General features: G+C 37.1%; 3 protein-coding genes and 1 pseudogene across 5 annotated transcripts; 3 read left to right on the top strand and 1 right to left on the bottom strand.

The window, feature by feature from the left end:
* Positions 1 to 981: 981 nt before the first annotated feature.
* LOC116053440 lies at positions 982 to 24564 on the top strand. The gene is made up of 37 exons (XM_035994239.1): positions 982 to 1083; positions 1217 to 1243; positions 1401 to 1667; positions 4093 to 4407; positions 4560 to 4829; positions 5849 to 6172; positions 6325 to 6594; positions 7614 to 7928; positions 8077 to 8355; positions 8525 to 8818; positions 9553 to 9819; positions 10869 to 11111; positions 11300 to 11413; positions 11552 to 11567; positions 11652 to 11749; positions 13414 to 13476; positions 13580 to 13639; positions 14488 to 14550; positions 14877 to 14942; positions 16599 to 16721; positions 16855 to 16881; positions 17047 to 17313; positions 17718 to 17972; positions 18375 to 18641; positions 18798 to 19073; positions 19240 to 19533; positions 20388 to 20654; positions 21236 to 21496; positions 21915 to 22034; positions 22150 to 22165; positions 22268 to 22356; positions 22510 to 22560; positions 22674 to 22730; positions 23318 to 23380; positions 23683 to 23739; positions 24104 to 24160; positions 24313 to 24564. The coding sequence occupies exons 1-37, from the start codon at positions 1047 to 1049 to the stop codon at positions 24318 to 24320; spliced, it is 5943 nt and encodes a 1980-aa protein (XP_035850132.1). The 5' UTR covers positions 982 to 1046; the 3' UTR covers positions 24321 to 24564.
* A 1510-nt stretch (positions 24565 to 26074) lies between these two features.
* LOC116053436 (high affinity immunoglobulin gamma Fc receptor I-like) lies at positions 26075 to 31171 on the bottom strand. 3 transcript variants are annotated; one of them, XM_035993547.1, is made up of 9 exons: positions 30813 to 31171; positions 29720 to 29986; positions 28869 to 29129; positions 28473 to 28592; positions 28345 to 28357; positions 27614 to 27693; positions 27411 to 27461; positions 26969 to 27028; positions 26075 to 26272 (listed from the first exon to the last, which is right to left on the bottom strand). In XM_035993547.1, the coding sequence occupies exons 2-9, from the start codon at positions 29823 to 29825 to the stop codon at positions 26259 to 26261; spliced, it is 705 nt and encodes a 234-aa protein (XP_035849440.1). In that variant the 5' UTR covers positions 29826 to 29986; positions 30813 to 31171; the 3' UTR covers positions 26075 to 26258. The 3 variants fall into 3 exon arrangements, with proteins under 3 accessions (XP_035849440.1, XP_035849441.1, XP_031160416.1); XM_035993548.1 differs by having other exon boundaries at positions 28473 to 28589; positions 30813 to 31162; XM_031304556.2 differs by having other exon boundaries at positions 26203 to 26579; positions 30813 to 31156.
* A 6580-nt stretch (positions 31172 to 37751) lies between these two features.
* Positions 37752 to 54532, top strand: LOC116053439 (annotated as a pseudogene).
* A 10198-nt stretch (positions 54533 to 64730) lies between these two features.
* LOC116053432 (CD48 antigen-like) lies at positions 64731 to 71383 on the top strand. Its single transcript, XM_031304549.2, has 9 exons — positions 64731 to 65465; positions 65908 to 66210; positions 66611 to 66871; positions 67528 to 67620; positions 67718 to 67733; positions 67848 to 67915; positions 70690 to 70740; positions 71084 to 71134; positions 71221 to 71383. The coding sequence occupies exons 1-9, from the start codon at positions 65393 to 65395 to the stop codon at positions 71277 to 71279; spliced, it is 975 nt and encodes a 324-aa protein (XP_031160409.1). The 5' UTR covers positions 64731 to 65392; the 3' UTR covers positions 71280 to 71383.
* Positions 71384 to 72089: the final 706 nt, after the last annotated feature.

Consider the following 72089-nt stretch of genomic DNA (forward strand, 5'->3'; position numbering starts at 1 on the left):
TTCTTTGTTGAAGTTTGAGGCAAGTTTATTGGAAGTGTATTGCACATTATTTTTATACGTTTTTGTGACAAAAAATCTTCCTAGCCCTTGTCACATGACCAATTAATATTTCCACATATCCAATATTTTGCCTTAAGAGCCTTTAGAAAATGTGTATTGTATTTGGATATACAATTTGTTGAAAAAAGAAAAAGAGATAAATTTATAATGAATGTGATGTGTTTTATTTAGCATTGTGTTGTTCTATCCTATCCAATATTTCCTATATTTCTAAGCAGATTTTCTATGCTGTATTCTGATCTAATCCCCCCCATTCATGCATATTCACACACTGATGGCGCAGCATCAGTAGAAATTTGGGGTTCAGTGTCCTCCCCCGAGGACACTCCAGGTCCAGGGATTGAACCATCAACCTTCTGATTTGGTAGAAGATCACTCTGCCACCTGAGCTACAGCCGCCCAGAAGGCAACACATTTGCTATTCAGGGCTCACATAGACTACAATTCTAAAATAAAAATAATAAAAAAATGCTGACCAAATTTTATATTAAATTTAATATGGAGAGAGTACATACAGTATGTACTGTACAAACCTACACAATATAATCATACATGTGTAAATATATATACACACACACACAACACAAACCTCATCACAATACAGGCAGTATATGCACAACATACACTAAATAAACACAATAAAATATTAGCTATGTATATGGTGATATGATTAAATGAAATGGTCTCATATTTAATGGATGTGCAATAATTACTTGTTTATACCAATTTCTATCGAACATTTTTTTAGGTACCAGGCACAAACTTTTGCACAAGAGATTAGGCTAATAAGTTGTTGCAGTGGACAGGAAGTATAACTATGTCAAAGTATGCTGCGGTCAAAACCGCTGAAGCTGCCTGAGCTTTGTGTGAAAGGGAAGTATGATTAGACAGGCTTTACTAACTAACTAACTACTTCTCTCTTTCTGTTGCATTACTATACACGGTAGCAGAGCAGCAGAGCGGCGGTGTTGGTGCTGGATGTGAACATGAGACACACTGTGCTCTGTGTGCTGGGGTTATTCTGTGAGTACATCAGTGACTTTCTCTGTTTAAATCATAGTTACCATTGATAACACTTGTTAAATGTCTGAGGTTATTATGTATTTGATAGTTTCTGTCAGTTTGATGTCTGATGAGATTTCAAACTTTATTTTAGCGCTCCTCTACTGTGGACATGCTCAAGGTAATTTTATTTCTTTTTATATATTCACTCATGACAAATCACCAACTGCATCACTTTTCACCACATCATCTTTCTGTGTTCTGTTTTGTCATTGTATGATAAATACATTGAATAAAAAGAAAATACGTTTTACTCTGTATCTTGTGTTGGTTTCTAGATGCTGTGTTGACCATTGAACCAAACTGGTCCACTTTATTTACCGGAGAGTCTGTTACCTTCATATGTGACATGAGGGAAGGAAAAGACACCGACTGGTATTACTCAATCTGGAAGGATGGTCGAGACTTTTTCTCCTTCAACTCAAATAAGAGACGTACTTTACAACCACTAGCTACAGGATATAGTGGTGTATACCAGTGCATTGGTGATCACATCTCGCCACGTTTTAGAAAAGAAAGTAATAAAGTCTCTCTAACTGTATCAGGTAAGTTTTACCACCATGACCAACTTTACGACTTATTTATTTAGAGCCTTGTTGATATGATTACCCTGTTTGGCAAAGTTCTAATATATAATGTATAAATGTTGTTAATCTAGTGTAAAAACTAGTTTAAGATTCTTAAAGTTTGACCACTGATGCTGTATATGAAGCTGTGTAACTGTAATCCTGTACTTTGTGTAAATGACCAATGATCACATAATCATGAGAACTAAAATAAGAAGAAAGATGGGCAGGGTTCAGCTGTTCACATCATGTAATGATAATGATGATATCAATTCAAAATATATTGAAAACATTAATCGCTGATACTTTTTAAACATTAGTTCATACTAGATGTTAATTTAATTGAGTTCATTTAGTAAAACAAGTAAATGACCTTGTTACAGACAAAGATGTGATCCTGGAAACTCCTGCATCCACTTTGTTTGAAGGAGAATCAGTGACTCTGTGCTGTAGACATCGTACTCAGACAGAGGAGAAGAATGCTGTCTTCTACAAAGACGGATCACCTATTCAAATAGACACAAACCATCAGTCACTGATAATATCAAAAAACACAATTCAAGTAAAATCAGATGGGAGCTCTTACATGTGTAAATTTGAGGACGAAGAATCCGAACCAATAAAACTGAAAATGGAACGTAAGTAGTTTTTATACTAAGGCCGGCATTCCAAGAGTGAATCAAAGTGATGATTTCTCTGCATTATCGTAGAGACACTGAAAACTTAACAAAGGGAAAAAGAGAAGGCTGAGTTTAAATTATCATTAAAAGTGTCTTGTTTCTCAGTTGTTTCCATGTTAGGTTAATTTTACCAACAACTTCAGGTTAATAAGTGTGATAACCTAGTTGTTATTGATTTCCATCAGTTCACTATACCACATAAATGATTAAATATGTTCTGTATTATTTCCTACAATTAGTTGTAGCACCACAAAGAATTCTGGATGAAAATGTATTATTCATTTGAATTATCTTTCAAACTGGACTAAGTCACAGGGACAATAATTACTACTTTTGATGTCTTTGTTCTAAATGAAACAGCCCAACCAAAGGCCCAACTGAGCAAAGACGTTTCAGCAGAGGGCAGTGTGACCCTGACCTGCTCATCATCATCATCATCATCATCATCATCATCATCATCATCTGGTTGGAAATACTTCTGGTACAGAGGAGAGAAAATCTCTGAACCCCTGACCTCACAAGATGTTGTTCTCCTCTCAAATAGACAGATCAGTGTCTCAGTAGGAGGAGTCTACTGGTGCAGAGGAGGAAGAGGAGAGCCTGTTTACTACACACACTACAGCGATCCAGTCGGTAAAGCAAATAGTTGGTAATATGATATGGACTACAAAATGCAGAATAAATGCATTGTGTATTTATGAATATGAATTAAGACTAACACTAAGAGTGTTACGCTTGATGTTTAACCTTTTCTAATGTTTGTATTTGGGGCCTGTTGATCATGAACAGTCACATACAGGGCTGTTGTGACTCTGCACCACAACTGGCCTGAGATATACTCTGGAGAGATGATCACTCTCACATGTGAGATCCAGGGAGGAAGAGTCACTGAGTGGACATATGGATGGACAACACCCAGCTCAAACACATTTCCAGCAGACAATGCATACGTTATTATCAGTGCTACTAAGTCCCACAGTGGACAATACCGTTGTATGAGTAGAAGAAAGAAAATCAAGTAACTAACAGAGTGTAATGATGGTGCAGTTTAACACTGCTCCAGCACAGGAAGAAAGTTCTGGGTGTGAAGTTAACTTGCAGGTTAGGTTAACTGGTAGTTAGTCTATTTAAGATTAGTCACCTAATTGGCTGGTCTACATTGCCTGTGGGTGTGAATAGTAGTCTGTGTTGTGTGTTAACCCTGTGATAGACTGACTCCCTGTCCAGGGTCTACCCTTGCTCTCCTCCAATATGAGCTAGGATCAGCTTCAGCTCCCTGTGACCCTGTAAAGGATGAGTAGGTACAGATGATAGATACATAGATACTACGGTATTAATTTTACAGTTGTCTTCCAAAAAAAGGAAAAACCACAGTGAAAATGTTCAACTTTTTGTGTGTGCATAAACAGCTCAAGAGGAGCGACCAATAAGTCCACAGTAGCACTCGAAATGTACTTCTTTACTGATTAAAATAAAAAATGAAGGAGTTAATTAATATTTTCTTTTGCCTTGTTATAGCTAGTATTTCACCTCCAAGAATGGGTGAAATTCATTATTTATTCTTAATAATTTAATTATTTTCATCAAGATATTTTGATTGGGTTTAGTCACAGGAAAAGTAAAGAACTTGTTTGGTCTTTGTTCTAAACTGAACGGCACATAATCCAAGAGCTAAAAAGAGACAATAATAACCATTTTTATTTCTTTGTTCTAATTTGAAACAGCATACAAACCCCGGGCTAAACTGACTGCTGTTAACACAGACATTCCAGTACGGGGCAGTGTGACCCTGACCTGCTCTCTGAACACAGCATCATCATCATCATCATCATCATCATCATCATCATCTTCATCTGGTTGGAAATACTTCTGGTACAGAGACAAGAAAACCTCTGAACCCCTGACCTCACAAGATACTGTCTTCCTCTCAACTGGACAAATCAGTGTCTCAGTAGGAGGAGTCTACTGGTGCAGAGGAGGAAGAGGGAGCCCTGTCTACTACACAGAGTACAGTGATCCAATCACTGTCAACAAAAAACGTGAGTTTGTCTTTTTAACTGAATAAAAAAACAAACTATTTTGTATTTATAATTATTGATTGATTACAATAAATAATGTTTTCATTTAGATTTAATGTTTTGTCTTTTTTTTATTTTTTTTATCCTTACTGGAAATTCTTGACCATGAACAGTTGTAAACAAGGCTGTTGTGACTCTTCAACCAAACTGGTCTGAAATATACGAAGGAGAGAAGATCACTCTCAGATGTGAGATCCAGGGAGGAAGAGTCACTGAGTGGACATATGGATGGACAACACCCAGCTCAAACACATTTCCAGCAGACAATGCATACGTTATTATCAGTGCTACTAAGTCCCACAGTGGACAATACCGTTGTATGGGTAGAAGAGACACCTATACCTCAACAGAGTGGAGTGAAGCCATCACATTGAACGTCTTGTGTAAGTTGGACCATCTTTCATACATGTTAAAAATGTTTTCCAACACCTTTTTTTCAACAGTTATGTATCTCTCTTCAGGACATGTAGTAAGAAATTCTAATTGTTTTTTTTATTAACAGAGAAATGTACAGGAATGAAGAAAGAAAATCAAGTAACTAACAGAGTGTAATGATGGTGCAGTTTAACACTGCTCCAGCACAGGAAGAAAGTTCTGGGTGTGAAGTTAACTTGCAGGTTAGGTTAACTGGTAGTTAGTCTATTTAAGATTAGTCACCTAATTGGCTGGTCTACATTGCCTGTGGGTGTGAATAGTAGTCTGTGTTGTGTGTTAACCCTGTGATAGACTGGCTCCCTGTCCAGGGTCTACCCTTGCTCTCCTCCAATATGAGCTAGGATCAGAATCAGAATCAGAATCAGAATCAGAAAGGGCTTTATTGCCAAGTACGTTGCACATACGAGGAATTTGTCATGGTGTTGTTGGAGCATGTCACACATACAAATATAAGAAGGATAAAAAGATATAAACAATATAAGTATAAACATATACACACAGTACAACAGCTTCAGCTCCCTGTGACCCTGTAAAGGATGAGTAGGTACAGATGATAGATACATAGATACTACGGTATTCATTTTACAGTTGTCTTCCAAAAAAAGGAAAAACCACAGTGAAAATGTTCAACTTTTTGTGTGTGCATAAACAGCTCAAGAGGAGCGACCAATAAGTCCACAGTAGCACTCGAAATGTACTTCTTTACTGATTAAAATAAAAAATTAAGGAGTTAATTAATATTTTCTTTGGCCTTGCTATAGTTAGTATTTCACCTCCAAGAATGGGTGAAATTCATTATTTATTCTTAATAATTTAATTATTGTCATCAAGGTATTTTGATTGGGTTTATTCACAGGAAAAGTAAAGAACTTGTTTTGTCTTTGTTCTAAACTGAACGGCACATAATCCAAGAGCTAAAAAGAGACAATAATAACCATTTTTATTTCTTTGTTCTAAATTAAAACAGCATACAAACCCCGGGCTGAACTGACTGCTGTTAACACAGACATTCCAGTACGGGGCAGTGTGACCCTGACCTGCTCTCTGAACACAGCATCATCATCATCATCATCATCATCATCATCATCATCATCATCATCTTCATCTGGTTGGAAATACTTCTGGTACAGAGACAAGAAAACCTCTGAACCCCTGACCTCACAAGATGCTGTCTTCCTCTCAACTGGACAAATCAGTGTCTCAGTAGGAGGAGTCTACTGGTGCAGAGGAGGAAGAGGGAGCCCTGTCTACTACACAGAGTACAGTGATCCAATCACTGTCAACAAAAAACGTGAGTTTGTCTTTTTAACTGAATAAAAAAACAAACTATTTTGTATTCATAATTATTGATTGATTACAATAAATAATGTTTTCATTTAGATTTAATGTTTTGTCTTTTTTTTTTTTTTTTTATCCTTACTGGAAATTCTTGACCATGAACAGTTGTAAACAAGGCTGTTGTGACTCTGCAACCAAACTGGTCTGAAATATACAGAGGAGAGATGATCACTCTCACATGTGAGATCCAGGGAGGAAGAGTCACTGAGTGGACATATGGATGGACAACACCCAGCTCAAACACATTTCCAGCAGACAACGCATACGTTATTATCAGTGCTACTAAGTCCCACAGTGGACAATACCGTTGTATGGGTAGAAGAGACACCTATACCTCAACAGAGTGGAGTGAAGCCATCACATTGAACGTCTTGTGTAAGTTGGACCATCTTTCATACATGTTAAAAATGTTTTCCAACACCTTTTTTTCAACAGTTATGTATCTCTCTTCAGGACATGTAGTAAGAAATTCTAATTGTTTTTTTTATTAACAGAGAAATGTACAGGAATGAAGAAAGAAAATCAAGTAACTAACAGAGTGTAATGATGGTGCAGTTTAACACTGCTCCAGCACAGGAAGAAAGTTCTGGGTGTGAAGTTAACTTGCAGGTTAGGTTAACTGGTAGTTAGTCTATTTAAGATTAGTCACCTAATTGGCTGGTCTACATTGCCTGTGGGTGTGAATAGTAGTCTGTGTTGTGTGTTAACCCTGTGATAGACTGGCTCCCTGTCCAGGGTCTACCCTTGCTCTCCTCCAATATGAGCTAGGATCAGAATCAGAATCAGAATCAGAATCAGAAAGGGCTTTATTGCCAAGTACGTTGCACATATGAGGAATTTGTCATGGTGTTGTTGGAGCATGTCACACATACAAATATAAGAAGGATAAAAAGATATAAACAATATAAGTATAAACATATACACACAGTACAACAGCTTCAGCTCCCTGTGACCCTGTAAAGGATGAGTAGGTACAGATGATAGATACATAGATACTACGGTATTCATTTTACAGTTGTCTTCCAAAAAAAGGAAAAACCACAGTGAAAATGTTCAACTTTTTGTGTGTGCATAAACAGCTCAAGAGGAGCGACCAATAAGTCCACAGTAGCACTCGAAATGTACTTCTTTACTGATTAAAATAAAAAATTAAGGAGTTAATTAATATTTTCTTTGGCCTTGCTATAGTTAGTATTTCACCTCCAAGAATGGGTGAAATTCATTATTTATTCTTAATAATTTAATTATTGTCATCAAGGTATTTTGATTGGGTTTATTCACAGGAAAAGTAAAGAACTTGTTTTGTCTTTGTTCTAAACTGAACGGCACATAATCCAAGAGCTAAAAAGAGACAATAATAACCATTTTTATTTCTTTGTTCTAAATTAAAACAGCATACAAACCCCGGGCTGAACTGACTGCTGTTAACACAGACATTCCAGTACGGGGCAGTGTGACCCTGACCTGCTCTCTGAACACAGCATCATCATCATCATCATCATCATCATCATCATCATCTTCATCTGGTTGGAAATACTTCTGGTACAGAGACAAGAAAACCTCTGAACCCCTGACCTCACAAGATGCTGTCTTCCTCTCAACTGGACAAATCAGTGTCTCAGTAGGAGGAGTCTACTGGTGCAGAGGAGGAAGAGGAGAGCCTGTTTACTACACACACTACAGTGGTTCAATCATTGTCAACAAAAAACGTGAGTTTGGCATCAGTCTTTTTTCAACTGAATTAAAAAAATATTTTGTATTCATAATTATTGATTGATTAAAGTAAATTATGTTTTGGTGTAGATTTAATGTTTTGTAATTTTTTTATCCTTACTGGAAATTCTTGACCACGAACAGTTGCAAACAAGGCTGTTGTGACTCTTCAACCAAACTGGTCTGAAATATACGAAGGAGAGAAGATCACTCTCAGATGTGAGATCATTGATGAAGGAGACACTGAGTGGGAGTATGAATGGACAACAACCAGCTCAATAAAACCTTTAAAGCAAAATGAACACCATATTAGATTTGCTGATGCCTCCCACAATGGGACCTACAGGTGTAAGGGTAGAATGAAAAGTGCACAGCAGTCTTTAACAGAGTGGAGTGATCCCATTACATTGACAGTATCAAACAGTAAGTGACATCACATTTATTTAAAAGTGAATATTAAATAATTAATGTTCAGGTTGTTTTGGTTCACATGTTTTTAGTAAATATTTAAGTTTGTATTTACCGATTTCAAAGGAGGCTTTTGATTCATTATGATAACATGTTTTCATTCTGTTAAATCTCTTTCCAACAGAGCCTGTCCTCACTGTGTCTCCATCATGGCTGAGTCCTGGAGCCTCAGTAATTCTGAACTGCAGTGTTAAAGATCCATCTGCAGGATGGAGGTTCTACTGGTATAAGGCTGTTCCTGATCTGTCAGACATCTCCTACAGCTATGATCTGCTACCTGGCAGCACCAACGGGACTGAACAGGATTCCTACATCGTTGATGGACAGACACACACAGCAGGATATGTGTGCAGAGCTGCAAGAGGAGATCCAGTGTTTTACACTTATTACAGTGAACCGAAGTTTGTCTGGTCTGGAGGTAGGTTTGTTTCTGTCTGTTCTTATCACCTTGATTCATAAATGTTTCTACAGTGTCTTGAAAAGTAATGCCTATGTTATAAAATAATTAGTTGTGTATATCCATGCTCCCCCAATTGAAGACATTAATTACCTGTGGTGACCTTATGAGCCAAACTTTCTGCTTTCCTCCTTACTGGGTGATTTTACATACTGAAAACATCAGTCAGAGAGTTATAAGTCACCAGAAAGTGATAAGATGTTCGTTGAAACTTCATTCTTTGCAATGAGTACATTTACTTCAGCTAGTTTAGCTCATTTTACTGGTTATACGTATAGTGTTTACCTCACACAACAGCCAGGATATCAATAATTAGAAGACACCTGGTCAGTGGTCAGGTAGGTGTACAGACAGACACAACTTTTCTAAAAAAACAAATTCAGGCAAAGGAAACCACTGAGAGAGACAATGCAGCACATTTGAATATGAAATACTCACTCCCTGTATCTTTGTAGAGTAAAAAACTACCTACCTTTACTTTCCATCTTTGAGCCAACAGCTCCTGTATTCACTTGGTTATCTACAGTATCATTCACTCAAATGGTAAAACATTTTCAAGATAGATATCATGGTTTTACTAAACACACCTTGTTGCAATGCTAGCATTAATCCTCTGCAAAAACAATTAGAGCAAATTAATATTTGTATTGTGGCATTTTTAATCTTAAAATCACTTTGCCTGTTTGGTTTTTCAGAATTTGATTTGTCAGCATCTCTCACAGTGAGTCCTGACAGAGTGCAACACTTCACCTCTGACTCTGTGTCACTGAGCTGTGAGGGAAACTCTACTAAGTGGAGAGTGAAGAGTCTTCCTGAGAACAGCTACTGGTCATACTGCTCCAACTGGAGGAGAATGACCAGATCTACATGCACCATACACCGTTACAGACTCAGTGCTGCTGTGTTCTGGTGTGAGTCTGGATCAGGAGAGTTCAGCAACGCAGTCAACATCACTATACAGGGTATTGGTTCATTACAATTTCTTTGTTCTTTTATAAATAATATAAAAGAAAATGCCATTTATAATAAAATTGCCATTATGTGTTTCAACATACAGTATATTTTTACAATGATGTTGTATGCAACATAGAGGAGTACAGTACACTGACATTTAGTGTGGCCCATTACTCTGCTACATGGTATCTTAAGTAACTGTAGCTGACAAACATTAACCAGAATATTTTTTCTATGGTTTGTAGATTTAATTAAGTATGTATGGTTTAGCCTATTTTAATATAATTCAATGTTAGTCTCGACTATTACTAAGTACCATCAACATTTAGCAGCACCTTTTTCAACAAAACAAGTTACACCAACCCATTTGACAGAAAGAAAATATCACAAATATTAAGTATTTTGTTGTGTTATGTTTTCTTTAACCATCCACTCAAAAAGCTCAGTATTAATGTCATAATATTGTTGTTACACAATACTACAATATTATGCAACTAGTTAGGGAATCAGGTGCTCTGCACAACAGTAAAATTCAATCCACCAAATATAATTATTTTCAAAATGAACAGTTTAGTATGAAACTCATTCCAAATAAAGCACAGTCACATTTCTCCCTTGTTTAGACTGAAAACATTCCATCACCTTATGATGATGATGATGATGATGATGATGATGATGATGATGATGATGATGATGATGATGATGATGATGATGATATACAGAAATATATACAGTATATTTGTGTAGGTTTATGGGTGATCTGTACTTTACTTAGTTTTTAGGCCAAGGATCCCCATAAAAGTACTGTGTAGTTGATAGTACCTTGTAGACACCTGTTGTTAATTTGGTAAAAAGTTAACTGTTACTATTAGACACATAAGTTGTATGTACACGAGATAAAACATCACATTTTATAATCACTCTGTAAAATATACAAGCGTTACAAATAGAAAAACAAAGTGTGATCCATTCTCATCATTCTACATCCACTCATCCTGAAGTTGTGCAGCAGCTGATCTCTGACTGAAAACTCATATTCTTTGTGACTGTTTTACAGATGAAGATATTATCCTGGTGAGCCCCGTCCGTCCTGTGACTGAGGGAGATTTTGTTACTCTTAACTGCGAATCGAGAAGACAAATTATTTCCTCGAATGTTTTTTTCTATCGAAATGGTGAAGTCATTCAAAATGACACCAGAAGGGAGCTAAATATCTCTGCAGTGTCGAAGTCAGATGAAGGCCTCTACAAGTGTCAACTCTCAGGAACAGTGTCCACACAGAGCTGGATGTCAGTTAAAGGTGAGTAAGAAAACAAATGCTGCTTTTCTTTCATGTAAACCATGTTTCTGTCTAAGAAAGAATTTTTCGTCATGTGTATACGTTCATGTTTATACGTTCATGTTTATACGTTCATGTTTATTCCTCTGAATTTGTATGTGTATGTCGTGTTTGTTTAAAAGTCTATTAACAGTTATTATTTATTATAGCACTGTCCAGGCCTGAAAGCTCTTCATTTCCTGTGCTGTTGATTATTGGGCTGGTTTGTGGAATCATACTTGTTATTCTTCTGCTTCTATTGTGTCGCTTCAGACTGTCCAAAGGTGAGACATATTTCTTCTATTAGATATTTTAAGATTTAATTATTCAAATACACAGATGTGTTCTGATCTCATGACATAGAATGGCTGTATAACAACTTACAATACAAAACCATGTAATAACAAATGTCTTTTTCACAGATTCATGCTTTAACAGGTTGGTACAACACCCTCTTCTTTTGAACATGGCAGCAAATACATTCCATGTTCCTTTTTTAAATGTATTTGCTATATGTTGTAGGCCGATCCAGACCGAGAGCACCAATCGGGGCTCCGCCACTAGTGACGTGGTCAACCAGAATGAGGTTCAGCGTAATGAATATTCCAGTCTTCTCCATGGTAAGCACACATCTTGATTTTACTGTGTGTATACGGCACACTGCCGGCTACAGTCAGATGGCTGGGAGGATTACTGTTTGAAGGGTCTTTCATGCTTTTAGGTTGAAGGACGTCCTCTTTACAAATAGATGTTATTTTCTATGAAGGGTTTGCATAAAGAGTCATGTTTTGTACATGGAGAACTAAACGGTTTACAATGGTTCAACCAGACTAACAAGGGCAGAAATAGACAACGATCCCTCTGAGCAACAGTTAAGTAAGAATAGAATTAGTAAAAGAAACTGGAAGCGTAGCATCAAAATGTGTGCAGATTTATATAGGAACTTGAACCTATAGGTCCCTGTTTCAGTGTTGAGTGTGCAAAAATGTCTATAACCAGTGCTTAATTTGTAAAATGGGAGGTCCCGGAGCACAGAGGGAGGGTGGATCCGGCGACTCAAAATGGGGGTTGGAGGTAACGGAACAAAAAAAAAAAATTACACTGCCTACATAGCTTCTCTGACTAAAAAAACCCAGACAACGCTGTGTGTACATCAGGGCAATGTTTATTTTTATTTCAGAACATGCACTGCATCGGTGCGAAATATAAAAATTTTTTTTTTAAAGAAAATCACTGCAACTGCAACAATCATTTTCACAAGCAGCAATTATCCATCGGAATATTAAATTAACCAAAAAACCCACTGTGGTCTACACATTCTTGATCAGCAGAAACAGTTTTTCCTTGTTTGGGATCCGACTGGGCAGCGTATTTGAAAAAGTTAAGCCGGATCCAATAAAAAAGGTTCCGGATCCAACTTTGGAGGTGCCGGAACATGTTCCGGCGTGTTCCGACTCAAATTGAGCCCTGTCTATAACAAGTTGGATCTGAAGCAACATGTTGCTTTAGAAAAACTATTCTTCAAACTTTACAATAGAAATAGAAGGTTAGTCTGGGGTTAGCACTAATGGAATAACAGATGAACAAACTGTGAACTGACATATCACAGTTAAACCTCTTCAATCTACCACTGAGTAGAATTCCGAGGGCCATGAGGTAAATAGGTTCCAAAAATATTTAGAGCCCAATTGCACCGTTGTGGTTCAATAATGATTGAGAGTCACTTTTCTGGACTGGAAAACAAGTACAATATCCAAGTTCCAACCGTATTCTCCCCCTGACATGCAACAATGTGCGGACATCCACTTATAGAAGTTTGAATCATTTAATTCTTATTCTTTTGGGTCAATGTGCTTATGCTTATCTCTATGAATCAGTCAAAGGCTCTGAAGATTCATGCACTGCAAAAAAGCCCTGTCCAATTTTAGTTTTATTTGCTTGAAACAGTGGCAAATTTGGCCGCCAGTTCATAATAAAATTAATAAGATGTGTGCTACTATTGTTTCTAGATGTGAAAATGTCACCTTAAAAAAGATAAATTGTTAATTGAGACATGGCAAGTGACGCTTACTTGATTTAAGTCAAACAGCATTGTATAGTCGGCACTAGATAATCCAAAACAAGTCGGATTTGAAATTTAAATGTAAGATTATTTCACTTATTTGGAAATAGAGTGTTTGCGGTGGTAGTTAGAAATGAAACAACTGCATGTTAAGGGCACTTCAGGATGTAAGGGGAAGTGATTTATATAAAATCCTGTAACTAAAGAATATGTATATTTCAGGTGCAGCTGAATCCCAGGATGCCACGTATTCTTTGCTTGAATTGAAAAACATTGGAAAGAAGGGTGAGTACTTCAAATTCATACAATGGATACAAAACAGTTAAGCAATGTTTAGGCCTGAAGTGTTTTTAAATAATTTTATGGATTCTTCTGATCTTCTTAACAGGGAAGCAACATAACCCAGAGGAGAGTTGTGTGTACTCTGATGTGAATATAGGAACTGCAGGTACAGTCATGCTCAAAGTTTGGATTGAGATGTGTTGTATCATTACACCATGCTGTAGGTAATGATGAGTCAGCAGTTCAATAATCCAGGTCACCTTGGCTAACTACTACATACTAGCACTAGGCGTCACCAGAGTTTTAAATTGTCAAATACAACATCTTACATATCTAGGGCCTTTTTAGACTTTTGGTATTTCTTAGTTTGTGTTTTTCATATACAGTATGGGATTGTTACATCAGTCATTTGTTCATAATATGTTTCTATCCCACAGACATAGTATAAACTGTATTGTTTTTTTTCTTATTGTTTTACTCTCTAATCATGCTGATGCATATTAAATAGCTTCTATATGGAAATATCCCTCCACCCGCTCCATTTTGTCAAATGAAATGCCACCATTATAGTTAGTTATATTCAAAAACAGTCTCATCACTGACATGATTATTTCGTCTTTGAATATGTGTTGTAAAATATTTGCTGCCAGTTTGTCCCTTCTTTAAAATTATGGTTGCACATTTAGTTTATTTGTATCGCAGAATATTACATTGTTTCATCGCGTTTTACTGAATAACGGCATCAAAGGATTCTGACCCAAACCGAACTCTTAAAGAACAAACAAAAGACGCATTAGCTGAGATGTTAGTGTGGTGACGACAACAAATTTGTGTGTATTATGATTTCGCTTTTTATATCTGATGCTACTGTACAGTTAGGGTTAACACAGGCATCCCACATTTCTTTTATTTTCATTCTACCTGTCACTCCGTTCATGGATGGATGACATCCAGCTGTACAGTACAGTATATTTCTGCTGAGTAATACATCCTGAGATCTGGTTTCTGTTTTAGATGACAATCTGATGTACGCCCAAGTCGACTGCCGCAATAAAGCTAAAGTCAAGAAGAAGAAAGGTAAGTAGAGTCTGCATTCACCTGCAGTTGTTATTGTCCAATATTGTCCACGTGTTCAATATTTTTAAAATCATAGTTGTTTATAATTTTTTGTTTTTATTCTTTGCTTAAGTGTCTTTTTTAGTAATGCATGTTTATTTTACTTTTGTATTTCTCACGAACAGTTTGCATACATTATGTAAAAGCTATGTGGCCAGTTTAAGTACTGCATTACATTCATTCTTTGTATTAGTGGAGACGTTGTACCTGACAGTTCAGTATAATATCATTATTTATTATTAAATTTTTTTGCAATTGTTTTAAACTGAACACCTCTCCATTTATAGGGAAATCAACTCCTTCAGCAACTGATGAAACAGTTTATTCTGAAGTTAAACCACAAACAGCTCTTGGTAATAATGCGGCCATATGATGTGCATACTTTAAGGATTATTTATTAGCATCCTTACATCTTGAATAACAATATATCTTTGTTTGTGTTTTTGTTTGCGTCCAGGTCTGTAAGGAGAGGTGTATCGACAAACAGTTGACAGCTTCTTTTATAAAATGATTGTGTGCACCCCTGCTATCCAAATATCAGACATGCTCATGTACAGTTAACTGGATGGTAGATCATATGAAAGAATTCCATAATGTGGATTTAATATCTCTCAGCACATGACTACTGAGGCATATTTTCATTTAATATTAATGCACTGCATTAATATCTTTCATTTTTACAGTCATTTTTTAATTAGCTTTTTAAGGTTTTTGTAGGAAAGCTATTCCAAAAAGCAGCTCCAATAGAATAGATTGATTCAGTATATTTGAGCTTTAGTAACCAGCTGCTTTAAAGTTTGCATCTTTTCAGTGTTAAGAAAGATCCAGGATGGTCATCAACCATTACTTTAATAGATGTAATATAACCTGCTGTTACTTGTATATATTTCCTCTGTCTAAATAATGTATTGATAGTTACTCTATGTATTTTACTTTACCCAAACAGAGTGGTTTTAAAGTCCTTTTTTAGCATTTGTATGCATCAATAAACTTCTTATTTTAGCAGTAATGTGTCAGTTGTGTTTTTAATTGCTTGTTTGAGTGGACAGCCAAACTGGTGAAGCAAATCCCACAGTATTCTTCTGACACTACCAAGCTTGGCAAAAGCCCTGAAGTGGACATGGTATTGATTTTCAGAAAATATTTCTTTTCTTATTGTATCTGCTCTGTAAATCACTTGTATTTCTCATAGAGGGTTTCTTTAATTTAGTCTTTTTTTTGAAAAGCTAGAGCATGTTCTTGTGGGTTTCTGTATTTATGTAAAACTAAATGTTCATCTGCTAGAGTATTGGTGAGTTGAATTGAAATCCGTTATCTTTACCCAGATAACACAATTCTTGTTTTTTTTTCGCATTCACACTGTGTAGTTATTGAAAGCTAAAAAACATTATTTTCTCTATGACAAACCCCATTGTGTCACAGCCAATGTACCAGCATCTAACTGGGAGAGGGGGCAGGGCTGTTAATGAGACTATTTCTGTTTTGCTCTAGCCGAGTCACTTCCTGTGTTTAAAATCATGACAATACTTAGAACTTGAATTTCATCATAAAGTGAGGACATGTAAACTTTCTGTGCTGGAGTGATACTTCTCTCTATACAGTGGAATTGCAGTTCAACATATTCCCTAACTGATTGAGAAAGCCTATGAATTACTAAATGAGTATGACAGTTGCAGTTTTTTTTCTGTTCCTTTAAAACTGCATGCTAGTGGGCAGTTTATTTATTGTAGAAGAAAACTCTTGACTTTAACATTTTATGCAGTAGCAGTTGCCTACAGGATGATAATAGCTATATCAGGAAGGAAATTAAATTGTCTATCTCTCCATTATGAGATGATATCAATTCAATAGTCTTATATATGCACAAAAAATATCAAATCAGTCTAGCTGTGCGATCTTCGTTTGAAAGGGAAGGAAGTATAGACTGTGTAAACTCAGAAGAAGAAGTTAAAGAACACTTCCGATCCAACATTCAAATGTAATGCATATTCTGTTTTTCCACAGTTCCTGATTTCTCTTCATATGCTACAGTTTACAGCTTTCTCTTTACACCAAGCAGAAGCAGAGTAACAGAATGTCGGTGCTGGATGTGAACATGAGACACACTGTGCTCTGTGTGCTGGGGTTATTCTGTGAGTACATCAGTGACTTTCTCTGTTTAAATCATAGTTACCATTGATAACACTTGTTAAATGTCTGAGGTTATTATGTATTTGATAGTTTCTGTCAGTTTGATGTCTGATGAGATTTCAAACTTTATTTTAGTGCTCCTCTACTGTGGACATGCTCAAGGTAATTGTATAATTTTATTTCTTTTTATATATTCACTCATGACAAATCACCAACTGCATCACTTTTCACCACATCATCTTTCTGTGTTCTGTTTTGTCAGCGTATGATAAATACATTGAATAAAAAGAAAATACTTTTTACTCTGTATCTTGTGTTGGTTTCTAGATGCTGTGTTGACCATTGAACCAAACTGGTCCACTTTATTTACCGGAGAGTCTGTTACCTTCATATGTGACATGAGGGAAGGAAAAGACACCGACTGGTATTACTCAATCTGGAAGGATGGTGGAGAATCTTCCCCCTTCTACTCAAATAAGAGACGTACTTTACAACCACTAGCTACAGGATATAGTGGTGTATACCAGTGCATTGGTGCTCACATCTCGCCACGTTTTAGAAAAGAAAGTAATAAAGTCTCTCTAACTGTATCAGGTAAGTTTTACCACCATGACCAACTTTACGACTTATTTATTTAGAGCCTTGTTGATATGATTACCCTGTTTGGCAAAGTTCTAATATATAATGTATAAATGTTGTTAATCTAGTGTAAAAACTAGTTTAAGATTCTTAAAGTTTGACCACTGAGGCTGTATATGAAGCTGTGTAACTGTAATCCTGTACTTTGTGTAAATGACCAATGATCACATAATCATGAGAACTAAAATAAGAAGAAAGATGGGCAGGGTTCAGCTGTTCACATCATGTAATGATAATGATGATATCAATTCAAAATATATTGAAAACATTAATCGCTGATACTTTTTAAACATTAGTTCATACTAGATGTTAATTTAATTGAGTTCATTTAGTAAAACAAGTAAATGACCTTGTTACAGACAAAGATGTGATCCTGGAAACTCCTGCATCCACTTTGTTTGAAGGAGAATCAGTGACTCTGCGCTGTAGACATCGTACTCAGACAGAGGAGAAGAATGCTGTCTTCTACAAAGACGGATCACCTATTCAAATAGACACAAACCATCAGTCACTGATAATATCAAAAAACACAGTTCAAGTAAAATCAGATCGGAGCTCTTACATGTGTAAATTTGAGGACGAAGAATCCGAACCAATAAAACTGAAAATGGAACGTAAGTAGTTTTTATACTAAGGCCGGCATTCCAAGAGTGAATCAAAGTGATGATTTCTCTGCATTATCGTAGAGACACTGAAAACTTAACAAAGGGAAAAAGAGAAGCTTGAGTTTAAATTATCATTAAAAGTGTCTTGGTTCTCACTTGTTTCCATGTTAGGTTAATTTTACCAACAACTTCAGGTTAATAAGTGTGATAACCTAGTTGTTATTGATTTCCATCAGTTCACTATACCACATAAGTGATTAGATATTTTCTGTATTTTTTCCTACAACTAGTTGTAGCACCACCAATAATGCTGGATGAAAATGTATTTTTCATTTGAATTATCTTTCAAACTGGACTAGATCACAGGGACAATAATTACTACTTTTGATGTCTTTGTTCTAAATGAAACAGCCCAACCAAAGGCCCAACTGAGCAAAGACGTTTCAGCAGAGGGCAGTGTGACCCTGACCTGCTCTGTGAACCCATCATCATCATCATCATCATCATCTGGTTGGAAATACTTCTGGTACAGAGGAGAGAAAACCTCTGAACCCCTGACCTCACAAGATGTTGTTCTCCTCTCAACTGAAACAATCAGTGTCTCAGTAGGAGGAGTCTACTGGTGCAGAGGAGGAAGAGGAGAGACTGTTTACTACACAGAGTACAGCGATCCAGTCGGTAAAGTAAATAGTTGGTAATATGATATGGACTACAAAATACAGAATAAATGCGTTGTGTATTCATGAATATTAATTAAGACTAACACTAAGAATGTTACGCTTGATGTTTAACCTTTTCTTATTTTTGTATTTGTGGCATGATGATCATGAACAGTCACATACAGGGCTGTTGTGACTCTGCACCACAACTGGCCTGAGATATACTCTGGAGAGATGATCACTCTCACATGTGATATTGAGGAAGGAGGAGACACTGAGTGGGAGTATGAATGGAGAACATCTAGCTTATACAAACCTAAAAAACAAAAAGAATACATGATTAGATATGCTCTGTCATCACACAGTGGAAACTACAGTTGTTTGGGCAGACTGAAAGGTGAACAGTCTTCAACGGAGTTGAGTGATGCTTTCACATTGAGAATATCTAACAGTAAGTAGTTTTATTTTGCTGAATGCAAAGAAATACAGTGCAGTGCATCTTCACATTTGTAGTATGTAATAAGAGGTAGGGAAATATGTAGGATACAAGCAGTGCATGTAACCCACCAACAATACATCATAACACGTTTTCATTCTGTTAAATCTCTTTCCAACAGAGCCTGTCCTCACTGTGTCTCCATCATGGCTGAGTCCTGGAGCCTCAGTAATTCTGAACTGCAGTGTTAAAGATCCATCTGCAGGATGGAGGTTCTACTGGTATAAGGCTGTTCCTGATCTGTCAGACATCTCCTACAGCTATGATCTGCTACCTGGCAGCACCAACGGGACTGAACAGGATTCCTACATCGTTGATGGACAGACACACACAGCAGGATATGTGTGCAGAGCTGCAAGAGGAGATCCAGTGTTTTACACTCATTACAGTGAACCAAAGTTTGTCTGGTCTGGAGGTTAGTTTGTTTAACCTTTTTTATTCTTGCATAATTAAAGAAATCTACTTATTGTAGTGACTTTTTCCTTCCCTCCAGCATCAGGTCAAACGTCTGTAAATCAGAATGTTGTTGTCTGATTCTTCTGCTGAACTGAATTTTAACGAGTGAATCTCCTGACCCCCTTTTCATCCTGACACATAGTTTGTTGTGCACGTTCGTTAAAACCCTCTGACTTTGGAAATCCATTACCTCATCTTATAAGGCTAATTATATTTTTAATTAGATACCACAAGTGTTCATGATGATAGTTTATATTTTGAAGACGTGTTTAATGTTAAGACGTGCCAACAATGCCCAGATCTGTAAAATAAACAAATACATTTACCTAAATATGCACTGTAGTGTAAGGTTGAGATACTTTCTATTTTTCTCCCTTATTTCCTTCCATCCATCCCTTCCTTCCTTCATTTTTCCTTTACTAATTTGTCTTTTCTTAGTTCCTTCTTTTCACATTTGCTTGTTTCCTCTTCTCTTTCCCCCAAACCCTTAAATACAGGTCATTTAGTTGTAATGAGGTATTTGTCTATTTTGGTATTACTACTTTACATAAAGGTACCCTATGGTACATCAGCTGTGTTAAAATGAAAATAAACTTTTAAGCTTCAACAATGAAAAAGATTAAATCCACAGTAAACCTAAAAGTTTTCATTGTGGTCTTTTTAACTGAAAATATACCTGTGTTGATGTGATCCTTTGATTTTATTCACCAACAACTTAAACGATTATACACAATAAAACCAAATGACTGTTTTCATTATGGTCTTCTTAATCTTACTTTTATACATTTATTGTCCATACATGATGTTTTTCAGATGTTCATCCAGCAGCATCACTCACAGTGAGTCCTGACAGATCGCAGCACTTTAACCAAGAGTCTCTGTCACTGAGCTGTGAGGGAGACTCCACTGAGTGGAGAGTGAAGAAGTTTTCTGAACATAGTAGCACTGTGTCTTCCTGTTCTTCTTTGGGTAAAATGAATGGATCCACATGCAACATAGACCGTTTCTGGATTAGTGGAGTGTACTGGTGTGAGTCTGAAACAGGACAGATCAGCAATGCAGTCAACATCACTATACAGTGTGAGTTTGAATTAACTTAAAATATTTTTGTTTGAAGTATTTAATAATATAGTTTTGGAATTTGTAAGTGACTAACATTAACCAAACTTCTTTTCAAAATGATTTAAACTTAACTATTTCTCTTTTAACAAACCATTAAACAAGCTCAACAGCTTTAGTTCATTCAAGCGTCATTTCTCAATATTATCCAAGAAAATGTCATTTAGATTGTATATCTCGCTGACATCTTTATGACAGTAGCAATCTGGCTCTAGCTCGGCTCCTACGCTACACCTGCAGTCAGAATAAACACTTGTTCCCTCAGTAGACCATTCTGTAGTACACTGACACAAAATTCATGTTGGCTGCCAATAAAAAAAAAATTAGTAATGTGTGAACACATTCAATAACCAATATAGCTGTAATTTTTAACTATGTAAATGACCAAAGTGTCACCTTCTCCATCATTCAAATAGCGTGAAATATTGCTCAGCATGCAGCTGTAGAATTTTTTATTTATCCTCATCATGCACGTCAGCTTGTTCACCCTGCACCAGCTGATCTCTCTGACCTAAACCTCTTATTCCTTGATCTTTTTACAGATGGTGATATTATCCTGGTGAGCCCTGTCCTTCCTGTGGCTGAGGGACATTCTGTCACTCTTGGCTGCAAGTTGAAGACAGAAAATGTTCTTTATAATGTGGATTTCTATAAAAATGACAAACTCATCCAAAATAATACACAAGGGGAGCTGACTATATCTGCAGTGTCAAAGTCAGATGAAGGCTTTTATAAATGTGAAGGAAACGAGTCACCAGGTCGGTGGAGTCAGACGTCAGAAGAGAGTTGGATGTCAGTAAAACGTGAGTATGATTAAAGTTTCTTTTTTGTATGCTGTGTTACAGTCTGAGATAGAAATGTTATAACTGAATTAGAAGTTGGCATAGTTCCAGCTGATTTAAATTATTAGTTTGAGAAATTGTTTTATACTTTTGGATGTTCAGTAATGAAACACAAACATACAAACGTGATTGGTATGGAAATGGAAATGTATGAAAGGTATGGTATGTGATCAAGGGTTTATACAAGTGTATTTGAGTGTAGCTTATCTTTTATTTGTGCATTTATTATGTGTAAGTATGTTTGTATTTGTGTGTATATTTAAATGAGAGTCATCATTTCTTATTCTTATGGTTGATGTTAACTTGCCATGGTTTTAAATCTATTTGAGAAACATTTTAAATTATATATTATTAATTATGAATATAATATTCATCTTAGCAGCGTCCAGGTCTGAAGAAATCTCTCCATTTCCTGTGCTGTTGATTGTTGGGCTGGTTGGTGGAGTTTTACTGATTCTTCTCCTGCCGCTGTTTCTGTATCGCTACAGAAAGTCAAACGGTGAGATCGTTTCCTTCTGACGTTAGATTGATTCTGATCTAATTACCTGTCCTGTAGTAACAATACAACATTATGCAATACAAAACAATGTAAAAGTAAATGTCTTTTTTTACAGATTCATGCTTCAGCAGGTTGGTACAAGACTCTCTTCTCTCATTCTGAACATAACAGCAGCACATTACATGTTCCTTATTAAATCCACTGGATTGACTTCCATATTTCTGGCCCACCAGGTCTCCAAGCACCAATCAGAGCCCTACAACATACCACATGATCAACCAGGAAGAAACTCAACACAAGGAATATGCTTCTGTTGTCCATGGTCAGCCTTATTCCTCATCCTAATTTTATGATTTATCATTAACTCTAGGCCAATCATTTACATTTCTGGTGATCTGTTATTTAGATTATGGAATTCATGTAATGGGATTAAAGTTATTAATATGACCGTAGCTTGATTTTCACTGCTCTGTAGGTGATGCTTGTTTCTATGAAACAATCAAAGGCCCTGAAGAACCTGAACATGGTACAGTACATACTTTGTTTAACACGGAGGAGTTACAAATTCAACTGTAGAATAAGATGATTGCATGATTGATTGACAATCCCTTACATTAAAAAAACCCATCTACATTTCAGATGAATCCAAGGATGTCACATATTCTGTGTTCGAGCTTAAAAACATTGCTACAAAGGGTGAGTACTCTTTTATGTATTGAGAATTACATGCAAGAGTTAAAGTGCTCATATTATGCTTTTTGGCTTTTTCCCTTTCCTTTATTGTGTTATATATCTTTTTTTGTGCACGTTATAGGTTTACAAAGTGAAAAAGCCCAAAGTCCACCCCAAAGGGACTTACCATCTCCAACAGAAAACACTGTTCACAAACTGCTCCAAACGGCTCTATTGTAGTCCAGCCTTTACTTCCGTGACAAACGTGCGTCACTTTGTAACACACGTTATAATGCTCGCATAGCTGCTAGCATGGTACGCCCTCATACTCTGCTTCTGACTGGTTTGTAGTGCTTACCTAGCTACTGCGCATGTGCGATGCCTCACACGGTAGCTAAAACAGAGAGCTCAATACACAAAAGAGGAGCTGCAGCAATGTGCAGTAAAACAAAAATATGGTGTTTTTTGAAAATTAAACCATGTAAACATATTCTGGTACAACCTCTAAATACAATTATGAAAAAAATGAGCATAATATGAGCACTTTAAAATGCTTTTGTAGGCCAGCAGTGCCAGTTGTCTTTTAATACCTTCATGTGATCTTCTAACAGGGAGGAATAATGAGCCAAAAGAGAGCACTGTTTACTCGACTGTAAAGATGGCATCAGCTGCAGGTACAGTCAAGTACAACAGACTCGCCTGAAGTTTTTATTGGGTGCTGCCTGCCACAGTGTAATCTTTTCATACAAATTGTGATTTGTATGTATTTGTGTTGTAAATTGTATTTTCCATTTATGCATTTTAATGTCTGAACCTACTGCAAGCAGTCCTGAAAAAAAACATGAGGGCATGATGCATTTAACTTACCTTCATTCTGCCTATCGATCCATCCATTCATATACTGTATAACTAAATACAACAAAATAAAATAATATAAAATGTACAAATAAAACCCAAAATGTGGCTTCTGTTTTAGACGACAACCTGTTATATGCTCAGGTACACTCCCACACTCAAGCCAAGAAAGATACAGGTTCACTGGCAACTGTCATTGTCCAGCAGGTTTGTCTTGGACACAGTGTAATGTGAGTTCTGTGTCCATCCAAGACAAGTTGGTATATCTGTAAAACGGAATCCGTTTGTAATTTCCTATAATTTGTATTTTTTTTAATCTATTCTTAAATCGTTTCTTGCAACAACTATCATTATAACCTATTGTGCCCTATTATTGCAACCTGTTGTAGCCTGTAACATGTTTTCTCATGTGCTTTTCTTTTCTACACCACGTTTACTTTCTGCATTTCTGAAGAAAACAGTATACATATATCAGTACATAATCATTATAAACTGGGGCATTACTGACAAACATAAGAAACAAACATCTCTCCATTTCTCAGGTCCTGCAGCAGTAGATGAAACTGTTTATTCTGAAGTCAAAAAAGGAACAGGTCTCGGTAATAATGCCACCTATGTGCATATTGGGATTATTATTCACACTAATGATTTTTTTTGCTTTGAAATGTGTTATACATTGGAATAAAATGTCCTAAAGCACCCTTAATTCTTAAATAACCCTACATCTCTATTTCCTTTGGTTTTCTTCCAGGTCAATAAAGACATCTGTCTGGACAAAATCAATGGAATGGATAACAACTTGAAAAACCACATCATTGTTTAAATAATATTTACAGCTTTTATGTAATCATTGTGTGCACCTTTGTTGTCTGAACATCAGGTATTATTTTGTACAGTTAATCTAATAACAGTTAATTTACATAAAGACATCATATGTCTTTAATCTTCTTTTAAATGTTTGGTTGATTGTTGTATGCTTAAATAAACGTTTGCTTCATCAGTACGCTGTCAGCAGTGTTTTTAATTGATCTTACATGATTTTCTTTAAACAGCCAGTTTAATATGTTTTATAATCTTTTTTTTCAATGAATCTAATAAAACTATCTAAAAACATGAATTGTAAAATTGTAAACAAAGCCATCTTCAGAATCAGAACAACCTTTGTAGTCCAAGTCTGTGTACACATACAAGAAATTTGACTCCGGTGTTTTACATTGCTCTTAGCGAAAGAGCGAGGACAACAAAGCTGAATAAAAAAGGGGAAAGAAATGACCATACCTAGAGACTGGCATGATTTTATTTCAGTTAGCCTAATAGCTGGTTTGATTTGCATTGAGAGATGATATTATGGAAAGTACCCCATGCCAATCTCTAGGTATGGTGAAGGGTATGTGATGATGTGGGGCTATTTTAATTCCAAAGGCCAAGAGAACTTTATCAGGATGCATAGTATCCTGGATCCATGAAATAACTGGCCTTTAAAAATAAAAATCTGCCTGCCTCTATGGGAATTTAACATAGGGGTGTACTTACTTATGCCCCCTGTATTTTAAGGAAGAACATTTATTTATTTACGATACATTATTCATTCACAAAGACAATTGGTGTCCTTAAAGGTTGGATTTTTCTTAAGGCATTAAGATCAATTTCCAAAAGATGATTTTTTTTTTTATTCCTCTTTTCAGTCAACTTCAGCATGGGAGTATTCACTTATGCTTAGCACTGTGTGTGTATGTATATATATATATATATATATATATATATATATATATATATATATATATATATATATATATATATATATATATATATATATATATATATGTATATACACATGTACATGTACATATGTATATATGTATATATATGATAAGCAATGTTTCACATGATGGACAGCAGAAATAGTAGGACGCAGTAGTAACACATTATTTCATAACCACATTCAATTCGATTCAGGTTGAAAATGAGTAAAAATGGCCCTTTAAAATACTAACTGCAGTACAGTGTCTTAAAGCTGAATTATGTATCTACCACATGTCTCCTTTGAACTTCAGCTAAGAAAAATACAGACACACTACAAACAAACTAACGGATCGAGGCAGCTGTAGTCCAGCAACTCTGACTTTGTTTATGATTATGATAGATTTGATCTCAAATCTTTTTTTAGAGAAGGTAATGACAAATAGAAACACTGCTGACAGCTTAGAAGTGGAAGTTTATTGAAGCATAAAATGGTCAAACATAACACATACTAAAGCCATCCAGGTGAAACTAAAATATATACAGTATCTTTTATTGAGACTGTTATTGCCACTATTCATCACACCCCCAACCAGCACCGTCAGACACCGCCTACCAAGAGCCTGGGTCTGTCTGAGGTTTCTCCCTAAAAGGGACTTTTTCCTCGCCACTGTCCCACTAAATGCTTGCTCTTGGGGGAATTACTGGAATTGTTGGGTCCTTGTATATTATAGAGTGTGGTCTAGACCTACTCTATCTGTAAAGTGTCTTGAGATAACTCTTGTTATGATTTGATACTATAAATAAAATTGAATTGAATTGAATCAAAATCTGATATAAATATGTCAAGCTTTTTCATCATCAATGAAAGAGATGCTGACTTTGCAGCTGAACTATCACATAAAACCCAAATATTTCAAACAGATTCTTTTTGCTGCTTTTTGAGACACCGTCCATTCAAAGTACAGGAGCTCTTAAAAAAACAGAGGGACAGTTTACCAAAGAAGAAATACAGGCCATAAAAACTCAATTGAAACATTTAATTATTTTATGTAAAACTCTGTAGTCTTTTCACCAATTGCAAAGATTAAAGCCATATGATGTATTTCCTTTCAATTATCTGCTATTAGGTTAAATGTACAAAATACTGTCTAATAGCAGAGGTGCACACAATAATCACGCTTTTTATTTAAGTTGCAAATACTGCTTAAACAACAATGTGGTCATATTAAGTTGTCACCCATTCCATTGGTTTTGTCCTCAGATGTCTTTATCGATCTGGAAGAAAAACAAAGGAAAAAGAGATTTAAGGTTATTTGAGAAAAAGGGTGCTTTATGACATTTTACTCATGTTACAGAATGCTATTGAATACATCTCTATTGTGGTGCCAACTCATTTGTGTGAGATAAGATGTAAATGTCAGATTTAATAATCAGATTTGTGTCATATTTATTAAATCAAACTTGTCTGAAAAGCAACATGCTGTACAGTATATGAAACAGACAAAATCCCCAAAAGTCTAAAAGCCTCTATTTACTGTATGTGTTGCAGTGCACTCTCAATGCCAGTGTTAAAGAAATACACTGTGGCAGGCAGCACAGCAGCCAATACAAACTCATTATATAGAATATTTGTACGTAATACAGTCCGTTGTACTTGACTGTACCTGCAGCTGATCCTATCGTCACATTGTAGTAAAGGCTGTCCTCTGGTTCTTTATTCCTCCCTGTTAGAAAGATCAGATGGATGCATGAAAAAACAACTTCCTGAACTTTATTTAGGCACTGCTGGCCTACAAAATTGTCCCAACTATTGCATGTAATTCACATTAAATCAAACAAGCTTAGCAAGTGAGTGTTTTAAGCTCAATCAAATAATATGAGACATCCCTAGATTCATTTGAAATAGATATTTTTTTAAACGTAAGGGATCGTCAATCAATCATTAATCATCTTGTTCTAGTACTTGTAACTCCTCTGTGTAAAACACGTAGTATTTATAAGGTACCTTAACTTGTGAATTATGTTGTCATTGTCTTGTTTTGTTTATCTTTTGGGTCTTTTTGGTCTTAGAAAATTATAAAAAAACAAACAAAGTATTTACTGTACCATGTTCAGGTTCTTCAGGGCCTTTGATTGTTTCATAGAGACAAGCATCACCTACAGAGCAGTTAAAATCAAGCTATGGTCATATTTATCATTTTTATCCCATTATATGAATTCTATACTTTTCTAAAAGAGATCACCAGAAATGTTAGGCTAAAAAAAAAAACTAATGATAAATTATAAAGTTATTCAGGATTGAGGCTGACCATGGAGAAGAGAAGCGTATTGAGCTTCCACCTGGTTGGTTAAGTGTTCTGTAGCAGGGCTCTGATTGGTGCTCTGAGACCTGGTGGGCCAGAAACATGAAGTCAACAGTGGTGGGAGAAGTATTCAGATCCTTTACTTAAGTAAAAGTACTAGTACCACATTGTAAAAATATTCTGTTACAAGTAAAAGTCCTGCATTGAAAATATTTCTTAAGTAAAAGTTTTTAAGTATCATCAGAAAAATGTACTTAAAGTATTAAAAGCAAAAGTACTCAATGAGGAAAAATCCTCACATTTTAGAAACTGGAAATGATCCAAACAGTTGTGTGTTTAATGGTCTAATCATTTCAGCTGGACTTGTAGGCCAACGTTATATTGTTGGGTAGTTTGATTTATAATAAGACATCAGATTTTATAAACTACTTGTGTTTTGTGTGCAAACAGCTTAATGTGTAAAGTAACTAGTAACTCAATCTGTCAGATTAATGTAGTGGAATAAAAAGTACAACATTTCTCTCTGAAATGTAGTGGAGTAGAAGTAGAAAGTGGCATCAAAAGAAAAGAATCAAGTAAAGTACAAGTACCTCAACATTTGTACCTACCTAAGTACAGTACTTGGGTTAATGTACTTAGTTACATTCCACCACTGGAAGACAATCCAGTGGATTTATAAGGAACATGTGATGTGCTGCTGTTATGTTCAGAATAAGAGAAGAGAGTGTTGTACTAACCTGCTGAAGCAATCTGTAAAAAAAGACATTTGCTGTTACTTGGTTTTGCATTGCATAATGTTGTATTGTTACTACAGGACAGGTAATTAGATCAGAATCAATCTAACGTCAGAAGGAAACGATCTCACCGTTTGACTTTCTGTAGCGATACAGAAACAGCAGCAGGAGAAGAATCAGTAAAACTCCACCAACCAGCCCAACAATCAACAGCACAGGAAATGGAGAGATTTCTTCAGACCTGGATGCTGCTAAAATAAATATATTTATTTGTATAATACTTTTCTCACATAAATTTTCAAAGTGCTTTAAGAAATAGAGAGTTAAAAGTCACATTAACCCTCACTAACAAATCTCCCAAGAGTAAGAAAAATATACTTTGTACAAATACACCCTCAAAAATGCAGCCAAATGTATAAAACAATAATTTAAATCAGCTGGAACTAAGCCGACTTCTAATTCAGTTATAACTTTTCTATCTCAGACTGTAACACAGCTTACAAAAAAGAAACTTTAATCATACTCACGTTTTACTGACATCCAACTCTCTTCTGACGTCTGACTCCACCGACCTGGTGACTCGTTTCCTTCACATTTATAAAAGCCTTCATCTGACTTTGACACTGCAGATATAGTCAGCTCCCCTCTTGTATTATTTTGGATGAGTTTGCCATTTTTATAGAAATCCACATTATAAAGAACATTTTCTGTCTTAAACTTGCAGCCAAGAGTGACAGAATGTCCCTCAGCCACAGGAAGGACAGGGCTCACCAGGATAATATCACCATCTGTAAAAAGATCAAGGAATAAGAGGTTTAGGTCAGAGAGATCAGCTGGTGCAGGGTGAACAAGCTGACGTGCATGATGAGGATAAATAAAAAATTCTACAGCTGCATACAGATGCTGAGCAAATTTCACGATATTTGAATGATGGAGAAGGTGACACTTTGGTCATTTACATAGTTAAAAATTACAGCTATATTGATTGTTCAATATGTTCACACATCAACATGTATTTTTTTATTGGCAGCCAACGTGAATTTTGTGTCAGTGTACTACAGAATGGTCTACTGAGGGAACAGAAGTGTTTATTCTGACTGCAGGTGTAGCGTAGGAGCCGAGCTAGAGCCAGATTGCTACTGTCATAAAGATGTCAGCGAGATATACAATCTAAATGACATTTTCTTGGATAATATTGAGAAATGACTCTTGAATGAACTAAAGCTGTTGAGCTTGTTTAATGGTTTGTTAAAAGAGAAATAGTTAAGTTTAAATCATTTTGAAAAGAAGTTTGGTTAATGTTAGTCACTTACAAATTCCAAAACTATATTATTAAATACTTCAGAAACAAAAATCTTTTAAGTTAATTCAAACTCACACTGTATAGTGATGTTGACTGCATTGCTGATCTGTCCTGTTTCAGACTCACACCAGTACACTCCACTAATCCAGAAACGGTCTATGTTGCATGTGGATCCATTCATTTTACCCAAAGAAGAACAGGAAGACAAAGTGCTACTATGTTCAGAAAACTTCTTCACTCTCCACTCAGTGGAGTCTCCCTCACAGCTCAGTGACAGAGACTCTTGGTTAAAGTGCTGCGATCTGTCAGGACTCACTGTGAGTGATGCTGCTGGATGAACATCTGAAAAATATCATGTAGGGAAAAGCAATGTATAAAAGTAAGATTAAGAAGACCATAATGAAAACAGTCATTTGGTTTTATTGTGTATAATCGTTTAATTTGTTGGTGAATAAAATCAAAGGATCACATCAACACAGGTATATTTTCAGTTAAAAAGACTACAATGAAAACTTTTAGGTTTACTGTGGATTTAATCTTTTTCATTGTTGAAGCTTAGAAGTTTCTTAATTGTTCAACATTGTAACACAGCTGGTACCCACAGGGTACCTTTATGTAAAGTAGTAATACCAAAATAGACAAATGCCCCATTACAACTAAATGACCTGTACTTAAGGGTTTGGGGGAAAGAGAGAAGGAAACAAATTAGGAAAGGAAATATGAAGGAAGGAAGGGATGGATGGAAGGAAATAAGGAAAAAAATAGAAAGTATCTCAACCTTACACTACAGTGCATATTTAGATAATGTATTTGTTTATTTTCCAGATCTGGGCATTGTTGGCACGTCTTTAAATTAAACACATCTTAAAAAATATAAACTATCATCATGAACACTTGTGGTATCTAATTAAAAATATAATGTGTTAGCCTTACAAGATGAGGTCATGGATTTCCAAAGTCAGAGGGTTTTAATGAATGTTCACAACAAACTATGTGTCAGGATGAAAAGGGGGTCAGGAGATTTACTTGTTAAAATTCAGTTCAGCAGAAGAATCAGATAACAACATTTTGTTTTAGAGACCTTTGACCTGATGATGGAGGGAAGGAAAAAGTCCCCACAATAAGTACATTTCTTTAATTATGCAAGAATGGAAAATGACAAACTAACCTCCAGACCAGACAAACTTTGGTTCACTGTAATGAGTGTAAAACACTGGATCTCCTCTTGCAACTCTGCACACATATCCTGCTGTGTGTGTCTGTCCATCAACGATGTAGGAATCCTGTTCAGTCCCGTTGGTGCTGCCAGGTAGCAGATCATAGCTGTAGGAGATGTCTGACAGATCAGGAACAGCCTTATACCAGTAGAACCTCCATCCTGCAGATGGATCTTTAACACTGCAGCTCAGAGTTACTGAGACTCCGGGACTCAGCCATGATGGAGACACAGTGAGGACAGGCTGAGGTGGATCTGTTGGAAAGAGATTTCACAGAATGAAAACATGTTATGATGTATTGTTGGTGGATTACATGCACTGAAAAGAAGAAAAAAAATTAGAAAACATCAAGCGTAACATTCTTAGTGTTAGTCTTAATTCATATTCATCATTCATATCAAAGACATAAAAAGTAGTAAGTATTGTCCCTGTGACTTAGTCCTGTTTAAAAGATAATTCAAATGAATAATACATTTTCATCCAGCATCCTTGGTGGTGCTACAACTAATTGTAGGAAATAATACAGAAAATATCTAATCACTTATGTGGTATAGTAAACTGATGGAAATCAATAACAACTAGGTTATCACACTTATTAATCACTGAAGTTGTTGGTAAAATTAACCTAACATGGAAACAAGTGAGAACCAAGACACTTTTAATGATAATTTAAACTCAGCCTTCTCTTTTTCCCTTTGTTAAGTTTTCCACCAATGCACTGGTATACACCACTATATCCTGTAGCTAGTGGTTGTAAAGTATGTCTCTTATTTGAGTAGAAGGGGGAAGATTCTCCACCATCCTTCCAGATTGAGTAATACCAGTCGGTGTCTTTTCCTTCCCTCATGTCACATATGAAGGTAACAGACTCTCCGGTAAATAAAGTGGACCAGTTTGGTTCAATGGTCAACACAGCATCTAGAAACCAACACAAGATACAGAGTAAAAAGTATTTTCTTTTTATTCAATGTATTTATCATACAATGACAAAACAGAACACAGAAAGATGATGTGGTGAAAAGTGATGCAGTTGGTGATTTGTCATGAGTGAATATATAAAAAGAAATAAAATTATACAATTACCTTGAGCATGTCCACAGTAGAAGAGTGCTAAAATAAAGTTTGAAATCTCATCAGACATCAAACTGACAGAAACTATCAAATACATAATAACCTCAGACATTTAAAAGGTTTTATCAATGGTAACTATGATTTAAACAGAGAAAGTCACTGATGTACTCACAGAAAACCCCCAGCACACAGAGCACAGTGTGTCTCATGTTCACATCCAGCACCGACATTCTGTTACTCTGCTTCTAGGTAATGCATTGATTTTGTGTAACAACTGCAGCATTTGATTGGAAGTTTTGTTCAACTTCTGCTTTCCCTTCCTTCCCCCTTGGGTTTGAGCACAGGATATGTTTTGCACATATCTAAGAAATAAGACCATTGAATTTAATAATATAATCTTATAAACATTGTTTTGTTATAAATAAGCTGTTAAAAGTACCTACATACCTATATATACCTATACGTACCTACATAGGTTCATAGATCATTAGTTTGATGCCAGTGTTATTTTGTGTAAAGTTTATATTAGAAATGTCCGTGATCGCTGGCGTTGGTGCTGTGGCTAACGTTGCATGGTTGCTAGGCAACTATAAGTCACAGGACGGGCTACACTCGTATGAATGAACGTAATATTGTTTACGTGTCAAAAATGTCTTTGTACAGCATAATCACTGTCAGTTTAATAGTTATGAATTATATTGTGTAACGGTAGAAAGGAAATATTGGAATTGATGAAATTACATTCTGAACATAGGCTTGTATGTTAAAAGCTAGCATAGAATTGATTAGTCTGTCTTTGTATGTTACAGTTTCACACTTTCCTTGCAACGTCATTAAACCTGTGGACGTGGGAACGACTGTCTTCAGAGTCTTGATGTTAGGAGAGAGTTTAGCTGGCTGTCAGTGTATAGAGCAATACCGAAGACGGCACAAACATACCTGTAACCCTTAATGTTGCATTAATATGTGTATATGTGTTAAATAATAAAGTATATTAAAAGGCATATGAAGCCCACTACTCTTGCAACCATATTGCCTGTATTGTGAAGTGTGTTGTAAACGTATCTTTGTATGCACGTACAGAATATCCTGTTTGTTTGTCTAACACTCTCCAGAATAATGTGTGATATGAAATGTGTTTAAAACTTTGGTGTCTTAAATCACTGAGTTGGTACAACTCTGTAAAAACAGTACGCTGCATGTTTCTTGTTACATTTATTATATTGTAGTGCATATTTAAGACTCATCCTTTCTCTGAGCACCAATCAGGGCTCTGCTACAGTCAACCAGGATTAAAAATCAACAGCTTGTATTGTATTTTCTTATCCACAGTCATATAACATATAATACTGAATGCTTTCAGGACTTTTTCACCACAGCTAATATGTAACAGAAAAGTCAACAATACCACTAACTGTAAGATTTTTGCAATGAAGTCAGAGGGTAAAAATGTATATCTATCTCTATCTTAATATTTCTCTCCCCATGTATGTTTGGCCCTGAGTGTCATGCTGATTAGAGTATTTTCATACCATCCATTTAAATGTAAAAATAAAGCATGTTCTTCACATTTATATTAGGTTAAGCAGATTGTGAAATAGAGAGAGAAATAGAGAGCAGTGTGTTGTAACTTGTTTTTGCCACCTCAAAATCTTTAGATCAAACAGCATTCTTATGTGTGTGTGTGTAGCCTAAACTTAGTAGCTGTGGTGTCAACTGTGTCTTAATATGGCTTTCACAGCAACACCTCTCTGTACAGTATGTGTAAAGAGGAACTGAGAAGTTTAATTTTTGCCCAATCACGGTTACCAGCAGTGTATTGGCTTGTTGCTTTTCTTACTCTAAATGGAATCAGTTACACAACAGAGCAAACTCACACTATAGGTTGTTTCCGTATTTTTAATGATCAGCTTCTGATTTTCCCTACTTGCATTCTGTTGCTTTAAAACATGGGCATCTCAAATTTTGAACATATTTAAAAACAATTTGAGTAAAAATAAAGATAACTGTTTATTTTGAGGTCTAACTGGGAACAGCGTTGATCATAATTAATGATCAATGCCGCTTCATCAAGTACATTGTGTGAAACAATATACAACAGAGCACTTAAATCGTCATATCCTGTTTACTTTTTTTTAAATATTTGTTGTGATTTAGTTTCAGGTATATGAATAGAAGTGCATCATCAACAGTGGCAAAGTGACAACATTTGAAAACTATATTCATGTTTAAGCAGTCTTGGCAGCAACAAGACAAATATTCAAATATCTGACATACACTTCTATCATACTGTAAATCAAAGCCGATCATAACAAATGTGGATGTAATTCTGTCTGAATCTCAGCACAAAAGGGTGTTTTGCTTTTGTATATATGTATATTTTATTATAATTACACTTGCACTTCCTAAATTGCAATCAGTAGAGTATTTAAAATATCAATCCTCATGTCACATTCATATAGCTTAAAGCTGAATTCTGTAACTTTGTACATAAAGCTGAGATCTATAAAGTAGTAGTAGTAACTAGTGTTAGTCACCAGCAGTTACTGCTGCTACTATTTATTTATCTTGAATTAAATTGAATTTTAAAAACATGTTTGACCTTTAATTTTCAGCTGAGGTTTTACACATATTTTTCTTTTTACATGTCTTGGTGTATGAGTGAAGTTGTAGTCATTTAAGCCCTGATATATTGCTGTACAATCTTGCATACAAGTTTTCTGTGAGATTTTGGCCATCCTCTCACCAGAGATATATTCAAACCACAGTAATGACAGAGCAAGAGTTATATGGACCTTTTCAATTTCATTGCTAGGCAACAGCCTGGTCATTTGTTAACTTCCTGTCAGTTGATGTCATTCATATACACTGCAACAGGAAATCAACTTGGGGCCATTAGAATGTTTACAACTGTCAAATGGTCTAAACACTGTCTAAACATATATCCAGCAACACATTTTGTTTTTTTCTCCCTGGTTCTAGTTGGAGCAACACATACCATTTAAAAAGTAGTATTTGGTACACTGGTGATTTATTTATGGTTTATTATGTTTATGACAAAGTTACAGGAGAAAAAAAGATCTAATGTTGATCTAATGAGAGAAAAAAGATCTAATGTTGTCTGGACAGAGTGCTTTTATCTGCTGGAGAAATATTAAACACTGAAATCACAAGATAGAGGGTTTTATGGACACCTTGTAACACCAGGAACTGGTCATTTTTTGGACTAGTCTAACAAAAAGCGGTATTGTACCCTATGTCTTTTGTTTGATTGTTTTTAAAAGTTCCAGGTTCGGTGTCTGCTGTCTCTCAAAAATGTAAATTTTGTACCAAAACCTTTTGATTTTTAATTTGGATCCCTATAGTTTATTTTATCAGTATTGCTCTTAGTGATCTGTGAACAAACACCACTATAATATACTGTATATTATATAATGCAAAAAGTCCAACAATCATTTATTACAATAATTATTAACTACTTATTGCAATCCTATTGTAATGTCTACCATGCAGGGACCATGTAATGTCCTCTCTGCAGTGGCTGAGCAGGAAGTGTAAGTCTGTCAAAAAGAATGTGGTCAAAGAGTGTAAATGGTGTGAGGGCTTAACTCAGAAAAAGATATAGAAAACCTCTGGTCTGGTATTTATATGAAATGTAACTTACAGTTCTCGTTTTCTCTTCCTGCTCCAGTCTCAGTCTTTCTGTTTAGAACAGCCTAAGAGTGACAGAGTGTCAGTGCTGGATGTGAAGATGGGCCCCACTTTGTTCTGTGTGCTGTCATCCTTATGTGAGTACATCAGGGAATTTCTTTGTTTGAATGGTGCAGATTAAGGAAAATGTGATTTCTTATAATGCTTGTTTATAATATATTTGTTTGATGACATATCTATCTTGATTATAGTGCTGAATACACTCCTCTACTGTGGACATGCTCAAGGTGAACAATTGTCTTTCTTCTCTTTTTTTGTGTGTTTATTCACTTAAGATGAATCTCCAGCTACTATGTAATGTCTAAGCTAATCTATTCTAATATATATATATATATATAATCTAAATCATCTAAATTAATCTAATCTAAATTATTACTAAAGTAGTGTTTAAGAGTGTGTCATTGCATAGTGCTCAAACATCTTTTCATGTTTCTAAGTCGGTATACTCTGTGTATCTAACTGTTGATTTATGTCTTTGTTGGGTTCTAGATGCTGAGCTGACCTTTGAACCCAACTCGGCCTATTTATTTTCTGGAGAGTTTGTTACCTTCAAATGTGACATGAGAGAAGGAAATGACACTGACTGGCATTACTCATTTAACAGGAACGGTCAACAAATGGTTTCCTTCAATACAAACAACTCGTACTCACTTAACCTAACGGCCGACTTGAGTAGTGATTATCAGTGCATTGGTCATCACAAGGGCTCAACAAATTTGACCAAACAGAGTAATAATGTTACTCTATCTGTATCAGGTAAGATATCACATTAATTGTTACTGCCACCAAGTTTAGTATCACCTGTAACACAGCCAAAACGTGTGTACTTCTCTGTTTCTTCATGATGCCACCATTAAACTAATAATAGCTAATTGAAGTCATAAAAGTTTTATAAACTATAGTGTGCGAATAGTGTAACTATTTACATCACAGTTTAGGACATGACTGAAAGTTAATGTAGCCAGCCATCATCTACATTACATTTGGATTAAATGTCACCTTTTTATAGCCTAGAAATCTAGACGCACCCTAGCGGCAGCAAATTTAATTTGCAGCCAGAGGGGTCTAGGCACTCTCCGTTGGCTTGCGAGCTGGAAAAACCAAACTCTGGTCAGGCCAATCACATCGTGCATAGACTCGGTAGGCGGGCTTATGGCTGCTGCTGCTGCGAATAGCAGTCTTCTGGAAGACTTGGAGTTAAGCTTTTCTTTGAGAAAAGAACAAAGAATGGCACTGAAATCATTCTTAAAACAGGAAGATGTGTTTGGGGTTTTGCCGACCGGATACGGCAAAAGTTTAATCTATCAACTAGCTTCGCTACCTTCTTCGTTGCTCTGCCTCGTTGTAGCGCTATTCTATTGCATGCAGAGGGAATTTGAAAGACAACCGTTTATCCCGCCCCTCGGATTGAGCTCCGTCAATGGTGAGTTCCCATACCCAACATCTTGACGTGGGTCTGGCTTGTCAGGCTAACCTTTTTATGCATGGTGAACTTAAATTGTCTGCCTGTCCTGAAATAGCTCACATGTTTTGATTCTTTTGTCTATCTTCTGTGTCGTACAGCAACATTTCAAATCATTACAGCAATGTAGCCAGCTATTACAGGGGACATGTTATGCCCATTTTCAGGTTCATACTTGTATTTTTGGTTTCTAATAGATATCTAGAACATGTTTACATGCTTTATTGTTCAAAAAACACTTAATTTGTTGTCATACTGTCTGTCTGAATATACCTGTATTAACCCACTGTCTAAAATGCTGCATTTTAGAGCCTGTCTCTTTAAGCCCCCCTCCTGAAAAAGCCCAGTCTGCTCTCTGATTGGTCAGCATTACCGGGTCTTCTGCATCTACAATCTCAGTTTTCAAGTCAAGTCAAGTCAATTTATTTATAGAACACATTTAAAACCAACCTAGGCTGAACAAAGTGCTGTACAAAGTTATATTATGTTATAAAAACAAAGGAAGACAATAAAAATAAAGACACAATGAATATCATACAAACAACACACTTCTATACAAATGTCCCTAAACTAAATCATACGCCAAAGAATAAAGATGTGTTTTAAGACAAGACTTAAAGATCTTGGCAGTAGAGAAGGACCTAATATGAATGGGAAGTTTGTTCCAGAGTCTCGGGGCCACAACGAAGAAGGCATGATTACCCTTTGTTTTCATCTGAGACTGTGAAATAGCTAAAACAAACTGATTAGATAATCTTAGGTTCATGGAGGAGTGATGTAGGGTAAGGAGATCAGCAATATATAAAGGTAATGCCTTAAAAACAAGTAACATTACCTTAAAATCGATTCTATATTTGACCGGTAACCAGTGAAGAGAAGCCAATATCGGGGAGATATGATCCCTCCTTCTGGTACCAGTCAACAATCTAGCAGCCACATTCTGGACAAGCTGCAGGGGTGATAAAGATGATTGGCAAATCCCAGAATACAAGGAATTGCAGTAGTCAGTACAAGACGAAATAAGAGCCTGTCTCCAAGTCATTACGACAGAGGAAGGATTTTAGTTTAGCAAAAGTCCTGAGATGAAAAAAAGCTACATTTGACAACAGAACTAATTTGTTTGTCAAATTTTAATGCTGTGTCAAAGATTAAACCCAGATTTCTGGCTAAACGGTGCACACTTCAAATTTTTTGAAAGTTCGTCAACTGAATTTGGGGGGGCCAAACAACTTGACTTCCGTCTTACTCTCATTAAGTTGGAGAAAGGGGAATAACGGCACTGTAGCGGCAAGTACTACGGTTAAAAATCATCAATAAAAGCATAAATCTTCACAGCCAGATATGTTCCAACAGAAATCTGATCTGAAATTGGGGAGAAATGCACCAGCAACCAAGATTACAGGTTTCTCTGACGTTAGCCCGTAGCTGCATGTAGCAGTGTATGTAATGTAAACACCTGCAGTAACGTGCGTGGAACAAATGACCAAATATTAAACAAAAAAGATGAAAAAAAATAAAATAAAGACATCTGTCACGAGTTGATGTCAGCCTCTAGCCAAAATAGAAAAAAATGTTGGAAACAGAGTATACAAGACGGTATGAAGCCTGAGTTTTTTTGCTACTTTTACATAACCTTTACCTCACTATGTGAAAATGTGAAACTTTGGCAACGTTTAATTTAAATTTGAATACCCGACATTGTAACGTTATACATGTATATAAGACAGAACATAAGGATAAGCATAATAGGTCCCCTTTAATTACCTTCAAAAATATACTTATCAGAAAAATATTACATAATAAAAATGAATTAATAATAACTTGTATATATATATTTTGAACCCAACAGCTCCCAGACCCAAGGCCTCTCTGAGAGCAGGCAGGACAACTATACCAGTAGGGGGCACTTTGACACTGACCTGTTCTGTGGAAGGCTCTGCTGGCTGGAAATATGAATGGTTCAGGCGTACCTCTGATTCCTATGAAGCTATGATCATAACGGATAGTGTACAAAACTTCATCAGCATCTCACAAGAAGGAATCTACCAGTGCAGGGGAGTAAGAGGAAAGCCAGTTTTCCTCACTGACTACAGCAATGTGTATCGCGTTGAGATAACTTGTGAGTTATGTTATTTTTTTTTTTAAAAAGAGCAGCATGCATTTATGATTACCTGGAATAGTACTGAACACTATATTGTTTTTTTCTGTTGATTTTATATTTCTGTTTGAATGTTAATTGTTTGTTTGTGATGTGAACAGTGTCCAACAGGGTCTTTGTGACACTGCAACACAACTGGACTCAGATATTCAGCGGTGAGACGATCACTGTCAGATGTGAGATTAAGGGAGTAGGAGACACTGAGTGGGAGTATGAATGGAGAACAACCAGCTCAAACACATCTCCGACACACAGTGAATACAGAATTAGCAGTGCTTCTGTTTCCCACAGTGGACGCTACTGGTGTAAGGGTAGACGGGACTCATATTCCTCAACAGAGTGGAGTAATCCCTTCCAACTGATAGTATCATGTAAGTCAGATTGTCTTTCATTCATACTGTGTTTTCATCTGTCCATCTATAAAAAAAATAAAAAAAGACATTACATTTTTTCTCACAAAAATCAACAGCATATACACCCAGGCCCACAGTTATGGCAGATAGGAGAACCATACCAGTTGAGGGCAACGAAACACTGAACTGCTCTGTGGAGGACTCCGCTGAGTGGAAACACTACTGGTTCAGACGTACCTCTGTCTTTTCTGAAAGTCAGAACATTAGAGATGGTGACCCAGATAGAGTTATCAGTATTTCACAAGGAGGCATCTACCACTGCAGAGGAGGGAGAGGAAACCCAGTTTTCTTTACAGAATACAGCGATCCAGTCACCATTGAGAAAAGAGGTGAATGTTCATGCTTTAGTTTGGAGCAATACAGCATGCGGAATTAGTGCTTAAAACTAGTTGTCTTTGTTTATTTTGTGTTTCTGTTTCTGAACAGTTTCCAACAAGGCCGTTGTGTCCCTGCAACCCAACTGGCCTCTGATATTCAGTGGTGAAACGATCACTGTTGGATGTGATATTTCTAGAGTTGGATATACTGAGTGGCATGAATACACAGAGTGGGAGTATGAATGGAGCAAACCCAACTCAAACACAATTCCAACAAACAATGGATACATCATTAGCAGTGCTACTGTGTCCAACAGTGGAAACTACAGGTGCATGGGTAAACCAAAAAGGGACTTGTATTCCTCAACAGCGTGGAGCAATGTCATCACATTGATAGTTTCTCGTAAGTTGAACTGTGCAAAGTGTTTCTTCTGCATTATCACACCAATACCATGGACACTTATCGAAAGAAAAAGCGAAGGCTACATTGAACGGCTACATTTACTTTAAATTCACATGCATTTTTAATTTGTGTTTGAATTGAAAGTTGCTGCAGTTAGAGCTAGATTCAGTATTTCCCATTTTCTTAAAATTGTTTAACTGGAGTAATTCACAAGGACAGTAATTACAGTATTTTACTTTTTAATTTACTTTATGTCTTTATTCTGAACTTAAAAGCACACAGACCAAAGGCTAACCTGAGTGCTGACAATGGAGCGCTTCCAGCAGGGGGCAGTGTGACCCTGACCTGCTCTGTGAAACCATCCTCATTATCATCATCATCATCTGGTTGGAAATACTTCTGGTACGGAGGAGATAAAACCTCTGACCCCTGACCTCACAAGATGCTGTCTTCCTCTCAACGGGACAGATCCGTGTCTCACAGGAAGGAGTCTACCGGTGCAGAGGAGGAAGAGGGAGCCCTGTCTACTACACAGAGTACAGTGATTCAATCAATATTCACAAAATTGGTGAGAGTGGCATTTAACTATTCTATTCTAAATCCATGATTGGTGATTGAGATCTGGTTGATTTCCATATACCTTTTTCATTTGTCATTTTTGTGCCTTTATTGGTGATTTGTGATCATGAACAGTCACAAACAGGGCTGTTGTGATCCTGCAACCCAACTGGCCTGAGATATACTCTGGAGAGACGATCACTCTTCGATGTGAGATCCAGGGAAGAGACACTGAATGGGAGTATGAGTGGATGACAACCAGCTCATATAAACCTCCAAACCTAAATGAATACAGGATTAGATCTGTTTCTCCATCCTACAGGGGAGACTACTGGTGTAAAGGCAGACTGAAAAGAGCACAACAGAATTCAACGGAGTGGAGTATTTCCTTCACATTGACAGCATCTTACAGTAAGTCCGATTATATTTCATTCACACGGAAAATTCATAAAACCTTTAAAATATTAAAAATATAAATAAATAAATATTATGGATTTTTCGCAATGCGTCTTAATTTGTTAAATGTGTAGTATCCGAGCATTGCATGTAATCCACAAACAAACACTATACATTGTAACCTGTTTTCATTCTGTAAAATCTCTTTCCAACAGATCCACCTCAGCCTGTCCTCACTGTGTCTCCATCATGGCTGAGTCCTGGAGTCTCAGTAACTCTGAACTGCAGTGTTAAAGATCCATCTGCAGGATGGAGGTTCTACTGGTATAAGGCTGTCCCCAGACTGTCAGACATGCATTACTTCTACCACAACCGACATCCGGGTTGGATGAATTATCATGGCGTTCATGACTCCTACAGCTATGATCTGCTACCTGGCAGCACCAACGGGACTGAACAGGATTCCTACATCGTTGATGGACAGACACACACAGCAGGATATGTGTGCAGAGCTGCAAGAGGAGATCCAGTGTTTTACACTCATTACAGTGAACCAAAGTTTGTCTGGTCTGGAGGTAGGTTTGTTTCTTTCTTTCTTGCTTCCTTTCTTCTCTCTCATGAAGAAATGTATTGATTGGGAAAATATTTATTTGGGCTAGACATAAAATATTTGCAGCTGAAGTACCTTAACAACTCCACTGGTTATATTTTAGATATTTTTTTTTATTATTTACTATTTGAATCATCAAAATAATTTTAGTACATACATAAATATATTAATCAAAGTTTAAAAGTAATTAATTAAAGTTATAATATAAAACAAACCATACAGGAGACAGTTGCAAAACGGGAACAATCTGGCAACAGACAGTACCTTGTGACTGTTTTAATGCTCAAATATTTTTTAAACCAAAGTATTAGTTGCATTGCTGTGTGTTCAATCTTATAATTTCTTTTTTATTTGTTTTACTCCACATTAATGTTGTTTTTCAGATGTTCATTCATTAGCGTCTCTCACAGTGAGTCCTGACGGAGTGCAACACTTCACCTCTGACTCTGTGTTACTGAGCTGTGAGGGAAACTCTACTAAGTGGAGAGTGAAGAGTCTTCCTGAGAACAGCTACTGGTCATACTGCTCCAACTGGAGGAGAATGACCAGATCTACATGCACCATACACCGTTACAGACTCAGTGCTGCTGTGTTCTGGTGTGAGTCTGGATCAAGAGAGTTCAGCAACGCAGTCAACATCACTATACAGGGTATGGGTTTATTACATTTTCTTTGTTCTTTTATAAATAATATAAAAGAAAATGCCATATATAATAAAATTGCCATTATGTGTTTCAACATACAGTATATTTTTACAATTATGTTGTATGCAACATAGAAGAGTACGGTACACTGACATTTAGTGTGGCCCATTACTCTGCTACATGGTATCTTAAGTAACTGTAGCTGACAAACATTAACCAGAATATTTTTTCTATGGTTTGTAGATTTAACTAAGTATGTATGGTTTAGCCTATTTTAATATAATTCAATGTTAGTCTCGACTATTACTAAGTACCATCAACATTTAGCAGCACCTTTGTCAACAAAACAAGTTACACCAACCCATTTGACAGAAAGAAAATATCACAAATATTAAGTATTTTGTTATGTTATGTTGTTTTCTTTAACCATCCACTCAAAAAGCTCAGTATTAATGTCATAATATTGTTGTTACACAATACTACAATATTATGCAACCAATTAGGGAATCAGGTGCTCTGCACAACAGTAAAATTCAATCCACCAAATATAATTATTTTCAAAATTAACAGTTTAGTATGAAAGTCATTCCAAATAAATCACAGTCACATATGAGTGGAGAGTGAAAAGGTTTTCTGTGAATGACTACCTGTCATATTTGTCACATTGCTCTCACTGGGGGACAATGGCTGGATCCACATGCTACCTAGACCATCACTATTCCTGGCTCAGTAACACAGTGTACTGGTGTGAGTCAGGATCAGGAGAGTTCAGCAATGCAGTCAACATCACTGCAGATTGTAGGTTTTCATTACATTTCTTCGTACATGTTTTGAACATTTCGTTACGTGATTTTATATTTAATATTGTAGAATTATATTGTACTATTCATATGCATTGGACATACTGAGGAGTGCACTTGTCCATCTAATAGCTACATTAAAATGTAGGTGACTAGCATAAACCAAACTAATTTTGACCTGTGATGATATTAATTTGTCAGGCCTGTCATATTCATAATATTTAACGATTTTACAGATCATATTATCCTGGTGAGCCCTGTCCATTCTGTCACTGAGGGAGAGTCTGTTACACTTGGCTGCAAGTGCTGGACAGAAAAAATACTTTCCAATGTGACTTTCTACAAAAATGACAAACTCATCCAATATGACACCAGAGTGGACATGAAGATCTCTGCAGTGTCAAAGTCGGACGAAGGCTTCTACAGGTGTGAATATTCAGGAAATTTGTCACCACAGAGTTGGATGTCAGTAAAATGTGAGTATGATTGATACAGCCAGTCTTCAATTGTTAACATGTGCTTCGATTACCTAGCCTTACCAGATTTCATCCAATAGGCCCTTTTCATAGCAGACATTTTGAGTTATAAGAAAAGCACAGGTGTTAAATTAATTGATTAATAACGGCTCCGTTGTATTCAACTATCCCACTAAGCCATGACAGTGTGACAGTGAGCCAATACCAGGACCCTGAAACTGAAGCAGCTAAATGGGTTTGAGCCACAATTCATTTTATTATCTACACCTGTGTCAAAATGTCTTACATGAAAAAGGCCCATGGTTTGTGTAAAAGAAAACCTGTGCAGTTATGTGGTACTTAGCTACATTCCACAAAAATTCTTAAACCAAAAGGACAGTCGGAGAGAGCAGACCTCTGTTAACGAAAGTGTATCCGCTCCGTGTTTCAGATCCCCTCCAACATGAAATAAGTTCTTCCTTTGCTCATGCTACACCCTTCCTTAAAGTTTTGTTAAAATCGGGCCAGTAATGTTTCCATAATCCGGCTGACAAACAAACCAACAACCAAACCAAACCGAAAAATATAACCTTCTTTGCAGAGGAAATAAAAATGGTCCTCTCCAAGAAAAGTAAATTAAAAGTTGAATTCCTGCTTCAAGCAGACATGGTTTGCCACAGTCTACAGAATCCAAGGTACTGGTGATAGAAAGAAAAAATGGGAAGAAAAAAACAAATAAGATGCTGCTGAGGTACCAGAGGCTCTCTAAGGAAATGTTAGCGACTACCACTTATAAATATATAATCACTGATCTGCCTTGGGTCATACATAGTGAATTCATACTTTGTGATTGCAGCGTCCAGCTCTCCATTTCCTGTGCTGTTGGTCGCTGGGCTGGTTAGTGGTATCTTAGTGATAGTTCTCCTGCCATTACTACTGCTGTGTTGGTATACAAAAGCAAAGGGTAAGACCTGTTTCTGTTTATTTTAGATAAATTACACTCAAAAATCGCTAAAAATCACTGAGGAATTCTGATAGCACGAGTTTGCAAAATAAAATCATGTAACTTAATAATTACTGACTTATTGACTTTTTTTCACAGATACATGTTGTCACAGGTTGGTACAAAACTCTCTTGTCTCATCTTAGACACTCCACTTATTCATTTTATTTATTTATTTATTGTTTACTTTATTGGTTTTTACGTATTACTGCTTCATGTTTCAGGCTCATCCAGTCTCAGAGAACCAATCAGAGCTCCACTACAGTCCAAACTGTCAACCAAGATGAAACTCAACAGCAACTATACTCCTCTCTTCTCCATGGTCAGCTCACACTTACACTTTGTTTATTCAGCTATTATATTTAGAATAATAACTGTATTCCCTGTGCTGCAGATTTGACACTTTTTAAAACTAAAACAAGTTATACGGTATCATGGACAAATTTTATGTTTGATTTTATTTAGGTGATGTTTGTGTCTACGAAACAATCGTCAGCTCTGGGAACACTCGATGTGGTACAGTTTAAACTGCAGTATCAACGTGCCGAGCAGAGATTTTAATGGAAGGATTCAAATTCAAGCTATTAAAAACGTTCTAATTTCAGGTGAAGAAGCAGATGAATACAGAAATGGTACATCTACGATTCAGCTCAAAGATTTTGGAAAGAGGAGTAAGTACACGAAAAATGGAACATCAAAAATAAATTCATTGGTTGTTAGTTCAACAAGCAATCCCCAAATGTACTGTACATAAATTACATGGCCAAAAGTATGTGAAAGCCAAATAGCACACCCATACAATTGCCATAGTATACATTGGTATACACATTTTGTTGTGTAGTGTAAAAGACAGCTTCATGTATTTTTAAATCATATTGTTTTTACAGGAATGATGCGTGATGATGCAGTGGCAGGCTCTGACTACAGCAATGTGAATCCAGATTCAACTGCAGGTACACATATTACCACTGGCTATTTAGCTACTGGGTCATTTGCATTTGAATCACATTTTATTAAAGACACTAGATAACTGTAGGTCTACAATTCTCAAATTTAAATGCATTTAAAAATAATTTAAAATAAATTTAAAGAAGAATTTTTTTATTGATTCTTGTGGGAACAGCCTTGATAATGTTATAGGGTCAATGTTTCAAGAACATTTTTCAGTTGTATTAATTATGATTTGGTTTCAGCTCCATGAAGAGAAGTGCATCATCAGCAACATGCAAAACAAAAGTCATGTTTAAACAGTGTTGAGAGCATTTAACAACTGCTGCCATCCAAACATAAGAAACATGGTATTTTGCGCAGTTTGATAGCAGATCATATGAAAGAATTAAGATTCTGTTATATTTCCTGTTGATTACTGCGGAATTTGCTTTTGTATTTATACTTAGTTTGAATACTTTTGTTACAATAATGTAGTATTTGAATAGGTTAGATGTTGAACTATACATGAGTCTTTAATGACAGTAATGGAGTTTGGAGTTATAATGTACTGAATGATTGAGAGAGGTGCTGTGTCAAAATTTGATAACATCTGGCAGCCTTTTCTTTCTTATGTTGACTCCCTTGACCTGCAGCCTCCAGAGGCTTCATAATCCAGTAACTGCCATGATGTAGTCTATAGCCTGGTGATATTGATCCTTGACCTTGTCCTTTACACACTTGTTGTTGACCTAAGACCATAACCATTTTTTTTGGTTGTTATTGTAGTTTTTTAATCTGTTTTTTTGTTTTTTTTTGTCTCCTGTATAGTCATAGTTTAGCTTAACTTCCTTTATTGATCAGCACAGCCTAAGCTGGGTGGGTGGGTGGGTGGGTGGGAGGGAAGGATGTGGGGGTGGTTTATAATTGTTTCTTTATTGATATGTCTTTTTTTATTAGACTGTATTGTAAATCTAAATAGCATATATGTATACTATTACATATGTATTATAATTACAGATTAATTTCTTGCATGATTTAATAAACCATGAAAAAAAAAAAAGTAGACTAATGCGTGCTCTCTAGTAAGCATCTTAATTTCAGTGAGAAAGGCCAGAGATGGACATCGGCGATTGCTTTTTTGCAATTATAAACTAATGGAGCAGGTTATGATACCTGCTAACAAACTAACAATAGTTTCCTGGTAATGATCTACTCTGATCAAGATGTCCACCCAACAGTGAGTTCTTTGATGGCTGAAAAAAATGTCCATTCTTTGGTTCTAGGCAGTACTGCCACCATGTGTCACAATATATACAGTCTAGTTGCAATCAACAGCAACAACCTCAGTTCCTTAATGCAGAGGTTCTGAATATTTTTCCAGCCAAGGACCGCTAAGAGAGAGAATATACCAGGGACCCCCTCATGTATGTCCCTTAGAATGATTTGACATATTTTGGTCTATTTTATACACTTCTAGTCTTAGTTATGTGAAAGGACAACACAGGAGAAATGTATTAGAACGATATTAGACATGTAATTAACATATTTGCAGATTCTAAGTTATAGATTTGTTAGATTATTATGTAATATATGAGCTATTATAGATTTAAAAATGTAAATGTTTGTTAAACTATGAAATATTTTGTAAAAAAAAAAAAAAAATACAAATTTGTATATCATGATTATTTAAATGAATGAACCTCAAAACTTTTCAGGGACCCCCTTTTCTCTACTCGAACCAAATGAAACAAAGCATGCATTTGTGGCTGCACGGCTTCTCGTCCCCCCTGTACAAGCAATAAATTCTTTCCAAAGCACGTTTGTTTCAACCTTCTGAAGCCGCAAAATGCCACTGCCTTTATAGGGCTCTCAATTTACCCTGGACTGCACCACTATCTCACAATTACATAATCTCCACACAGCTAGACAGACTTTGTGCTCCTCTACACAGAGAAAGGACACTTTGTAATACATAACTCCGCCAATTCTCTCTCAAATACATCAAACAAATACATGACTTATCACTACACGCAAGAAAACCCCATCAGTTGGTTCTATTCAAAGATTTCAGTGATGACATCATCAACTCATAAATACACAGGAAATGCTCGACGGCTCCTCCCCAAACATTCCTAAATGGTGGATCAGACAAAGGAACAGAGAAAAGGTAAGTGAGAAGAAGCAAACAATTAGCTGTTCAAACCTGCAACTTAATAAATCTAACTGAAACTAAACTGTGGTTATGTGTTTGCTTTAAATTAAAGTAGAACTTAATAAAAAAATAGAGTAGATTCAACGACTTTAACACAAACAAACACGGGATAGTAAGTGCTGAAATGTTACACAAAAGCAATGTTCAAATTTTAGCAAACTGAAAATTAATACAATACGAAAATAACTTGAGCAATGTGAAAAATATATGTGGACAAATGTACATAGACAAGCACAGGGGACAAATGGTGAGTACAGAGAATTTCACTTACTTTCTCACATAATCACTTAAATACAAATATAATATTTACTTAAGAAAAGTGCGACTTGATGACACCATCAACATACAGTAGGCTACAGTGTCTCCAAGTTCCACCCCCACACAAGTGCCAATTTAGATATTTTAACAAACTTATTCACTGAGAAACCTTAGTCTTCAGCTTTAAAAACAACCTACATATACTTAATTTGTTATTTTAATGTTCACATATACTTATACTATATGTACTCAAACACATTCAAAGAATATTTCTATATATCATTCTGCATGTCTGTTCTCTCTGTGTCTTTCATCTGTCCATTTCCTTATTTGTCTTTACTCTGGCACAGGTCTAGTCAAAACTGCAGTATACCATTAATGACAGCTGCGCTGATGGCAATGTTATTGATTGATATGCATTGAGAACTTGTCCCAGTGATTTCTGCCAACGTAATGGATTTTATCTTTTATTTTTTAACCGCTCTTTGTGTGCGGTGTGAAAACACATGAACTCTAGTGTCAATGTGATGATGACTGTTTGCTACAACAGCATAGCATCTCTGTACTGTAGGTATACAGAGGAACTATGAAGTTGAGTGTATTTCTTTCGCACTTTAAAACAGTGGCCTTACGTGTTTCTCCTCAGGCTTTAGTTATAATCTTTATAACCAGTGGTGAGAGAAGTTCTCAGACCTTTACCTTAAGTAAAACGTTGTAGAAATACTCTATTATAAGTAAAAGTCATTAAATATTTTACTTACTGTAAGTAAAAGTATAAAAGCATTAGCATCAAAATATAATTAAAGTACCAGTTATATGAAATAAAGACACATAATATAATAATTATAAGATAAAGCTCAGACCTTCATAATTTTGTTGCAGTTATGTTATGCAACATTCAGAATTACTGACCCTTTCAGATGCAGCAGCAGCTGACAGAAGGATCGTACATCTCTAAGAAATGATAATTAAAATAATTTTGTATCTACTACTTTTTTTGGTCTTTTTTTCAGCATTATACTTTACTCTAAATTCAATGAATGCATTGTGAGTGCACGACATCTGCTCAGTACCTGTTGGAGAAGTGTCACACCGAGAAATCTATCTAGAGGCTTTTACCTGGATAATTTCAAACCAGTTAGGAACTAGTTATCCTGTGGTAGCATAAAGTCCAATGTATGTTAACTGTGAAAGGGAATTAAGTAGAGAGTGACAGGAAATGTCACTTCTATCACTTATTTCCCTTATAGCAGTTATGCACTGCACACTGATCTCCTTTCGCTTTCCATTTGCGTGCATTCATGTCCCAGAAATGCACTAACTTATCTCCAGGGAGCTTATTTTCCGGAGTCCTTATGTTTTCTCGCCTCACAGGCAAGGCTTGGCACCTAAATCCTGGTTGCAGCTCCCGCCGTGGTCCTACTCATGGCCCTGCTATGTCCTACTATACTGCGCAATGGCCTGCTACGCCCCACTACGCCCTGAACTGCTGCAAGGATTATTTTAGTCATAGTTCCACTATCTTTATTGTTACTATAACTGCCACAGTTCATCATTCCAACTGCTATAATTATGAAACATATTTCTCTATATCTGTATCAGTGTCTGTTTCCAAACTGGCAGTGACAGATGCCGCCCACAAAGAGCCTGCGTCTGTCCGAGGTATCTGCATAAAAGGAAGTTTTTCCTCGCCTCTGTTGCACCAAATGCTTGCTCGTGGGAAATTGTTGGGTCTTTGTAAATTATAGTGTGGTCTAGACCTAATCCATCTGAAAAGTGTCTTGAGATAACTCGTTATGATCTGATAATATTAATACAATAGAATTTAATTGCTTCTCTTCCCTTTCTGCAGTTTCAGTGCTGGATGTGAGGATAAGGCCCAATTTGTTCTGTGAACTAGGGTTGGAAGAGGAAGCCTGGTGTGAAAACAATGGAGTACTGTAGAAGCGCTGCTGGGTCTTTGTGGTGATCACACACAGGCACTCTTTGGATACTTCAGGTGTACTGTGCTAATTTCCGACTCGTGACGGGCTCATTGCATGTAATCAGGTCTGAAATGCAAGTATCCTTCAAAAACAATGCAAGTCACACCATAGGGTTTATGAACAAATTCACAAATTGCTCTATTCAGTTTCTTAGCTAAAATGAATTTAGCATAATCTAATAATGCGGCCAGGGATGCAATTACCAGAATTTATAGTGATGCAGCAAATCTAACATTTACTTTTTGTCACCTACCAATATAATATACTGTGATGGTAAAATGGTACAATTTAATAAACAGCTGGCTGTAATTTTGCAAAAAGATCTAACTAATGGTCACTTTTTTTTAACAGTCCCGGCCAGACTGCATATTTGGCTTGCTGTCCCACTTTCCGCCCATCAATTTTTTTTTTCTTTATTCATCACCACAGAGTCTGATAGACCAGAAAAGGAAACAGACGTTGTTCCTCTCCCCACAGAGATGGCTGGTGGTCGCCTCCGATGCTTGAGCTGTTTCTTAGCATACAGTGTTCTGCTCCGGATTGGGGTCTGCCTCCATGGTACGTACTCCACTGGTTAATTCATGCAGGTCAATGCATTGAGATGTACAATATTTGTTTACCTTTGAATAGCAGAAGTGAAGTATATTTTAGTAAGTAGCAGTATTTCAAATGTTTGTATGTCATCTGGGAAAGACCTGTCTTTGTGTTTTGTGTGTTTGCAGCTGTTTTAAAGCTAATTGTAGTTTTTTAAATCACACATTTTACTAATATCCAATAAATTCTCCTTTTTATATGACAAAATAGGCACATTGTCAGCACATTCCCATTAAAATGACTCAGATGGATATTTGCTACTCTGCTGCACTATGGATAAGATATCTTACAGTAATGTCTTGGTGCACCAAAAAAACTGACAGAGCTGACAAGTTTTTAAAAGATGTCGTCATTTTTATTATATATCCATTTTAAACAGTTCTTTGACTTCTGGCAATTTTCCAAATTATTTCAAACATGCATTATTCAACTGATAATAAAAAAAAAAAAGAAACAGAATCCGGATCCCCCATTACTCAGTAATTACAGACCACTTTCAAAATAATGATTTTTATCTAAGGTGCTGGAGAAAGTCATGTCTACTCAAACTCTTTTAGGAACTATCATAATCTTTAATAGTTTTCAGTCAGGTTTTAGAGCTTGCCATAGCACAGACACAGCCCTTGTGCAGGTCTTATTTTAACAACATTCATACCTATCCAATAGAACCTTCTCTGTTTCAGCAAATACCTGTTGCTCATTTTAATTGTGACGTTTATATTCGTATCATGATCACTGTGTTTTTCAGTTTTTTTCTTTTGTAAACCGCTTTGGAACCTTGTAAAGAAAAGTGCTACATAAAGTTTATTATTACTACTTACTAATTACTGTTTTATTGTTAATAATATTCAATATGACCAGAGACAAACAGGGCTGTTGTGACCCTGCAACCCAACTGGCCGAAGATATACAGTGGAGAGACGATCAGCCTCAGATGTGAGATACAGAACGGAGGAGACACTAAGTGGGAGTACGAATGGACAACAACCAGCTCAAAAAAACCAAACAAAAAAGAAGTTAGATTTAAGGCTAATATCCACCACAGTGGATCCTATAAATGTAAGGGCAAAAATGAAGACAAACAGTCTTCAACAGAGTGGAGTGATGCCTTACAACTGACAGTATATCCATGTACGTTTCTTTATATTTAATTTACACTAAAAATGTCAATGTTTAAATACATATTTAAACAGTTCATATATTTTATGATAGCGCTTTAAGTAAAGAAACCACTAAAAAAAAAATCCCTTCCCAACAGCTACACCTGAGACTGTCCTCACTGTGTCTCCACTGTGGCTGAATCCTGAAGACTCGGTAACTCTGAACTGTAAGGTTGAACATCCATCTGCAGGATGGAGGTTCTACTGGTATAAGGATGTTCCCAAACTCAAATCAGACACAAACTACATCCGTGAGCTACTACCTGGTTTGGACAATGGGTCTGAAAAGGATTCCTACATTGTTCGTGGACAGCCACACACTGCAGCATATTACTGTACAGCTACAAGAGGAAGCCCGGCCTATAACAGTCAAATTAGTAAACGTAGGTTTGTCTGGTCTAGAGGTCAGTATGTTTGTTTCTTGCTTTGTTTCTCTCACAAAACATATTTATTCAGAATAAAAATGTACTGAGCCCAATCATGTAAGGTGTTGATGTTGGTAACCCCATGACTTCTCTACTAAAGCCAGCATCAGGCAAGATGTTTTTTTCTTCTTTAAACCCACACATAAGACAGAATACTGGTAATTGACTATTTTGCAAAACTGTTTTTAAAGACAAACTCAGCACTAAATGTTTCAGGGTCCAAGCAGAATTTAAAATCCAGTTCCAGTTCAACTTTCACCAAAAACTGAGAACTTTTGTAATATTCCATCACTCTAAGTTTCACCTCTTTTAAAGTAAATGGCATCACAATTGCAGTAAAACATAATTTAGTAATTTGGTCTGAAAACTGAGACACCATTGAGTATGTAACATACAAAAATATCTGTCAATGTTATTATTTTGCCTTCATATGTAGGACTACTTTAACAATTGAAAGGATTCAACACAAGCTAAAGGCACATTTCCACTGTAGTGTCCTTAATTGTAAAATATCTTTTTGCTTGGTTTCACCCAATTTTATGTTTTGTTTTGTTTTTCAGATTTCAACTCAGCAGCTTCTCTCACAGTGACTCCTGATAGAGTGCAATACTTATTTGAGTCTGTGTCACTGAGGTGTGAGGGAAACTCCACCCAGTGGAGAGTGATGATGTTAACTGCAACAGACCAACTCTCACGTTGTTATCACTGGGGAAAAATGAACGGATCCACATGCAACATTGACAGCTTAAAATACAGTGATTCAGTGTACTGGTGTGAGTCTGGATCTGGAGATTACAGCAATGCTGTCAACATCTCTGTACACTGTACGTTCGGTTACACAGTTCGGCCAGGTTTCATATTTCTTGGCATGCTACGGAAATATATTTATATGAGGAAATTAAGGGTTTAGGGATATTCCCTTTTTAGAATAATCAAAAACTTCCTGACCAAAACCTAGTACAATAATTTACTATAAGTACAGCCTTTTTAAAGTACATGTTTAAAGCCTTGTACATTTGGATGAGTTAAATTCACTTTCTTCTGCGACCAATAAAATGCATATTTAACTATTTAACTGAAACTATAAAATCAGTTATTGATGTTACAGTAGCATACTATTTTAATAATAGTTTCTTTCTGCAGTGTACAGGCCTGAAAGCAAGTCATCTCTATTGACGCTGTTCACTGCTGTCACCACTGGAGCTTTTATTAGTCTTCTGCTCTTGGTGTATCGCTTTATAAAGTCCAAGGGTGAGAAATAAAATTCTCAGGAGTTCTTATTGTATGGCACTGATGATAAGAACATTTTGCAATATTAAAAAAATGAAAAAATGTTTTTTGTTTTTGCAGGTCCGTGCAGTGACAGGTTGGTGCAACTGTCTTTACTCCCACTTTGAAGCAATACTTTTAATGTTTTTCTGCAAAATTTTACTGCAATTCCCAATTGTTTTAGAACCGCACAGTCTCAGAGCACCAATCAGGATGAACGGGTAAACAAGGAGGAAACTCAAGAGCACGTATACGCCTCCCCTCTTCCAGGTCAGCCTTTCTGAATGATTTTACAACTCTTTCTAATATCACTGCTGGGTTTTAAATAAAAAAATGCCACAATCTATACAACTGGACCTTGTTTCTCAAGGATATTCCTCCAAAATCACTTTTCAACAGCAGTCCTCTGCTGCAGGTTTAACACTGTTGAATTTTACTAAACCAGTTGTTAAAATGTTACCCAAAGTCATGGAGATGTCAGAGATGAAGTGACTAATTTGACTTTGGCTTGATTTTCACTGACCTGTAGGTGAAGATTGTATCTACGAATCAATCAATGGTTGTAAAGACAATGGAAATGGTACAGTACAAACATTTTGTAATGTGGGAATAATGGAGCCATTTTTCTAATTGATTGATTGATAATGAAAACATTCATATTTTTAGATGAACAAGCAGAAGAATACAATTATGCCACATTTAATTCGATTGAGCTCAATGGTCTTGACAAGAGGACTGATCCTGATGATCCAGTGGAGAACTCAGACTACTATAATGTGAATCCTTGTTAAACCCCAGGTACATTAGCATCAGCTGTTCATCTGCTGGGTCTAAAATTACATTTTTAGCTAACTATCTTTACACTAGAGGAAACTGTAAGAGTATGCAATTCAATTTACTGGCTATTTAGTATTGCACAGCATGTCTGTTTTCCAGCTTTTTGACTGTTCTTTTGTTTCAGGTCCATAAAGAAGTGCACAGATGACATGACATGAACAACTACATTCATGTTAGGCCAGTTTTTGCAGTATTATACGTTCACATATAAAGTACTGTTGTTTAAAAGAACATATATATATATATATATATATATATATATATATATATATATATATATATATATATATATATATATATATATATATATATATATATATATATAATACATATATGTAATTGTGTCTATACTTTTATAACTGTACTTTCTAACTGTTTATCATAAAGGGAAAATCTTCCGTACATTTTTTTAAAGAACCAAGCTGTGAGTATGTTTCTACACTTTCTCATGTCTGCAGGTTAACATTATCAGCAACTTGGTGGTGCCCTGCATTTATGCTTTTATTGCATGTGGTCTCTAAATATCTTTGCAGATGTATCAGCGATTGAATGCATGATGCATAATGTAATGTTTATTTAGTTTTCATAACTTTTGGTATACCATGTACCTGTTCTTTGTTTAAATAAGGCAATTGTGTATGATCTCTTCTATTTATTGCGCAAATGCTCAATAAATAGAAGAGATCATACATAGTTTTACATAGTATTATATAGTAATTACTCTGTAAATTGAGATTCATTTTGATGTTAAGAAATCATTAAAGTAGCTCTCACCATATGGAAATAATATTGTCAAATAAACAGATGCTCTTTTTAATTAAACTGGTCTGTGTTTCAGAGCTTTTCTAAAGAATATGAAGAGTCTGGTGTGTCATTTAATATGCCAATGTTATTTTCAGGGGCGCCGTATAGGGGGGAAAAGTTAGGACAATTCCAAGGGCCCATGACTGACAGGGGCCCCAAAAAATAGGTAAAAACTAATATAAATGGGCGCCCAGGTAGCTCAGTTGGTAGACCGCGTGCCCATATATAGAGGTTTACTCCTCGACGCAGCGGCCGCTGGTTCGACTCCGACCTGCGGCCCTTTGCTGCATGTCATTCCCCCTCTCTCTCTCCTTTCATGTCTACAACTGTCCTGTCAAAATAAAGGCCTAAAATGCCCAAAAAATAATTTAAAAAAAATTAAAAAAAAATAATAATATAAAATTATTAAACCATCATCATTCAGTATATTTCAAATATAATAATACAATTAATGATCTCTTTGTTTATACTTGTTTTTGGCAGTAAAAGTGTAATAGTGTGTTTTGTGTATATTCCAGCTAACTTTATTTTCTTAAGTGGTACTGTCTCAAAAGGGGAAACAGGATGTTCCATTTGTCGACAATGACAGGGGGGGGGAGTATGGATTTTACTACCTTCTTATAATGTCATTTAAAATGCAGTGATTGTGTTAGATTAGCCTTGTCACTGTTGTTGAATTGTTTTCAGCCCAAAAGAAAGCAGTAATGTTTCATGTACATTTATTTTCGTTTAGATATGTTGATAATTGTGATCAGCGAATCACCTGTGTATTGTGGTACATGCGCATGAGCGTCTCTCTCTCAGTCTGTTTTGGAAACTGAGAGGGACAGGTACGTTGACAGAGTATTCCACTTATAAATGTAATTCCAATGTTGATGTACTATGCCATGACTATGTTCTGGAGGAGTGATGAGGGACAGATGTGGTGTGTAGGGCTGGAGTCTGTATTGTAATGTGTTTCAAAGTTATTGCGGAAGTTTGTATTGCACTGTGACCCTTTTGAAGTGCCGCTGCTTTGCCGCTGCATGCTCAGTCGCGCCTCACGACGCTCGACATTATGGGAAATGTAGTTTCCCTGTGGGATTTGTATAGAATGAATGTGATGTGTATTTGTACTGTTCTAGTGTGTGTGCACATATGAGGTTCTGTGTTTACCTGTGATCTATTACACATGAGGCAGGGCATGTTTACTTTATTTTGCATTTGTTTTACTTTATTATTTTATGTATCCCTCACAGTAGTCTGAGAAGAGGGTGTGTGGAATTGATGCAGTCCCTGTCACATGTTGTGTCATTACAGGTATGATTGTCAAAGAAAATAACCACTATACGATCATTTCGTTTTACTAAACTGTGTAAATGTTTTGTTATCTTTAGACTGTGTAAATGTTTTGTTATGCTCAGTCTGTTTTGGAAACTGAGAGAGACAGTAGTCTGAGAAGAGGGTGTGTGGAATTGATGCAGTCCCTGTCACATGTTGTGTCATTACAGACTCACTCAGTAAAGCAAAGATCCAAAGAGAGCTGTGGTGTCGTGGTGATTTTGTGGTGTGTCCAGAGTTAACGTCAGGATTTTATAACATCCCAATACATGAAGATGACCGCAAATATACAGCATGCTCTACCCCTGCTGGGCTCTATGAATATAACCGAATGGCTCAGGGGCTATGCAACAGCCCAGCAACATTTGCTAGGATGATGACGTCAATCTTTGGAGATCAGAATTATCTCTCCCTTCTGTGTTATCTGGATGATCTCCTTGTATTTGGAAAAAGTGAGCAGGAGGCATTGGATCGCCTAGCGATGGTCTTCTCCCGCCTCAAGGAGCATAACCTGAAGCTGGCACAGAAAAAGAGCTATTTCCTCAGAGAGTCAGTCAAGTTTTTAGGTCACATTGTAACTGCAGAAGGTATTGCCACTGACCCAGAAAAGGTGTCTGCAATCAACCAGGTGACGGCAGTGGACTTGATGGAGGGTGATGGGGAAACCCCTTCACCAACCAAAATAAGATCCTTTCTTGGCATGGCTAACTACTACTCACATTTCATTGAAGGGCTGTCAGGCATGGCAAAACCATTGTTCGGTTTAATTGCAGGGCAGAAGACCAAGAGGAAAAATGGAAAGCCACAGGCTAGTAAGCCAAGACGTCTAAAGCCTGAAGACTGGACTATTGACTGTGAGCTGGCAGTTGAGAAAATCAAGAGAGCGGTTACTCAAACTGCTATCCTGGCCCACCCAGACTTCAAGAAACCATTTGTCCTCTTTATTGATGCTTCAATGGACGGGTTGGGGGCAGTCCTTAGCCAAATACCTGAAGGTGAAAAGAGACCAAGACCTGTAGCCTTCGCAAATAAGACGCTGTCCAAGTCACAGTCTCGCTACCCAGCTCATAGATTAGAGTTCTTTGCTCTCAAATGGGCTGTATGTGATAAATTTGCACATTGGCTAAAGGGGAACCAGTTCACAGTCCTGACTGACAATAACCCCCTGACATATATCATGGCCAAGCCTAAACTAGACGCCTGTGAACAACGATGGGTGTCAAAGATTGCACCCTTTGACTTTGACTTGAAGTACATACCTGGAACACAGAACATACCTGCTGACCTTCTGAGCAGACGTCCATTTGCAAAAGTCTTAGAGGCTAGTGAAGCCCTAGAGAAGGGAGCACATTGTCTAACTTCAGAGTGTATACAAGAAGCATTTAGATTGTCAGTTAACGTCCAGACCAATGCCAGTTACCTGTCACAAAATCAAGATGGAGACCAAGTTGGAGTGACTGGAGAGGGAGTCAAAGCACTCTTGGAATCGTGTTCGGAGTGGGAGAACAGCCGGCCAGTACGTGATGTTGAGTTCGCCCAGTGCTCTGGTAGTCTATTGCAGGGCGGTGTGCCTGCTCTCCCTGCCTTCTCTGCAGAAGATGTCAAAAGGAGCCAAAAGGAAGACTGTGCTATAGCTCGTGTGAGGTTCTTTGTTGAGAGGAGGAGGAGACCCTCACGTAGGGAGAGAAACCATGAGACTGCTCAAGTTCTGAGGATGCTAAAACATTGGGAAAAGCTTGAGATGTCAAATGATATCCTCTACCGGAGATCAAAGGATAGAGCTGGTAGGAAAAGGTATCAGCTGGTGCTGCCTGCTTCACTCAAGGCTGTTGCTCTTAAAGGAACCCATGATGATGCAGGTCATCAAGGACAGGGCCGGACGCTTCATCTGGTGCGCCAAAGATTCTTTTGGTCAGGGATGGATGGAGAAGTTAAGGAGTATGTCTCCCACTGCAAACGATGTGTGGTTAGCAAGACGCTCAAGCCTGAGGCTAGGGCGCCATTAGAATCAATCAAGACAAGTGCACCACTCGAGCTGGTTTGCATAGATTTTTGGTCAGCTGAAGGGAAGAATGGAGAAAATATTGATGTACTTGTTATAACAGATCACTTCACGAAGTTGGCCCTTGCATTCCCCTGTCCGAACCAGACAGCCAAAGTGGTGGCACAGAAGTTATGGAATCAGTTCTTCTGTACCTATGGCTTTCCACTTCGGATCCACTCAGACAAGGGAGCTAATTTTGAGAGCCAATTGATTGCAGAACTGTTACAGGTGTCAGGAATCAAAAAGTCCCATACCACCCCATATCACCCCATGGGGAATGGGCAGACAGAAAGATTCAACCGTACACTCGGAAACATGATCCGCTCCCTTCCGGCAAGAGCAAAAGAGCGATGGCCACAGATGATACAGACACTCACATTCTCATACAACTGTACCACACATGAGACAACGGGCTTTGCCCCATTCTATCTAATGTATGGTAGGGTACCCAGATTGCCTGTGGACATCGTGTTCGGCAACACGCTGAAGAATGAGGATGTGGTTGCTCATGACACCTACGTTGAATCTTTTCAGAGGGACTTAAGAGAAGCTGTGAAGATTGCCCAGAGCAACACCACAGAAGCACAGCAGAAGCAAGCAAGAGAGTATAATAAAAGGATCAAGGGTGTCCCACTAGAAATTGGTGATCATGTTCTGTTGGCAAACAGAAAAGACAGAGGAAAGGGTAAATTGGCTGATCTGTGGGACTCATCAGTACATGTTATCACATGGAGGGATTTGTCTGTGCACATCTACAGAGTTGAAAATCCTACTACTAAGAAAAGTAAGGTTGTCCATCGGAATTTCATTCTTCCAGTCAACTTCCTGCCTGTGGTGGAACCAGAGGAAGCGTCAACAATTCTCTCCACAGCCTCAGAGGGGGTGGATGATGAAGTGGAAACTCTGGGTAATGAACCCTTATTTGGCACAGAGAGGGAGTTCGGAGACAGTAGAACAGCTGCCTGGATACTGAATGGCCACCGTCCTGAGAAGTCCAGTTTCAGGGAGGCTCCAGACACTCCTGAGGAAAACCTAGTGGAGGTTACTGTTGCGACTAGGCTTGATATTGAAGGTCATCAGACTACACCAGTTGAAGAGGAGAATATGACTTCTTTAGATGACAGCAGCTCCAGTGGGAACAGCAATCAGAGTATTGTGAGTGGGGGTAATGTCTCTGAAAATTACAGAAGCGAGTCTGAGGGTGATACTGGGGATGGCACAAGTGAACAAGAGACATTGCATGAACCCGGGGACAGTAGGAGTGACTATTCCATGTCAGTGACGACTCCAAGTGGAATCAGTAGTGTAACTGGCTCGGCCAGCTGTTCTACATGCATTACTCCAGAACGTGACTACATGCCACCAAGAGGGAACTTATCTAGGACTCAAGGAAGGAGTCGAGGAGCAGAACTGTCAGAGACTTTCTTCAGACCTGAGGGTTCAACGACAACCAGAGCAGGAAGAGTAGTAAAACCTGTTAGAAGACTGCTTGAGTCAATGAGTATGGTTATGGGAGAGCCTGCAAGTAAGGAACCTCTGGCTGCCTTGTTTAAAGCCCTTTTGACTCTTATAGAGGTGTAGTCCATTAATAGGGCCTTTCAGTTAAATGTACAGGACCCAGACAATTCAGAATGTAGGTGCTTTATCAGAGGGTTCTTGGTTATATGTATAAGGGCATATTTCTACCTGGCAAAGTGTTTTGCTGTCCTATTGGACGACTGTGGTCAAGGTTACCCCCTATAAAGAAAAGAGTTCTCACCTGGTCTAAAAGTTTGCTGTAATTAAGGAGGGGTGAATGTAATAGTGTGTTTTGTGTATATTCCAGCTAACTTTATTTTCTTAAGTGGTACTGTCTCAAAAGGGGAAACAGGATGTTCCATTTGTCGACAATGACAGGGGGGGGAGTATGGATTTTACTACCTTCTTATAATGTCATTTAAAATGCAGTGATTGTGTTAGATTAGCCTTGTCACTGTTGTTGAATTGTTTTCAGCCCAAAAGAAAGCAGTAATGTTTCATGTACATTTATTTTCGTTTAGATATGTTGATAATTGTGATCAGCGAATCACCTGTGTATTGTGGTACATGCGCATGAGCGTCTCTCTCTCAGTCTGTTTTGGAAACTGAGAGAGACAGGTACGTTGACAGAGTATTCCACTTATAAATGTAATTCCAATGTTGATGTACTATGCCATGACTATGTTCTGGAGGAGTGATGAGGGACAGATGTGTATGAAGGTAAATATGGTGCAAAAAGGGAGAGCTTGTAGAATACAATGTGAGAACTTGCAGAACAAAAAATCTGAACTTGTATGTTAAAATTTGCACTTGTAAAAATAAAATTTGCACTTGTAAAAATAAAATTTGCACTTGTAAAAAATATTCACACACATGTGATCTGAATTTAAAGTCATACAAAGAAAAAAAACATGAGAGCTTGTAAAAAAAATCTGAACTTGTAAATTGAAATTTGCACTTGTAGAAAATGTTCACACACCTGTATTCTGAATGTGAAGTTACAGAAAAAATATTCACAAATGTGTAGATTGATATTTACATGAACACAATGACAGCTGCAAACTTATAATGCAACATTTACTCGTATACTTTTTTTTTTTACTCTGGTTCATTTTCCATCACAACCACAACTCAGTGATTACAACCTCTCGAATCTGTCACTGCAACTTCACGTATGTGCTCTCTCGCATCACAAAGTGGCGAATCTGCGCACCTCGACTTTCACAACACTCTTGACGATACATTTGGTGCAAAACTAATTTGTACCTGTGGACTTAGGCTGTGGAGCTCTGAGCTAACGGGAAAAGCAGGGTTTCTATCGCCAGATGAGGGACAACTCTGTCTGGCTTATTTATGTAGCATGGAAACTTGGTGGAATAGCATGCTAGCGTTAGCTAACTAGCAGCCAGCCCGCTTCTAAATAAATACCTTTTAATTGTCTAAACATTTTTAACAGTCAAACTAAAACACTGGCGGTGAGCTCCACGGCCTGCAGCCGCAGACGGACCGTCATCAGTGGGTAACAGGTGCCAAGTTTCGCATCCCTGCCGAGAATTGCATCCACTAGGGAAAATAATGATTTTATAAGGCAAAGTACTGTTTAAAAACTAGGCAATAGTAAATATCTTTGTCATGTTCATCAATAATCATTAGGATTTTAGAAGGTTTAGAGACATCAATGTTTTATCAGACTCTGTAGTAGCATTTCCTTGCTACCTAGATGCAATTTTCGGCAGCAATGAATTCTGCAGAAATTATTGTTTCTGCCCAAGCGGGTGCAATTCTTAGCAGGGATGCACAACATCAGCAAAGCAAGCAAGCTCTGGTCATGGCCGGGGGATGGGCCGCTGCTACCGGATGTGGGGCTCTCCGTGTCCCGCTGGAGCTCCGACTGCAGGTCGAGGTCGGCAGCGAAGCTTTCTGGCAAAAGCAGTGTTACTACGCTGGTCGATCCCCATTGATGACAGTCCGTCTGCGGCTGCAGGCCGTGGAGCTCACCGCCAGTGTTTTAGTTTGACTGTTAAAAAGTGTTTAGATAATTAAAAGGTATTTATTTAGAAGCGGGCTGGCTGTTAGTTAGCTAACGCTAACATGCTATTCCACCAAGTTTCCATGCTACATACATAAATAAGCCGGACAGAGTTGTCCCTCATCTGGCGATAGAAACCCTGCTTTTCCCATAGACTGTATATAAGAAGGCTTTTCCCGTTCTGTTAGCTCAGAGCTCCACAGCCTAAGTCCACAGGTACAAATTAGTTTTGCACCAAATGTATCGTCAAGAGTGTTGTGAAAGTCGAGGTGCGCAGATTCGCCACTTTGTGATGCGAGAGAACACATATGTGAAGTTGCAGTGACAGATTCGAGAGGTTGTAATCACTGAGTTGTGGTTGTGATGGAAAATGAACCAGAGTAAAAAAAAAAAATATACGAGTAAATGTTGCATTATAAGTTTGCAGCTGTCATTGTGTTCATGTAAATATCAATCTACACATTTGTGAATATTTTTTCTGTAACTTCACATTCAGAATACAGGTGTGTGAACATTTTCTACAAGTGCAAATTTCAATTTACAAGTTCAGATTTTTTTTACAAGCTCTCATGTTTTTTTTCTTTGTATGACTTTAAATTCAGATCACATGTGTGTGAATATTTTTTACAAGTGCAAATTAAATTTTTACAAGTGCAAATTTTAACATACAAGTTCAGATTTTTTGTTCTGCAAGTTCTCACATTGTATTCTACAAGCTCTCCCTTTTTGCACCATATTTACCTTCATAGATGTGGTGTGTAGGGCTGGAGTCTGTATTGTAATGTGTTTCAAAGTTATTGCGGAAGTTTGTATTGCACTGTGACCCTTTTGAAGTGCCGCTGCTTTGCCGCTGCATGCTCAGTCGCGCCTCACGACGCTCGACATTATGGGAAATGTAGTTTCCCTGTGGGATTTGTATAGAATGAATGTGATGTGTATTTGTACTGTTCTAGTGTGTGTGCACATATGAGGTTCTGTGTTTACCTGTGATCTATTACACATGAGGCAGGGCATGTTTACTTTATTTTGCATTTGTTTTACTTTATTATTTTATGTATCCCTCACAGTAGTCTGAGAAGAGGGTGTGTGGAATTGATGCAGTCCCTGTCACATGTTGTGTCATTACAGGTATGATTGTCAAAGAAAATAACCACTATACGATCATTTCGTTTTACTAAACTGTGTAAATGTTTTGTTATCTTTAGACTGTGTAAATGTTTTGTTATGCTCAGTCTGTTTTGGAAACTGAGAGAGACAGTAGTCTGAGAAGAGGGTGTGTGGAATTGATGCAGTCCCTGTCACATGTTGTGTCATTACAGACTCACTCAGTAAAACAAAGATCCAAAGAGAGCTGTGGTGTCGTGGTGATTTTGTGGTGTGTCCTGAGTCCGCTACAAAAGTTAAATATCCCCATTGACCAAAAAGTAAACATCCATATTGACCGACCACCCCCCTGTATCTGCATGAAATGGTTTGGTCCTGCCTTAGAGCACTCAGTGACATAGCTCAGTGACAGTGTTTAGTTGCCGTCGGTAGATGAGATAGAACTACAGTGTCCACAATGTTACTAAGTAACGTTAAATCAAAATCTGGTTTTCAAAAAAGGAAAGAGAGAAAAGAGAGAGGAAAGACAAAGGAAAGGGTGTCAAACTGTAACCCAGTTTTTCACCAAGAAAGGTGGGTAGCCTATAGTCTGTGAGTGGTATTAACTTGTTGGCTTAATGTCCATAGTGAAATAAGCTAGCTAGCTACAGACTAGTGTTAGCCTACATTTAATCACCATTTAATCAGTGCAGGGAAACGTTTAGCAAGATATTCATATTAAATCATTGTCCCTGCCCCTTTTAGCAGACTTAACAACAGATGAGTCAGCAGCACCCCAGTCTCCTCCTAACTGTGCCCCTCCCTGTCCCAGTGAAGAAGGTGAGCAACATGGTGTTCAATGACATGCCTGTTAGCATCATTGCAGAGAGTCTGTGGGGATTTCTCTGTCTGGTAGGTTAATTGGGTCAATGTTCTGCTGTTTTCATTGTTTTGAGAGGATGATGTTAATTTATTTTGATTGAAAACTTAATATATATTTAAGTTTGTTCGTTTTTCTTTTTTTAAATCCTTCATTAATAATTATAATAATAATTAATAATAATAATTTTAAGAGAATTTTCCATTTTATCAAATTTTACAATAAAAATACATTGAGACTGTAAAAGATGGCCTTCAGCACATTTTTTATGGTTGCTTTTAATCTTGCATCAAATAGTGAACTGCATACTAGACTTGCATGCATGTACAAATCACCAGTAGTAAATATTGTGCTAGTGCTAGTATTGAACTACAAGAAGCAAGACAGTTGCAAGCCTTTAATTAGAGTTATGTAAAGCTTTTGATGGGACAGTTAGGTCCTAGAGATGTGGTGACAACAGCTGCGCGGAGGGGGCCCAATTAGATTTTTTGTCATGGGGCCCAAAATTCCTGGCGGCGCCCCTGGTTATTTTTACTGGGTCTCTTCTTCTTTCAAAAGACATTTCAGTAAACTTGGTAGTGTTACACTTTCTTGGCTTCACCAAGTATATTCAGTTACAGTAAATGTCCAAGGGAACTACATTAAAGTCAACATGAACCAATCGTAAAATAATGTTAAGAATAGACAATTATGAAAACAGAGCACATACCACTTCTGCAGAGGCATGTGCTTAACAGAAACAGCACTACTTTGTTGACTTGTAGGAATATCTGACAGGATGTGGTAAATGTGGACCCTAATCTCAAAGCTTTACACATCTAGATCAAATATGTATCTTTGCAAAAGTCTATAGATACAGTTTCTTAGGCGGAAATTAATACAATGTATAGTTTAGTTTCTAATTAATAATGCAGTCAGGGATGCAACACATCTAACATTCACCTTCCAATGTCAAAGAGTATGATGGTTAAATTGTACACTAAAACAGCTGGCTGTAAATTTGCAAAAGATCTAATATAATATTATATAATAATATAACCAAGGATCTCTTCAACTGTCATTCAACTTTTTATCAGGCCCAACCAGACTGCATGTTCTGCCTGCTGTCAATTTTTTTTACTCATACAGCAGAGTTTGATAGACCAGAGGAGGAAACAGAAGTTGTTCTCCTTTCCCACATTGATGGCTGGTGGTCTCCGATACTCACGTTTCTTATCATACAGTGCTCTGCTGCTGATTGGGGTCTACATCCATGGTACGTACCACTCTGCTCAGTAACGCTGTGCAGTTTTACTGTTATTAGAGATATTTGTTTGGCTGAGGCACTCTTGCATGAGCTTAGAATTGCAGAGCTGTACTGTATGTATGGCGACCTTACAGTATTTCCTGGATGTCTGCATGTCATCAGTATCTTGTGTGTTTTCAATTACATGCAAGCTTATTTAATTACATTTTTCTTATTTTTATATTGTCAAATGATGTAATGCATTTCTTTGCCTTAGAAAGGATTACCTCTGTGTAAAACATTGGAAGATGTTTTTTTTTGTTCTAATAAATTAAAGTTTTTAATGACCAAATGTTTTTTCTCTTTCTTCTCTCACCATGTAAACAGTGGTGACCATCAGCCATAATAACAAGATCAATTTGACAAAGACAAAAGGATGATACTCAGTCTGTTGTTTGCTCTTGTGTTTCAGATGTGAAGGCTTCCAGTTGTCAACGTGTCATCCATAAAAAGGTTGGAGACACCGTAGAGTTTTCATCATGCTTACCAACTGAAGGGGTCACAATGGCAAAATGGAAATATAAAGAGTCAATAATAGCAGGCAAAGATGTTGTCTCTGTAGAACATCAGTTCAAGGGCAGATTAGACCTAAACCCAACAAACTTTAGTTTAACAGTGAGAAGACTGACTCTCAATGACTCTGGTGATTTCAGTTTTCTCTCAGAGGTGGGTGGCAGCCAAAGGGGAACAGACACTTTCACTCTGACAGTTCATGGTAAGACATCACCAAGTAACCTAATAATTGTTGATTTATTTGTTCTTATAGAACAGATTCCATAATAATGGTAGCAGAGAGAACTCATGAAGAGGTTTTCTTTATTTGCTTGTTTTCTGTGCTCCCTTGATCATCATAGTTTAATAATGTTAAATATAATATAATAATATATTGGCATATTTATTTAAATAGCAAATATTCTAGACTGTGTCCACACACTATCATTTCTTTGTGGCTATATTTGTTATGCTTTTATACTTATGGTGTGGAGTCACTGAGTCCGTCTGTATTCTGGGACTTCCCTTGCTTCTTTCCTGATATTTAAAAGACAATCTGCTGAAAAATCTCTCTCTCTCTCTCTCTCTCTCTCTCTCTCTCTCTTTCAACTGTTCCATATTAGAGGCCATAACTGTCATAATTGTTTCAAATTCTACGTGGCACACCTTAAACGAATCCTGTACAGTTTTGCTGGAGTGCAACGCAACCTCTGACATCAGTAACAGTAACATCACCTACAAATGGGCCGTGAGGAATCAAATCATAGGAGGCCCCAGACTGGAATACATCATCACACCTCAGGACGAAGACACCAAATTCACCTGCACAATTTCCAATGAAGTCAGTAAGATGTCTGCAACCGAAACAGTGAAATGTAGCCCAGGTAAGAATCAGGTACGTGCAGGGCAACACATTCTCACTCCCATCTCATAAAATTTGGACGCTTGGTAAGGTGCCTTTGGCGTTGTTATTGACGCAGAATATGTTATCTCCTATAGTGTCATATCTAAACACGCTTTATCTAAACGCGTATGGTCGGGACTATTGGCGTCACTTTTGACACAGTTAGGTAAAGGAAAAGATGGTGGGTGGGCTTATAAAAGGTGCATTTCCTTGACACGCGGGACAAGAACGGGACAGTTGGGTTTAGGAAAAGAAGAAGGCGACAGTTGGGTTTAGGAAACGTGACACACGGGACACAAACCCCGGTCTCCTGGGTGAAAGTCTTGTGTTGCTTGATCCATCAACCACCCCGACCAACCTCCCTATGCGGAATTTCGGGCTTTCATACTTCTCACTCTTAATGCTACTTCATCTTCAAGCGCCGCGTAGCTGCTGCTCTGCCCGGTGCGTTCTACACACATGCTGAAGGGTGCTTATCTGATGCTAACAGCCACTGCCCAAGCGTTCGGAGTTCGGAGTGAGAATGGGTGCAGGAAGAAAATAAAATATGAATTGCTTTAATTTTGTACAATACACTTTAAACATTCTCCATAAGGAAAGTGTGATTTAATTTTATTCATATATTTATTATTGCAGTGTCTCTTGTAGCGTTGATTATTGGGCCGGTTATTGGAATTTTACTGATTTTTCTACTGCTGCTCTCACTGCTTTTCTACACAAAGTCAAAGGGTGAGACCTCCTCCTGATAAGATTAAATGGCTAACATTCTGAATGCTTCTGAAGTCAATGATTTTATAAGCAACAAAAACATTTTTCTTTTTCACAGATCCATGTTGTAACAGGTTGGGACTTCTTTCTCACTTCTCTCATACAACTAAACAGCAGTAATATACTGTTCAGTATATTTACTCTTTATTGTAACTCATTTTTAAAAAGGACTGCTAATTATGTTTCAGGGCCACCCAGTCTCAAACGGTCAACCAAGATGAAACTCAACAGCCTGTGTACTCTTCTCTTCTCCATGGTCAGTCTTCCATCCTCTTCTGTTTGCTTTCATAAGTATTTTAAAGGGGCTGTACTCGATATTCAGAAAAATATTCTGGTATTGCCTCCACACAGCTCTCACAGACCATTCCCAAACTTGTCAAATACCGATGCTTTGTCATGGTCCTCAGCGTCAAATACTGACACACAAGAAACTTACGTGCACTAACATGCATGCGCAGCCTAAAGCTTGATTTATGGTCCTGTGGAGGCAAATCTTTCACAGTAGAAGTGTGAAGTATATACTGAAGTATATACTTGCGCGTTGGTGTGTGCGTTGATCTCAGCAGAGCCAACGTGTTTGTGTGTGTGTGTGTGTGTGTGTGTGTGTGTGTGTGGGGAGTGTGTGGTAGCGCGAGTGAGAGAGTGACGGCAATTATCTTCGGAGCGAGTACCAATTCCAGAGTCACAGTGAGAGAAACAAAGTGTCTCCCCTGTGCTTTCTGACCAAGGTGGGAAATCTGTAGCAGGAAAACTCTCCTTGATTTCATGTTGTTTATGGAGAAGGAGAACCAGGAAATGAGCCAGGGGAAATGCAACGCTACCAAGCCCCGTCTGAGCGACGTGCATGGCCGCAACATTTAGTTACAATTTTTAAGCGGTGCGCATCAGGCTACAGCGTAGGTTTGTGTCTCCACGGAATGTACGTAGCCACGGCGTAGATTTTACGTAGAAGTGTAAATCAAGCTTAACGGCTATTAAAACAGAACAGAGAAGCTCAGACCACAACGAACACAGAGGGGGTGTGACTTCAGGACACCATTACTCCACTATATTTCATGTCAAATGTTTTTTTTTCTTGCTATGTTAATGTTCTGAATATCGAGAACAACCCCTTTTAAACACTTTAGTATTCCACTCACGCTGGTATTTTGAAAGTAAATTGCCAAAGTTTTTATACACTCACAAACATTCCACATTCTGAAGATGCAGGTACAGGTATAGATTGTACAAAATGTGACCAATGGTTTCTTAAAAAAGTATGGCAACAGACATAAGGTAATTGAATGGATTTTAACTACCACAACTTTGATTAAAAACTATTTAATACTACTACTAAACTTTAAACAAAACAAAATCAGTGCATGATCGTAAAAGCAACAGTTAAATGATGTTGAATTTAGTAAGTATCTCGGCAAAAGTATTTTACTAAATATCTGGTGGAAATTGATTTGTATTTACTGATTATCTGGGGCCTGTTGCACAAAACCAGGATAAGGGATTAAGCCGGGATATTCAAGTTATCCTGGATGAATTTAGCTTTGATTTGGTTGCACAAAAGCAGGTTGAATTAAACCCAGCTAAGTAACCATGGAGATTTATTCTTTGCAGCTAGCCTGCTCCAGAGCAGGCTAACAGCCAGGCTAAGATTAATCCTGGAGTCTGATGTGTTAAATCAGCTGCCGCTCTGATCTGAAATAAACGTGTTTAACAGTTATTCCGTTGTCTTCTGAATGTGTTCTGCTTTATTTTTATTAACATGCATTACTTGTCACTATTGCGGTCACAAGTTTGATTTAAATCCTACTATTGCAGTTGTTTGGATGGTAAGAAATGGTTGCACATGCACCGGAGATAAAGTGGGACAATGCGGAGAAAATGGGCTTTTCCTCTGCTGCTCTCCCTGTGAATTTGCCCTGTGCAACATGGGGAGGCGGGGGGATCCTCCCACACCGTGCAGCGGACTCAGGAGACTTTTAGCGTCAATAACGACGACAATGGCATCTGACCAAACATCCGTATTTTACGAGATGGGAGTGAGAATGTGTTGGAATGCCACAAAGCTTCTTAATCTTTTTATTTTGGTGCGGTCACGCATCTTGGAGCTTGGGAGTGAGAAAAAAAACATGAATAATAGGCTATATTGTTTTACAGATATGCTTACAATGTGTATTGAAGTCACTTACTTCTTTTTCTAGTTTTTGTCCAGTCATGTTTGTTCTGTATGAACATTAATTGTAGAAAGATATTTAATATTATAGCTTATAGAGATTTGTGGATATGGTTGTAAAACATATTCTCTCATTAAGGGTTTGAAATTAAGCCTAGTCCTTAGGGTAAATTGCCCGAGGAACATGAATTCCCTCTGCTCGCTTTTAAGGCAAAGTAGACTAAATAATAAAACATTTTATTTATATAGTGCTTTACAGGCTACTCAAAGACACTTTACAGTAAAACCAGCACATTTAGCACATGAAAACAGATACAGCAATAATACCAACACAAAACAATCATATTAAAAGCAATTAAAACTTTGTAAAAATGTGGAGTGACTAGTAGGCCCTAAGTAGATCTTTTTAAATCCTTACGCATTCAGTCGGTTGTTTTGTCTGTTGGGATTTTTCTCTCTGTCTGATAACAACAGCCATATTTCCCTTTTTGCATATTATATGTTTCACCTCCTCGTAATTTTCCAGTGCTGCTCAGCGGGTTAAACATATGCCGCACGCGTCTTCTCCATTTCTGCATCAGTAAATCTGTGATCGATACCGTGGTCTATTTAAGAAAGCCGTGGACGTGCACTTATCCCAGCTATCTACACCTGGCTTGACTTATAGCTTCACCTTCTCATCCTGGCTCGGCAAACGTGCAATCAATTAAGCCACGATGAGCGGATCACACTAAGTCAAGCTGCGCTTTTTCAGTTATCCTGGATTTCTTCATTCTACTTTTGTGCAACAGGCCCCTGGATAAAAATGACTTGGAAAGTGTTTTCGTACACTTGACCATACCTTGATTATCTCTGACATGTAGGTGATGGTTGTGTCTATGAACCATTGAGAGGCTCTGAAGATGCCGGAACAGGTACAGTATAGATTGTACAAATTGTGACCAGTGGCTACTTAAAAGAGTATGGCAACAGACATAATGTAATTGAATAGACCTTAACTACCACAACTTTGATTATAAATAAGTTTAATACATTAACTAAATTTAAACAAAAAAAATCAGTACATGATCATAAAAGCAACAGTTAAATGATGTTGAATTTGGTAAGTATCTCTGCAAAAGTATTTTACTAAATACCTGGTGGAAATTGATATGTAATTACTAATTATCTGGATAAAAATGATTTGGAAAGTGTTTTCGAACACTCACAATCATTCAATATTTTTTTTACCATACCTTGTTTATCTCTGACATGTAGGTGATGGTTGTGTCTATGAAGTAATGAGAGGCTCTGAAGATGCTGGAACAGGTACAGTAGCTTTGATTATCATGGAGCATTTTAATAAGTCAGTGGTGCAATTTAAATTCAAGTAATGAAAAATATTCTTATTTTAGGAGGACCACCAAATCAATACAGTAATCACATCGCGATCAGTTTTTCTCAAAGATCTTGACAAGCGGAGTAAGTGCACAAAATATTAAAAAACATTGAAATGAATGCAAAATATGCATATAAATATGATGTTCCCAGATCAGAATACATTTACATACACACTCTCAAAAATGTAAAAATATTTAGAATTCAGATTATTGCCACCTAAAAGATACAAATGCACTGCATTCCTTTGAGCTGTGACATTTTGAATTACTGTCACTGTGGTGTTAGCGCTTTCTAAATGTGGCCATTACTGCAATGTTTCTCTGAAAGAGGAACTGTGAAGACTTCTCACTCATGCTGACCAACATCGCTTGGTGTATTTCATATCTGGCTGCCAATATCTAGAGGGGCTTCAATACTGGAGAAAAACACAGACAAAAACATTTCTTTCACAGTTTTATTTCATTTAACAAAACTGCATTGAGCTTTATCTGATCTTACCTTTTGGATGATGTTGTTGATGTGTTGTGTACTGTGTACACTACAGAAGATTCCTCTGATTTGGTTCCAGGTTTATGAAGAGAAATTAAAATGAATTGACATAAAAAAACACATTCATGTTGAGGCAGGTTTAAAAAAAAGTTCTATTGTATGTATTAATCTGTCCTCACCTCAACTATATAGATACTATGGGAAAAAGTGGACTTTTTTATTTTCTATCTTTTAAAGGTCTTTTACAGTGTTATAAGCACCAGGAAGTGTGTTTTAAAAGAGTGCCAGTGATGTCAGTATTTCTTTTCACAATGATAAAATGTTCCCCATGCTGGTTTACAATTTTAGCCACTTGGTGGTGCAATGTGGTTTTCCTTCCAGTTACTTGCTGCTT

The sequence above is a fragment of the Sander lucioperca genome, chromosome 17, assembly GCF_008315115.2.
Source record: "Sander lucioperca isolate FBNREF2018 chromosome 17, SLUC_FBN_1.2, whole genome shotgun sequence".
Taxonomy (NCBI): Eukaryota; Metazoa; Chordata; class Actinopteri; order Perciformes; family Percidae; genus Sander; species Sander lucioperca.

Excerpts from the sequence above, each read along its gene's own strand:
- LOC116053436 (XM_035993547.1), bottom strand. The coding sequence starts at position 29,825 with ATGAATGGATCCACATGCAACATAGACCGTTTCTGGATTAGTGGAGTG. Across the intron at positions 29,130-29,719 it reads AGTCAACATCACTATACAGT|ATGGTGATATTATCCTGGTG; the intron begins GTGAGTTTGAAT and ends ATCTTTTTACAG. Across the intron at positions 27,462-27,613 it reads ATACGCTTCTCTTCTCCATG|GTGATGCTTGTCTCTATGAA; the intron begins GTCAGCCTCAAT and ends ACTGCTCTGTAG.
- LOC116053440 (XM_035994239.1), top strand. The coding sequence starts at position 1,047 with ATGAGACACACTGTGCTCTGTGTGCTGGGGTTATTCT. Across the intron at positions 1,668-4,092 it reads AGTCTCTCTAACTGTATCAG|CATACAAACCCCGGGCTAAA; the intron begins GTAAGTTTTACC and ends AATTTGAAACAG. Across the intron at positions 13,640-14,487 it reads TGTGAATATAGGAACTGCAG|ATGACAATCTGATGTACGCC; the intron begins GTACAGTCATGC and ends TTTCTGTTTTAG.
- LOC116053432 (XM_031304549.2), top strand. The coding sequence starts at position 65,393 with ATGGCTGGTGGTCTCCGATACTCACGTTTCTTATCATACAGTGCTCTG. Across the intron at positions 66,211-66,610 it reads TTTCACTCTGACAGTTCATG|AGGCCATAACTGTCATAATT; the intron begins GTAAGACATCAC and ends GTTCCATATTAG. Across the intron at positions 67,916-70,689 it reads GTACTCTTCTCTTCTCCATG|GTGATGGTTGTGTCTATGAA; the intron begins GTCAGTCTTCCA and ends TCTGACATGTAG.